General features: G+C 42.7%; 2 protein-coding genes across 2 annotated transcripts; both read right to left on the bottom strand.

The window, feature by feature from the left end:
- Window positions 1-40,931: 40,931 nt before the first annotated feature.
- LOC137754974 (C-C motif chemokine 3-like) lies at window positions 40,932-47,157 on the bottom strand. The gene is made up of 4 exons (XM_068530909.1): window positions 47,068-47,157; window positions 42,396-42,583; window positions 41,632-41,746; window positions 40,932-41,237 (listed from the first exon to the last, which is right to left on the bottom strand). The coding sequence occupies exons 2-4, from the start codon at window positions 42,460-42,462 to the stop codon at window positions 41,147-41,149; spliced, it is 273 nt and encodes a 90-aa protein (XP_068387010.1). The 5' UTR covers window positions 42,463-42,583; window positions 47,068-47,157; the 3' UTR covers window positions 40,932-41,146.
- A 22,440-nt stretch (window positions 47,158-69,597) lies between these two features.
- On the bottom strand, window positions 69,598-70,958 carry LOC137754645 (C-C motif chemokine 3-like). Its single transcript, XM_068530454.1, has 3 exons — window positions 70,883-70,958; window positions 70,115-70,229; window positions 69,598-69,695 (listed from the first exon to the last, which is right to left on the bottom strand). Exons 1-3 carry the CDS (start codon window positions 70,956-70,958, stop codon window positions 69,605-69,607), a joined length of 282 nt encoding a protein of 93 aa, XP_068386555.1. The 3' UTR covers window positions 69,598-69,604.
- Between the last annotated feature and the right edge of the window lie 375 nt (window positions 70,959-71,333).

Below are 71,333 nucleotides of genomic sequence, written 5' to 3'. Positions count from 1 at the left end.
CTGGTCTTGGCTATGTGACTTACTTTGGCAAATGAGACAGTAGAATGTGTGATGCAAACAGAGACTTGAAAAGTGCTGGCCCATTGAGACTTGTGCTAGTTTTCTGCTGGGAACCTTTATGCAGTTATGTGTACCAGCCCATAGTAGCCTCTTGAAGGTTAGGCGACCACATGGAGAGCTGTCCCAGCTGAGAGGTCATTCTAGACCATTGAACCCCAGCTGAGTTGCCTCAGACCAGGAGAACCATCTGTCCAACCCACAGAATTGTGAGAAATAATAAATGCTGGCACTTAAAAGCAATTTTAGATTCATAGCAAAACTGAGGGGAGGTATAGGGGTTTCCCTCATACTCCATACCCCAAAAAGGCACAGCCTCTGCCATTATCAATAGTCCCCACCAGAGTGGTACATTTGATACAATTGGTGAACCTACATTGACACATCATAATCACCCAAAGACCATAGTTTACATTACAGTTCACTCTTGGTGTTGTACATTCTATGGGTTTGGACAAATGTATAATTGTGTGTATCCATCATTATGGTATCATAGACTATTTTCACTGTCCTAAAAATCCTCTGTGCTCTGCCTACACATCTCCCCTACCACCCACCTACCCCCAACCTGGCAACCACTGATTTTTTACTGTCTCCATAGTTTTGCCTTTTCCAGAATGTCATATAGTTGGAATCATGCAATATGCAACATTTTCAGATTGGCTTCTTTCACTTACTAATATGCTTGTAAGATTCCTCCCTGTCTTTTCACGGCTTGATAGCTCATTTGCTCTAGCGCTGTCTGGAGGTACCACAGTTTATTTACCCGTTCACCTACTAAGGGACGTCTTGGTTGCTTCTAAGTTTTGGCAATTATGAGTAAAGCTACTATAAACATCTGTGTGCTGGTTTTTGTGTGGACATAAGTTTTCAACTCCTTTGGGTAAATACCAAGGGGCATGATTGCTGGATTATATGGTAAGAGTATGTTTAGTTTCGTAAGAAACCTCCAAGTTGTCTTCCAAAGTGGCTGTACCATTTTGCATCCCCACCAGCAATGAATGGGAGTTTCTGCTGTTCCACATCCTTGCCAGCCTTTGATGCTATTTTTCCAGATTTTGGCCATTCTGGTAGGTGTGCAGAGGTATCTTGTTGTTAATGCTTGTTTTTTTTTCTGTAAAGATATTTTGATGTGGACCATATTTTTAAAAGTTTTTATTGAATTTGTTACAATATTGCTGCTGTTTTATGATTTGGTGGGGGTTTTTTTTGGCTGTGAGGCATGTGGGATCTTAGCTCCCTGACCAGGGATCGAACCTGCACCCCCTGCACTGGAAGGTGAAGTCTCAACCACTGGACCGCCAGGGAAGTCCCAATGCTTGTTTTAATCTACTAAATTTTAGGGTGATTTATTATGAGTAAAAGCTAACTGATAATTTCCTCTTTGGGCAATGAAGACTGACTAATCTGTATAAGTTTCCTGAAAGCAAAAGTAATACTTCCTCATTCAAGAGGAGGCTTATTGCTTTTTGTTGTTACAGAGGTAAAACAAATAATATTAACTGTTAATCCTTTTTAAAGTGTGCAATTTAGTGGCATTTAATACATTCACAGTTTGTGTAACCATCACCTCTGTCTACTTCCAGAAGATTTTCACCACCCCAAAAGGTATTTCCTACACCCAGTAAATAGTCACTTTCTTTCTCCCCTCCCCCAGCCCCTGGCAACCACTAGTCTGCATTCTGTCTCTGTGGATTTGCCTATTCTGGATGCTTCATATATAAATGGAATAATACTATATGTTGCCTTTTGTGGTTGGATCCTTTCATTTAATGTTTAATTTCATGTTTTTAAGGTTCATCCAGGTTGTAACATGGATCAGTACTTAATGCCTTTTTAATGACTGAATAATATTCCATTGTACGGCTATATCTCATATATTTTTTTATTTTTATTTTATTTTATTTTATTTATTTATTTATTTATTTATTTATTTATTTATTTATTTATTTATTTATTTATTTTTGGCTGCATTGGGTCTTTGCTGCTGCACGCGGGCTTTCTCTAGTTGCAGTGAGCGGGGGCTACTCTTTGTTGCAGTGCGTGGGCTTCTCATTGTGGTGGCTTCTCTTGTTGTGGAGCACGGGCTCTAGGCGCGGAGTCTTCAGTAGTTGCGGCACATGGGCTCAGTAGTTGTGGCTTGCGGGCTCTAGAGTGCAGGCTCAGTAGTTGTGGCACACGGGCTTAGTTGTTCCGCGGCATGTGGGATCTTCCCGGGCCAGGGATCAAACCCGTGTGCCCTGCATTGGCAGGCAGATTCTTAACCACTGCGCCACCAGGGAAGTCTCTCATATTGTTTATCCATTCATCATTTGATGGACATTTGGGTTGTTTCATAATTTGTGGATATTATGAATACTGCTGCTATAAACATTATGTACACATTTTTATGTGAAAATATGTTCATAGATCAGGGTAATGCTGACTTCATGGAGTGAGTTAGGAAGTATTCCTTCCTCTTTTATTTTTTGGAAGAGTTTGACATGTTAATTCTTCTTTAAATATTTGGTGGATTTCACCAGTGAAGCTATGTGGTCCAGAGTTTTTCTTTGTTGGGAGATTTAGGCTTATTTCTTTTAATTAAGTTAGTACTTGTTAAGAAGGCCTACTATAAGTATGAGTAAAGATGGTTTTATTCTAGTTGGGGTGGAGATGAAGAGGACTGAGAAAGTCCCTGCCATCTAGAGCTGTGAGGCCTTAGGGCCCAGTGAGGATTTCAGAGGAAGGCAAGAGAGATCCCTTGATTAGAATGAGGAGAAAAATTCATGAAAGAGATGGCATTTGAACTGGGTCTCAAAAATTGGACTGAGACTGTATCTGATTTTAAAAGGCAAAGAAAGAAGGAAGAACGTTCTAGTCAGAGGTAACTGCAAATAGTGGTAATAACAAAGAGTTGTAATAGGACACAGACCACTTACTGTTTTGAACATATTTTATCATTATATCCTCATTACAACCCTGTATAATAGGTACAATCATCATCCCCTTTTAGGGATGAGGATACAGAGGCACAGAGTAGTGAAGTAATTTGCTCACACGGCTAGAAAGGGGCAAAGCTGGGCTTCAAAACAAGGTCTCCTGATACGAGAGCTCACCCTTTCAGACAAAGGCATGGAAATGATAAAATGTGACACACGTTTTGGGTGTGTGCACACCACGCACATAATGTAGAAATGAGCACAAACATTTAACATGGTAATACTTTAAGACAATTCCTTAAAGTAGATCAATACTTTAAGACCAAGAGGTGTTTTTTTTTGTTTTTTAGAAAAAATAAAGTAGGGAGATTTACATGTGTTTCTTTCTTTCCAGCACCCTTCTTTCTTCTGGAAGCTCTGCCCTCCTTCTCTGAGGGAACTTCTCTGCCCATGCAGTTGTTAGTCCCACGGGGCTCTTGTCAATCCTTTGTCTCAGGTGGGGACCCACCTCCCAAGCCCAGCAGCTGTGGTCCCTCCTCAGTAGTTCTCAGCTTATAAGGAAGGGGGGAGGCAGCTCCGTTGGCAGGGAGGGGGTCCTGTAGGGGTCTTGGGGCGTCTGCAGAAGAGCAAGTGGGGTCAACCCCACAGTGCTGAGGAGTCCTTTGCCCTGGGACTCGTTTTCCCTGAGCCACCCTGGCATTTGCTCTTTTTGAGTATTTGAGGACATAAACCAATAAGCTATTTTTGTTTTTCTCGAGGACATTTAATGTGGGCTTTCTGTCACACAGGACTAAAAGTAAAGGAGCTTCCATCCCCCACTCCTGGACTCCTTCTTGTGTCCTGCACAGGGTTCTGACCTGCCCGCCTTCACTTCTAAGCTCCTGACCTGTCAGAGGCCCAAATGAAACCACATAAATTCTTGATGTGTCCAGCACAGTTTTGATGGAATGGCCCTTTGCGCTTCCTGCAAGACTCTGCTACCAAATCTACCCTAAGGCCTGGAGCCCCCTGGCCTCTTGGGGCCCTGGAGGGCTGGGAATCAGGGCAAAGTTTTGGAAGAGAACAGAATCCAGCACAGCGAGTGAGAGCTGAAAGAAAGTGATATTGGGGTTAAATCCAGAGCAGGACAATTCCCAAGCTCTGGCTGAGGTGAGGGGGATGGGGTAGTGTAATAGGGAAGAACAAATCTGACTCCATATTTGTACTGTTTCTTTTACTTTGACCTTTGTATTCTATTGTTTTTGCTACAAGTTAAGAATGTTGCCTATAGCCTGAAATATACAGGGTAGCCTGTTCTCAAGGCTCTGACCTTTAAGGGTATAACACTTTTCCATTCAGATAGAGATAAAAATTTGCAGAACAAAGAATAACATTTGTCTTGTTGAAGGTTTACCTTACCTATGTGGACAGCTGCAAGAACAAAGGATTCCAACACCAAGAAGTTGGCACCAACCAACCACACCCCCTCCCCTTTTACTATAAAAGAAGCCTGAATTCTAACTCACGGAAGATAGTTCTTTGGGACACTAGTCCACCATCTTCTTGGTCTGCTGGCTTTCCAAATAAAGTCACTATTCCTTGCCCCAACACCTCACCTCTAGATTTATTGGTCTGTCGTGTGGCGAGCAGTACAAGCTTGGACTGGGTAACAGTAGGAGGGGCCTCAGGCATCTACTTTTCCTGCATCCTGAGCTGGGATGCCCCAATTGCTTTGGGGCAGAGGATAGAAGTCTTAAAAGAATTTGGCACAAACTGTGTGGGATTTTTTGAGAGATGGAAGAGAGACAGTATGGTCAGGTCAGCCACTGGTTCTGCCCCGAGAAGGGTGGTGTCCACTAGGACACTGAGACCTGCTTCTCTGTCCCTGGGAATGTTGGGGAAAGGAAGGAGGAGGAGGTGGCAAGACCCTGGAGGGGGTATGGCCTGGCACCTCTTCTGGATGCCTCTTCCTCCTCCTCCTTTTGATTTATTCCTTTCCTCCTCTGCTAACTCCTCCTTCTTTCAGACACTCCCCAAGGCTGGACTATGCCCAGGGTGGGCCAGAACAGGGCAAGACTGTCCTCCCTGTGAAAAGGATGGGTCACCACCATTTCCCAGTCCCCGAGATCTCAGGAAGATGCTGGGACAGGAAGGGGAGGTTTGTCTGTATGCAGCAGAGCCTTGATCATGAAGCAGGAAAACTAGATTTGCCCTTGTTTCTGCTTCTGAAGGCTGTGTGACCCCAGACAGGACGCTTACCTTTTCTGGGCCTCTTCCTTGAAACTGAAAATAATACCAGATGGGGCACTGTATGGGGGTATTGGGATATGGGTTCATGTCTATTGACATACCTGATTGCTAAAATGCCCAACCTTTGGGCAATACAGGCAGATGATATTATTATTGTTGCTGTTATTGTTATTATTCTATTACAGATGAAGAACCTGAGACTCAGGAAGCCTGATGACTCAAAGAAGGTCACAAGCTGGTCAGCAGCAGAGCTTCTGGACTGGAAGCTCCCTGAGGGCAGAGACTGTGTTTCTGCCACACTGTATCCCAGCATGTTGAGAGATAGGTGGCACAGAGCGGGGTCTCAAAAAATCATTGAGCACTTTTCAGTAAATGGATGATTAATGAATGAATGTGCCAGGTTGAAACCTAAGTTTGTCTGATTCTAAAGCCTATGACCGTTCTATTATGTCTTGTCTATATGATAATAATTATTTTAGCAAAAGTTATTATTAATTCCTTACTATGGGCAGGGCTGGAACTTGGGAATGGTTAGTGAGGTACTGACCTTGAGCACAAAATTTAAGGGGGCACCAAAAAAAAAAACAAAACCTCAGTAATCAACATAAATAACATTTTAATAAAATGTCAAAATTTTAAATAAAGACAGGATCAGTAACAGTACTATGCCAAACCATATTGGAGCCTGAGGCAAAAGGAAAAATCAGCGTGAGCTTTCTGTAAGAACATCTACTTGTTTGTCTGTCCATCTATCCATCTATATAATACATATTTACCAAGTGCCTACCATTTTCCAGGCCTTCTGCCTGACACCGAGAATACCAAAAAAACCAAAAGATCGTGGTCCCTGTTCTCCTGGAGACAAACATTAAATAAATAATCACAAAAGTAGGTAGATACTTATACCCTGGAATAAACAATACAACGGGGGGCTTCCCTGGTGGCGCAGTGGTTGAGAATCTGCCTGCCAATGCAGGGCACACGGGTTCGAGCCCTGGTCTGGGAGGATCCCACATGCCGCGGAGCAACTGAGCCCGTGAGCCACAGCTGCTGAGCCTGCGCGTCTGGAGCCTGTGCTCCGCAACAGGAGAGGCCGCGACGGTGAGAGGCCCGCGCACCGCGATGAAGGGTGGCCCCCGCTTGCCGCAACTAGAGAAAGCCCTCGCACAGAAACGAAGACCCAACACAGCCATAAATAAATACATAAATAAAAATTAAAAAACAGGAGCTGTTGTAAAAAAAAAAAAATACAATGGAAAGGAATATATTGGAGGCTCAGAGAATGCCTCTCTGATAAGAGAACATCTGAGCAGTGTTAGGTAGGTTGAAAAGCAAGGAAGACAGGAATACAGGTAAGGGAAATAGCTTGTGCAAAGGTCCTGAGGCAGGAAGTCCTAGCACATATCAGGAACTGAGTGTGGCTAGAACCCTGAGAGCAGGGGAAGGGAGTTCCTGATGGGGCTGGAGAGGGGGCAGGAGTCAGATTGCACAGGCAACACCAGGCCTTGTTATGGAGATGGGGTTTATCCTGAGGACAACACAAAGCCTTTGGTGTGTTTTAAACAGGGAAAGCGTGATCAGTTTTACGTTTTGGGGAGCTCACTCTGAGTGGTTTGTGAAGAATGGATTCAGGGGGGCCAAGGGTGGAGACACCAGTTAGGAGGCTGCTGCAGTCCTCCAGGTGAAAATGATCAGGCCGGACTCAGCCATGGCCTTGGGAAGGAGGATCTTGATGATGGCAGTGATTGGCTGGCACGCCCAGCTCATCTGCCTAAGTGGGGTGGGGTCGGGTCTCGGGACTAGGGGTTGCTCACTGTGGTGAGGAAGACTGGAGGAGCAGCAGGTCTGCGTTGCCAGGTAGGCAAGACCCATGACTCAGTTCCCTCAGAACGGGTCACTCAGATACCAGATGGGCATAGCCACCCCCAGCAGTGGCTTTGTGTTAACTGGTAAGGCCCATCCTCTTAGAGTTTGTCCAATAAAACACATTACTTCAAAGACCTAGCCTCACTGGGTCTCAGTACCCTCATCCAGAAATGGGAACCTACGTCAAGTGTTGGGGTGGGGGTATCAACTGAGGTGTGGTCCATAGAGCACCTCACACAATACCTGGCACAGAGTAGGCGCTCCACAAATCTAAGCCCTTTTTCTCCCTCCTGTGACCAGGTGTCTCCCCTTCCTGGTGGGCCAGGTGGCAATGAGCTGTCTGTAGGATTACAAGTCTTGGGTTTTTTTTAGCACCCCTAGATGCCTTCCTCCTTTCCCAAGCCCAATCTACCTGTTGGTCCTGCAACATCAGAGCTTTCCCTGTGCCCAAGGGTTCCTGCCCCATTCTCCCCTGCCCTCCCTTCCATCCTTCCTGGAAAGCTCAGGTGGCCCCAAAGCCTGGAAGCTACCAGATGTTCTCACTTCATGGATGATTCCTGACTTTTGGTTTTGGCCTTTCAAGCCCTGTTAAAATGTTCTCGTTAGTTACTCCCACTTTAGTATGAAAAGAGGCTCAGAGAGCTGATTTCAGGATGGCCTCTGAGTGAGAAAAAATTAAAGGCACTGGGCAACTAAGGATTAGGGCGGTGGAGATGCCCTAAAAGGGCCTAAAGGAGAAAGCTGAGGACAACAGAGGCAGACTTTACTCATTTCCTGATTTTTCCCTTCTTCAGATTGGGCAGCCTCCTTCCTCTCCCCAAAGACACGTCAAAAAAGATGGTAAATACCACTTATACGGGCATGATATCACCTTGATGCAGATTCACAAAGAAGGTACTTTGCGATTTTTAAATCCCTGAATTCACATTGAAGGTATTAAAGGTGGGGAAGGAGGTGGGAGATTAAGAAAGAAGGTTGTGGCAATGCAGAGGATTCTTCCTCTCACAGGGAAGGCTGGAGATGCTTTTCTCTACACCTAAAGTTGGAAAGAGGGGCTTCAGCCGGATGACTCAGCGATTTGGGGGATACAGTGGACAGCTGTCTGGGAAAGTTGTTGCACTGGGTGGCTTGTTCAGGGCAAAGAGTGCGTGTGTGTTTCCTAGGGACCAGGTGTGAGCTTTGAGCCAGAGAGAGGGTCACTGTAGTGTCATGTCAGGTCCTGTCCAAGGGGACCACCTGGAAGGGAGACTAGGCCTCTGCAAAAAGGAGGAGTTCACACTGTATCTTCAGGGCTGAGAACCGAATGCCTCCAGCCCAAACGGAGAAACACCTGACTTGTCAAGGGAGCTGCAGGTGAGAGGTCCCTGTGGTAGGGGGGGTGGGGGTGGGTGGTGAGCATTGTAAGAAAAAGGGTCAGCTTGAAGTACCTGCTAAGCCGAGAGTGCACTGATGCTGGATGTCCAGGGCAGACCAGTCAAGTAGGAACTTTCTAGTTCCCCTCACCTTTTATTTCTATTGAGATAAAATTCACGTATCATAAAATTCACGCTTTTAGAGTTGACAATTCAAGGGCATTCCCTGGCGGTACAGTGGTTAGGACTCGGCGCTTTCACTGCTGTGGGCCCGGGTTTGGTTCCTGGTCAGGGAACTAAGATCCCACAAGCCATGCGGTGTGGCCAAAAAAAAAAAAAGGACAATTCAGTGGTTTATATACACTCACAAGGTGGTGCAACTATCACTGCTATCTAATTTCAGGATGTTTTAAGATCACCCCTGTTGGGAGGAAAAACTTTTCCTCTACTGACTTAGTTCCTAGTGGTCGGGGGCCTGCAAATTAATTGACAGCAGATAGTTTAACAGGAGAAGAGTTTATGAGGCACATGGGAGTATCTATAGAGAGAGGAGTTCCCTGGGAAGCTAGGGGGAAAAGTTTTTTTTTTTTTTTAACATCTTTATTGGAGTATAATTGCTTTACAATGGTGTGTTAGTTTCTGCTTTATAACAAAGTGAATCAATTATACATATACATATGTTCCCATATCTCTTCCCTCTTGTGTCTCCCTCCCTCCCACCCTCCCTATCCCACCCCTCTAGGTGGTCACAAAGCACAGAGCTGATATCCCTGTGCTATGCGGTTGCTTCCCACTAGCTATCTATTTTACGTTTGGTAGTGTATATATGTCCATGCCACTCTCTCACTTTGTCACAGCTTACCCTTCCCCCTCCCCATATCCTCAAGTCCATTCTCTAGTAGGTCTGTGTCTTTATTCCTGTCTTGCCACTAGGTTCTTCATGACCTTTTTTTTTTTCCCTTAGATTCCATATATATGTGTTAGCATACTGTATTTGTTTTTCTCTTTCTGACTTACTTCACTCTGATGACAGACTCTAACTCCATCCACCTCACTACAAATAACTCCATTTCGTTTCTTTTTATGGCTGAGTAATATTCCATTGTATATATGTGCCACATCTTCTTTATCCATTCATCCGATGATGGACACTTAGGTTGCTTCCATGTCCTGGCTATTGTAAATAGAGCTGCAATGAACATTGTGGTACATGACTCTTTGAATTATGGTTTTCTCAGGGTATATGCTCAGTAGTGGGATTGCTAGGTCATATGGTAGCTCTGTTTTTAGTTTTTTAACAAACCTCCATACTGTTCTCCATAGTGGCTGTATCAATTTACATTCCCACCAACAGTGCAAGAGGGTTCCCTTTTCTCCACACCCTCTCCAGCATTTATTGTTTGTAGATTTTTTGATGAGGGCCATTCTGACTGGTGTGAGGTGAGTCCTCACTGTAGTTTTAATTTGCATTACTCTAATAATTAGTGATGATGAGCATCTTTTCATGTGTTTGTTGGCCATCTGTATGTCTTTGGAGAAATTTCTATTTAGGTCTTCCGCCTTTGTTTGTTTGTTTTTTGGCTGTGTTGGGTCTTCATTGCTGTGCATGGGCTTTCTCTAGTTGTGGTGAGCAGGGGTTACTCTTCGTTGCGGTGCGCAGGCTTCTTATTTGCGGTGGCTTCTCTTGTTGCAGAGCACGGGCCCTAGAGTGCGCAGGCTTCAGTAGTTGCAGTGCATGGGCTCTAGGGCGTGTGGACTTCAGTGGTTGTGACTCAAAGGCTCTGGAGCGCAGGCTCAGTAGTTGTGGCACACGGGCTTAGTTGCTCCGCAGCATGTGGGATTTTCCTGGACCGGGCATCAAACCTGTGTCTCCTGCATTGGCAGGCGGATTCTTAACCACTGTGCCACCAGGGAATTCCGGGTTGTTTGTTTTTTTAATATTGAGCTGCATAAGCTGTTTGTACATTTTGGAGATTAAACCCTATCAGTTGCTTCATTTGCAAATATTTTCTTCCATTCTGAGGGTTGTCCTTTTGTCTTTTTTTTTTAATTAATTAATTAATTTATTTGGCTGCATTGGGTCTCAGTTGTGGCAGGATCTTCGTTGCAGCATGCGGGATCTTCTTTGCAGCCCATGGGCTCAGTAGTTGCAGTGTGTGGGCTCTCTAGTTGTGGCACATGGGCTCTACAGCGCATGGGCTCAGTAGTTGCGGTGCACGGGCTTAGTTACCCTGAGGCATGTGGCATCTTAGTCCCCAACCATGGATTGAACCCATGTCCCCTGCATTGGAAGGTGGATTCTTAACCACTGGACCACCAGGGAAGTCCCTGTCTTTTTGTCTCGTTTATGGTTTCCTTTGCTGTGCAAAAGCTTTTAAGTTTAATTAGGTCCCATTTGTTTATTTTTGTTTTTATTCTCATTACTCTAGGAGGTGAGTCAAAAAAGATCTTGCTGCAATTTATGTCAAAGAATGTTCTGCCTATGTTTTCCTCTAAGAGTTTTATAGTGTCTGGCCTTACATTTAGGTCTTTAATCCATTTTGAGTTTATTTTTGTGTATGGTGTTAGGGAATATTCTAATTTCATTCTTTTACATGTAGCTGTCCAGTTTTCCCAGCACCACTTATTGAAGAGGCTGTATATTCTGGCTTCCTTTGTCATAGATTAAGTGACCATAGGTGTGTGGGTTTACCTCTGGGCTTTCTATCTTGTTCCATTTATCTTTATTTCTGTTTTGTGCCAGTACCATACTGTCCTGATTACTGTAGCCCTGTAGTATAGTCTGAAGTCAGAGAGCCTGATTCCTCCAGCTCCGTTTTTTTCCCTCAAGATTGCTTTTGTTATTCGAGGTCTTTTGTGTTTCCATACAAATTGTAAAGTTTTTGCTCTAGTTCTGTGAAAAATGCCATTGGTAATTTGATAGGGATTGCATTGACTCTGTAGATTGCTTTGGGTAGTATAGTCATTTCCACAATCTTGATTCTTCCAATCCCAGAACATGGTATATCTCTCCATCTGTTTATTTCATCTTTGATTTCTTTCATCAGTATCTTATAGTTTTCTGTGTACAGGTCTTTTGCCTCCTTAGGTAGGTTTATTCCTAGGTATTTTATTCTTTTTGTTGTAGTGGTGAATGGCATTGTTTCCTTAATTTCTCTTTCTGATCTTTCGTTGTTAGTGTATAGGAATGCAAGAGATTTCTGTGCATTAATTTTGTATCCTGCAAATTTACCAAATTCATTGATTAGCTCTAGTAGGTTTCTGGTGACATCTTTAGGATTTTCTGTGTATAGTATCATGTCATCTCCAAACAGTGACAGTTTTACTTTTTCTTTTCCAATTTAGATTCCTTTTATTTCTTTTTCTTCTCTGACTGCTGTGGCTAGGACTTCCAAAACTATTGCAAATAAGAGTGGCAAGAGTGGACATCCTTGTTTTGTTCCTGATTTTAGAGGAAATGCTTTCAGTTTTTCACCATTGAGAATAATGTTTGCTGTGGGTTTGTCATATATGGCCTTTATTATGTTGAGGTAGGTTCCCTCTATGTCCCTATCTGGAGAGTTTTTGTCATAAATGGGTGTTGAATTTTGTTGAAAGCTTTTTCTGCATCTATTGAGATGATCATATGGTTTTTATTCTTCAATTTGCTATATTGAAGAATCCTTGTATCCTTGAGCTAAATCCCACTTGATCATGGTGTATGATCCTTTTAATGTGTTGTTGGATTTGGTTTGCTAGTATTTTGTTGAGAATTTTGGGGTCTATGTTCATCAGTGATATTGGCCTGTAATTTTCTTTTTTTGTGATATCTTTGTCTGGTTTGGTATCAGGGTGATAGTGGCCTTGCAGAATGAGTTTGGGAGTGTTCCTCCCTCTGCAATTTTTTGGAAGAGTTTTAGAAGGATAGGTGTTAGCTCTTCTCTAAATGTTTGATAGAATTCACCTGTGAAGCCATCTGGTCCTGGATTTTTGTTTGTTGGAAGATTTTTAATGACAGTTTCAATTTCATTACTTGAGTTTGGTCTCTTTATATTTTCTATTTCTTCTTGGCTCAGTCTTGGAAGGTTGTACCTTTCTAAGAATTTGTCCATTTCCTCCAGGTTGTCCATTTTATTGGCATAGAGTTGCTTGTAGTAGTCTCTTATGATGCTTTGTATTTCTGCGATGTCAGTTGTAACTTCTCCTTTTTCATTTCTAATTTTATTGATTTGACTCCTCTCCCTTTTTTCTTGATGATTCTGGCTAAAGGTTTATCAATTTTGTTTATCTTCTCAAAGAACCAGCTTTTAGTTTTATTGATCTTTGCTATTGTTTTTTTGTTTCTATTTCATTCATTTCTGCTCTGACCTTTATGATTTCTTTCCTTCTACTAACTTTGGGTTTTGTTTGTATTTCTTTCTCTAGTTGCTTTAGGTGTAAGGTTTGGTTGTTTTTTGAGATTTTTTATTTTGTTTCCTGAGGTAGGATTATATTGCTATAAAGTTCCCTCTTAGTACTGCTTTTGCTGCATCCCATAAGTTTTGGGTTTTTGTGTTTTCATTGTCATTTTTTTCTAGGTCATTTTTGATTTCCTCTGATTTCTTCAGTGATCTCTTGGTTATTTAGTAGCATATTGTTTAGCCTCCATGTGTTTGTGTTTTTTACAGTTTTTTTTTCCCTTGTAATTGATTTCTAATCTCATTGCGTTGTGGTCGGAAAAGATGCTTGATATGATTTCAATTTTCTTATATTTTCTGAGGCTTGATTTGTGACCCAAGATGTGATCTATCCTGGAGAATGTTCTGTGTGCACTTGAGAAGAAAGTGTATTCTGCTGCTTTCAGCTGGAACGTCCTATAAATATCAGTTAAGTCTATGTGGTCTAGTGTGTCATTTAAGGCTTGTGTTTCCCTTATTAATTTTCTGTCTGGATGATCTATCCATTGGTGTAAGTGGAGTGTTAAAGTCCCACACTATTACTGTGTTACTGTTGATTTCCCCTTTTATGGATGTTTGCATTTGCCTTACGTATTGAGGTGCTCCTATGTTGGGTGCATAAATATTTACAATTATTTTACCTTCTTCTTGGATTGATTCCTTGATCATTATGTAGTTTCTTGTAACAGTCTATTTTAAAGTCTATTATGTAGTCTCTTGTAGCAGTCTATTTTAAAGTCTATTTTTTCTGATATGAATATTGCTACTCCAGGTTTCTTTTGATTTCCATTTGCATGGAGTATCTTTTTCCATCCGCTCACTTTCAGTCTGTATGTGTCCCTAGGTCTGAAGTGGGTCTCTTGTAGACAACATATATATGGGTCTTGTTTTTGTATCCATTCAGTCAGTCTGTGTCTTTTGGTTGATGAATGTAATCCATTTACATTTAAGGTAATTATCGATATGTATTTTCCTATTACCATTTTCTTAATTGTTTTGGGTTGATTTTTGTAGGTCTTTTTCTTCTCTTGTTTTTCCTGCCTAGAGAAGTTCCTTTAGCATTTGTTGCAAAGCTGGCTTTGTGGTGCTGATTTCTCTTAGCTTTTCCTTGTCTGTAAAGTTTTTTTTTTTTTTTTAGATAAATTTATTTATTTATTTTTGGCTGTGTTGGGTCTTTGTTTCTGTGCGAGGGCTTTCTCCAGCTGTGGCAAGCGGGGGCCACTCTTCATCGCGGTGCGCAGGCCTCTCACTGTCGCGGCCTCTCCCATTGCGGAGCACAGGCTCCAGACGCGCAGGCTCAGTAGTTGTGGCTCACGGGCTTAGTCGCTCCGTGGCATGTGGGATCCTCCCAGACCAGGGCTCGAACCCGTGTCCCCTGCACTGGCCGGCAGACTCCCAACCACTGCGCCACCAGGGAAGCCCTGTAAAGTTTTTGATTTCGCCATCAAATGTGAATGAGAGCCATGCTGGGTTGAGTAATCTTGGTTGTAGGTTTTTCCCTTTCATCACTTTAAATATGTCCTACCACTCCCTTCTGGCCTGTGGAGTTTCTGCTGAAAAATCAGCTGATAACTTTATGGGGATTCCCTTGTATGTTATTTGTTGCTTTTCTCTTGCTGTTTTTAATATTTTTTCTTTGTATTTAATTTTGATTAGTTTGATTAATATGTGTCTTGATATGTTTCTCCTAGGTTTATACCACATGGGACTCTCTTCCTGGAGTTGATTGACTATTTCCTTTACCATGTTAGGGAAGTTTTCAACTATAATCTCTTCAAATATTTTCTCAGACCCTTTCTCTTTCTCTTCTTCTTCTGAGACCCCTATAATTTGAATGTTTGTGCATTTAATGTTGTCCCAGAGGTCTCTGAGACTGTCCTCAACTCTTTTCATTCTTTTTTTCTTTATTCTGCTCTACGGCAGTTATTTCCACCATTCATTCTTCCAGCTCACTTATCCGTTCTTCTGCCTCAGTTATTCTGCTACTGATTCCTTCTAGTATATTTTTAATTTCAGTTATTGTGTTGTTCATCACTGTTTGTTTGTTCTTTAGTTCTTCTAGGTCCTTGTTAAATGTTTCCTGTATTTCCTCCATTCTATTTCCAAGATTTTGCATCATCTTTACTATAATTACTCTGAATTCTTTTTCAGGTAGATTGCCTATTTCCTCTTCATTTATTTGGTCTTGTTGGTTTTTACCTTGCTCCTTCATCTGCAACATATTTCTCTGTCTTTTCATTTTGTTTAACTTACTGTGTTTGAGGTCTCCTTTCTGCAGGCTGCAGGGTCATAGTTCCTTTTGCTTCTGTGTCTGCCCCCAGTGGGTGAGGTTGGCCCAGTGGTTTGTGTAGGCTTCCTGGTGGGAGGGACTGGTATCTGCATTCTGGTGGGTGAAGCTGGATCAGTTCGCTTTGCTGGGCAGGGCTGCATCAGATGGTGTGTACTGGGGTGTCTGTGAGCTTAGTCCGACTTCAGGCAGACTGTCTGATGATGTGTGGGTTTGCATTGCTGTCTTACTTGTTGTTTGGCATGGGCCATTCAGACTGGAGCCTGCAGGCAGTCAGGTGGAACTGGGTCTTGGAGTTGAGATGGAGACCTCCGGGAGAGCTCTCGCCAACTAATATTCCCTGGGGCTGGGAATTCTCTGGCATTCCAGCGTCTTGGACTCGGTGCTCCCACCCCAGAGGCTCAGGCCCGACCCCCGGCCTGGGAACCAAGACCCTGCAAGTCACACGGCTCAGCAAAAAAGGAAGAAAAAAATAAAAGAAAAAAAAGGGCGGGAAGAAAACAAATGAAAACAAACAGACAAACGAAACCCAAGACAAATAGCAAAGACAAAAAACAAGCATACAGCAACAGCAACAATTAAAAACAAACAAACAGACAAACAAAACCCCACAGAAATGGTAAAAGCAGAACCATACAAATAAAAACAAACAAACAAAACAAACACACACATACAAAATAAGGAACAGAAACAAAAACAGAGAAAACAAAAAACAAGAGAACAACCAGGCAAACAAAAGAATCCCAAAATGAAATCGAACAATTAAAAACAAAACTAAGGGACACAAGAAATAAAATGGAAAACAAAAGCAGAATGCAAACTGAAGGAAGAAACACAGAAAACAAAACAAACACACAAAAACGATAAAAAGTGATAAGAAAAGAACAAAGAAAAAAGATAAAAGCAAAATTAAAAAAAGGAAAAAGGAAAACAAGGAAAAAACATAGAACAACAAAAAAGTAACATAGAAATAGAAATATAAAAAACCTAAACAAAATTAAAAACAAATAATAATAAAAACAGCAACAGAACAAAACATTAAAAAATAGTAATAATTATATTTTCCTGGGGTCTCAGCTCTCAGTGTCCTTGCCCCTACCGTGAGTCACAGCCAACCTCTGCTCCCCCAGGAGGCCCTCCAAAACCTGTAGGTAGCTCTCTGGTCCCTCTGTGGGCACTGTGGGGGCAGCTCAGACTCTGACCTGGCATAACTCCTGAATGTACTAGTCCTGAAAGTTCACAGCTGCTGGAGCTAAATGGGTTTCATTTGTGGGAACACTCATCCATTCAGGTATTCCATAGATATAGGGTTTACCAAGCCTACCAATCACGGGGATTTAATCTGTGGTTTGTGCAGCTGCATGGAAAGATTTTTGTTCCTCTTCCTTAGTCGCCCCATTGTTACCGAAACAGGAGTCTGCTCCTGAGGCTGCCCTGGAGCAATTGGGTCTGCCCTGGTGAGTACAGGGCACGGAGGTGGCATGACTGCCTGGGTTATGGGGGCCCCAGTGGTGACAGGTGCGTGGGAAAGCTGGCGGCCACGGGCATGAGAGATCCGGCCCTAGTGGGAACCTTTCTTAGCACCTGGCAGCTGGCATGAGAAGGTCAGCCCTGGTGGGGGCTTTTCCTAGTGCCTGGCAGGGCAGAGCGCTGGCACGTGGGGAGAGAGAGGCTGCAATGGTGGCTCCACCCGCTGCACGTCACTCAACAGTGTTGCCTTGCTTTTATGGCAGTCTGGGTCCCCTCCACAAGCATTCCTGGTTGCGGATTTCCTCCCTCCTATCCCCTCAGGCTGTCTCCTCACATCCAACAGCAGTACTCCACCCAGGTTTGCGCTCGAATCCCCACATTCCAGCTCTCAGCCAGCGTGTGCACCAACAGACACATGTCCCAGTCTGGGGCACACAGGGCTGTGGCATGGACCATCTACCTACGTCTCACTCTGTCCTGTCTGCCACAGACCGGCCATTTCACCCTCCTCCAACAGCCTCAGATGCGCCCCTTCTGTCCCAACTGATTTCCTCGTCGGTGAGGGAGATTCCCAGGATGCAGGAACCTCTCCCCTGCTTCATCTCCCCACCAGGGACTCAGATCCCATCCTGCTTCCTCTCCTCTTCTTTTTCCCTTCTTTCTTTCGTCCTACCCAGTTATGTGGGGATCTTTCTTGTCCTTTCTGGTGTTCAAGGTCTTCTGCTAGTGTTCAGCCAGTATTCTGTGAGAATTGTTCCACGTGTAGATGTGTTCTTGATGCATTTGTGAAGAGAGATGAACTCCACATCCTCCTACTCCTCCGCCATCTTGGTTTCTTCTCATAAATGATGTTTCTATGTGTAGTGACAAGATTATAGACTCAATAACACATTGAATGTTCTCTAGCACATACAGACGGTTGATAATAGAAAACATGAAAAGAAGGGAACATTAACGCAAAGTAAAGGGCCAATGAAAATCATTTAAAAATGGAAAAAATGCTACGACTATTTAATATTTAAAATATTTAAAAGTTATCATTCAAAACTAGAAATTTAAAACACAGGAAGCATCAATTGCAAACTATTAGTAGTCTTTACCCTTGTTTTGTAGCAAATATTCCAGACATAGAACATTTTTTCCATATTGGGTTGGACAAATTGTTCAAAGTATGTCCAAATGCATTTTCAAGTTGGAGTTTGAGTACTTAGTGCTTCATATAAGCTCATTTCCTATTTTAACAACGGGCATATCTTGTCTGCTTGTCCTGAATTTCTTTTTTATTCAAATTGATATTGCTTTGGCTAATTTAGATTTTATATAAAAGTTAGCCAATGTTTCTGGTTTCATGTCCTAGTATTCCATGATATTTATGCATTTTCTCTTTGTATTTCTTCTATTAAAGCATTTATAAAGAACTATAGCCTTTAGCAATTATTCAAGCACTGGACAATGTCAGCAGACATTATTATTCAATAACATAATATCCACATCTCCTAGCAAGAAACACAGTTGAAGTTGCCCATTTAAGGACATATTTTGTTTCCCAAACTTGTTATTTCTTGAAATACCACTTATATGATTTGTGCAAGTATATTAGTTTTACAAACTCATTAGCATTTCTTAGCAGCAGAGCTCTGAACTTGTACCATGGCAACAGTCTCAAGCTGTTGAATGGAGACCACCTCTCCCATACATGCTCCTGCCCTGATCTCCACACATGCTGATCTTAACCTTGAACTCCAGGTGCCAAGTGTTTCCTGCTCTTGCTCGTGATGTCAGCAAATTCCTTTAAGTCAGTAACATCTCTCTGTTGAGTGTTAAGCTTTATTCTTTCAGGAGAATTATAATACTTTTTCCCACTTTCCCAATTGCTCAACTGAGTTTTCTCGGGACTTGGAATTTAGAAAAACATATAATTTCCTGAGAAATGCTGAGAAGGAATTCCCACATGAAAATGCTAGTGAATGCCCAAGGTGGGCCACAGCAGGGTGGGACTGTTGCCCTGCATCTGAGAGGACCCTCCCTCACAGGTCTCAGGGAGGAGGGAGGGATGCTAGAAGAGGGGGGTTTGCTTGGCCCAGAGGAGCAGGGCCTTGGCTAGGAGGCAGGAAAGCTTGACTTGTCCTTGTTTCTGCCCCTGAGAGCTGTGTGACTCCAGGCAGGACACTCACCCTTTCTGAACCTTTGTCCTTAAAATGGCAAATAGTAGTAATGGGGCAAGTACTGTGCAAATTGATTTTTATACTGATGATTGTTTTGTTCAATAAAGGCCTTACTCCCCATGTGGAACAGACGAGGAAGCTGAAGGTCAGCAAGGCTAAACGAGGCACAGAAGTTCACAAGCTGACCAATGCGGAGCTTCCAGACTGAGGCTTCCTAGGAGCAGATGTGTCTGCTTCTGCCCACTGCTGCATTCCAGGATGTTGCCTGAGTGAGTGACACAGAGTAGGCTTTTAATATATATATATACTTATTGAATGAATGAATGAATTCAATTTGAATCTATGTTTTCCTGACTGTAAAGCCAGTTAATTTCTCCATTCTGTTTTGCTGTTCTCTGAAGAAAAAAAAGCTTCCACTTGCAGACAGTCCCTGATTTAGGATTTTTTGACTTTACGATGGTGTGAAAGTGATACACATTCCGTAGAAACTGTACTTTGAATTTTGAATTGTGATCTTGTCCTGAGCTGGTGATATGTGATAGATCCTCTCTCGTGATGCTGGGCAAGACAGCCGCAGCTCTGGGTCAGACATGGGGTCACCAGACTCAACACCGATACACTTATAACCACTCTGTACCCAGACAACCATTCTGGTGTTCATTTCAGTTCAGTGTTAAAAAAAAATTACATGAGCTAGTCAACATTCTATCATAAAATATGCTTTGTGTTGGATGATTTTGCCCAACTGTAGGCTAAGGTAAGTGTCCTGAGTACCTTTAAGGTGGGCAAGGCTAAGCCATGGTGTTTGGTAGGTTAGGTGTATTAAATGCATTTTCGACTTCTGGTATTTTCAATTTCCAATGGGTTTATCAGGAGGTAACCCCATCGTAAATTGAGGAAAGCCTGTACTAAGCCTCTACTACAGGCCAGGTGCCTGGCTTAGTTCCTGATGTGACTTATCTCCCTTCCTCACACAACCGTTTGAGAAATTATCACTTATCCCATTTCCAGATGAGAAGTCATACAATGAGAACTGAAATTATGGGAGAGCAGTAAAAAGCCCTTTTGCAGTCAAAATTCCTGGAAAATAGCCATCATCCCTTGAACTGGCAGGATGTCACATGGTAGTCCTAGCATGGAGTGTTTTCTGTCTCTGATTTTGGTTGCAACTCAGCTTGGGAGAGTGGTTTCCTGGGAAACCTCCTCCCAGGGCCCCGGCTGTGCCACCTTCTCCCCTAGCTCCAACCCACAGCAGAGAGGCAACCAGGCCTGTTTAGGGCAGTGAGCTGGGAGTCAGGACACCTGGGGTCCAGCCCTGCCTCTTTCAGAGTCACCTGCTGCTTCCTCTTCCTGTATTCTACTGATATTTATTGAGAGACTACTACATGCCAGGAGCGGCTCTGTGCCGTATACACAATGAGACAAGTCTTATAGGGAGAGGAGGGAAGTTGACACAGGTGTCTCAAATGCCCCTGCAGGCCTGGCAGAGAGCAGCTGGGTATTGCCCGGCAGTGGGGACCCCTGAGGCCTGGGCAGCTTCCCTGTCTAAGGGGACAGCATCACCACCTCAGTTCCAGTTGGAGGTTAGCTCGTGGAAGCTTGGGCTCAGGTCTGCTTGGTCTGCCATATTTGCGAAAGAAACGGGCAATATAGATTTTTAAGTGTTTCCAGTTTTTCAATGTTGGCAACCAATCCAAATATGATAAAACCCCATTAAGCCGTGAAGACAGTTTCATCCTTTGTGGTTTCCTCTCTCCCAGTTTATGCTCATGCCTGGCTCCTGTGTGTCCCCAGGAAGCAGCTGAGCAGATAGGCTGGAGGGCTCTGGATCAACTTCTCTAAGTTGGGGACCAGAGGCCAGGAAGGCTGTACTGAGGCAGGTTTTCCCCACCCCAGGGGAGGCAGAAGTGAGTCCCAACCAGAAGTGGGGAGATATCCTTGGTAAAGATGCTGTCTGTTTTGCAGGAACTTCCAGGCTGCTTTTTCTAGGCCACCCTCATCCCTCCCTGCAGCCTCTCTCCCACCCGCTCCAGCCACTGTGTTCTTTTTGTTCGGAGCAATGAGAGTAACAGGTCTGACATTTATCGGCCTCAGAGTGGAGGGCAGCAGGAGTGAGGAGGAAGGCCAGGGTAGACAGGCTGACCGTCAGCCTTCCGGTGGCCAACCAGCTACAGGAACAGGGGTTCTCTAGTTCCTTGAAATCTAGGCTCTGAGCCTCATTTATAAGAGGTTGCCTCTCAGGAAGTCACAAGATAGAAAAATCCAAGATTGCATGGGAGTTTTGATTCTTTGGAATTGTGACCAGCGAAGTATCTAAAATATGAGAACTAAGTCAATTCAGCTGAAGAAAAGCGGAAGGCAGAGAAGGACCCTAGGTTTCACAGTTGCTTTATATCTTGAAGGTGGTGGTAGGAGAGGCCCAGAGACCAAAGCCTTTGTTGGAAACTGCCCTCCTCTCTTGCCTCTCCCCAGGGAGCCTGGTTGAGCCCCCTCGGTGAGCCCAGCCTCAGGTGTGGACCATGAACTCAGAGGCCTGGATGACTGTCTCAGGATCATCAACTACAGGGCCCGCCAGGATAGGGATGTGAGGGTACAGTGCTGTGTCCACCCTGAGCACAAGACTCAGGCCTGATGGGGGTTGGCAGTGGGGAGCTGGGTCCAGAGAGGATCCTGGGATGGCTGGGCCTCACCAGCCAGGATTGGACTGGAACCCCTCACCTAGGCTGAGCTTAAAGCCCTTGCCCCCTGCCCAGCACAGGGGGCTTGACCAGATCCTTAGCAACCAAGACAGGGGCACGGGGCTCTCTGCTCAGCCAGGACTGAGGGACAGGTTTCTTCTGGATTGAACTGGGGGAACCAGAGGCAGGGCAGTGTATTCCATAGAATAGAGTTGTAACTTGTCACCCTCAAGTTTGTGCTGCAGGGTCCCTGCAAAGGATACCACAATGACTTAGTAATCGAGAGGTAGGGTACCAACCATCTTGGTTTGCCTGGGGCTCAGGGGGTTCCTGGGATGTGGGACTTTTAGTGCTGACACAGGAATGTGTTGGTCACCCCGCTGGAGGTCAGGCAGAGGTGACTGTCCCCATCTCCACTCCCACCAAATTCAGATCAGGCACCTGTGTGGTTTTTAAATTTCTCTTCATTGTGGTAAAATGCACATAACCTAACATTTGCCATCATAAACATTTTTAAGGGTACAGTTCAATGGTATTAAGTACATTCATACATTGTGCAACCTTCACCACCATCCACCACAAACATTTTTCATCTTGCAAAACTGAAACTCTATCCCATTAAACAATAACACCTCATTCTCCCCTCCCCCAGCGACTGGAAATCACCATTCTGCTTTCTGTCTCTATGAATTGGACTACGCTAGGTATGTCGTATGTAAGTGGAATCATACAGAGTTTGTCTTTTGGTGACTGGCTTATTTCTCTTAGTATAATGTCTTCAGGGTTCATCTGTTTTGTAGCATATGTCAGAATTTCCTTTCTAAGGCTGAATAATATTCTGTCGTATGCATATACCACATTTTGCTTGTCCATCCGTGCATGGACACTTGAGCAGCTTCCACATTTTAGCTATTGTGAATAAATGTTGCTATGAATGTGGCTGTACAAATACCTCTTTAAGAACCTGTTTTCAATTTTTTTTTTTTTTGCCTGTGTACCCAGCACTGGGATTGCTAGGTCATATGGCAAATCTATGTTTAATTTTTTCAGCAACTCCCACATTGTTCCACAGCCGTTGTACCATTTTATATTCCCATCAACAGTGCACAACAGATCCAATTTCTCCACATCCTCACCAACATTTGTTATTTTCTGTATCTTTGAGAGTAGCCATTCTAATGGTGCAGGGTGATATCTCATTGCAGTTTTAAGCACCTATGTTTTTTATCAGTTTTATATAATAGGGTTCCAGTGTGTTCGTCAAGAAAATGACCCCTATTAAAAGGAAAAATTTAACCCCCTGTTCTAATGGAAAGAGCAGGAACTTTTGATCTAGTCAGAAGGAGGCATTGTTTTGTCCTGGAGTCCACTGCTTACAAGCTATGGGAACTTTTGAGTAATTTCATTAAGCTTTTAAAGCTTTGCATGGTTACTGAAAGGTGTATATAACATAATCTAAGTGAGTGAAATCTTCCTTATATGTCCATATTTAGACCTTCCTTAGGGCTGAGGTTCATTCATTCAGTAGATTTGCAACTTTTCTTTTTACTTTTTAAATATTTTATTTATTTTAAAAATTATTTTTAAAATTTAATTTTTTCTACTCATGTTTATTGAACCTCTCCTGTATGCCAGGCACTTTCTAGGCCCTTGGGATACAGAGGCAGACAAAAAAAGCAAGGCTTCTGCTCTTCAGGTGCTCAAATTGTAGTGGGGAATCAGACAAAAAGGGACTAGGAGATGGAGTTAGGAAGAGAATAAACCAAGGTGTTGTGATAGAGCCTGAGGGTTGAGTGGAGGTTGCTTAATAAGCCAGTCAGGGGAGCCTCTCCAGAGGGGGTGTCATTTCAGTTGGGACTGGCTTGTTGAGGAGGAGCCGGACTTGCAAAGATCAGGGGAGGTTCGTCCTGGGAAGGGGAACATCTAGGGCAAAGACCTGGAGCGGGGAATGGATTTGGGGCATTTGAGGAATAGACAGAAGAGCAGGTGACTGGAGAGAAGGGAGGTGAGGTCCATCGTCCAGGTCCTTTAGGTCTGGTCACTCAACAGTTTGCATCCCATTTCATCCATGTGGGCCCTGGAGGTAGCTGTATCCTGGAGAACAGGTGGGTGGATGTAACAGGAACACTTATCATTTGCTTTAAGGGAAAACAAGGAAGAGAAGACCACGGAATCATCCCCCTTAGACTTCAGTCTCCCTCCTGTAGGTAGGTGGAGAGGGTCTGAGCTGCCTGATTTCTCCCAACAAACAAAAGCCTAAGTGGGGATCAGTGCCTTTCCCCATTCTTTATAAGTTCAGAGAGATGGAGAGGCATGTAGTGGACGCCTCTGATGGCTGCCTTTCTCCTCCCTGCTGACTGTGGGCGACTGGGTATGCAAAGGACGGGGCAGGTGGCAGGCAGTGGCCTTTGTCCCTTGGTTAGCAGAACCATCAGATGTGGGGGCACATCAGATGTGGGGGAGGTGTGGGACACGCAGGGGCAGAAGGGTGAAAGAAGCTGACTCATAACAGAACTTGGGTCCCTATGCCAACTCCCGGGTTCTCAAATCTCAGTTCCTGGTGACACTGAGTTATCTGCCTTCCATGCTTTTGTAAGCAACATGCACCCTCCACCCTCTTGCCTAACTGACTCTACTTCTCTATTCAAAAAAGGAGGGCTGGAGTGGGGGAGGGGGCTTGGGGTGCATTAAGCCTCCAAGAGACTTTTTTGGGGTAAAGTTGCTGATTTTGTTTTTGTACTGGCAATACGATAATGTGTCAGCCCGCAATAGATTGTATATTAGCTTCCTGAATTTTATTGTTTTCCCAGCTGGTTCCAGGGTACTTTTATTAAATGCTGGAGATCAGAGCCTTTGTTTACAGTTCTTTCCAGCCCACTGTTCCTCAGATATCTGCTGCTGCCAGAGAAGGAAGTGGAGTTGCTCCCGCCACACTTGCCCTAGCTGCACTCATGTGACTTGCAGTGAACACTTCCTTTTTAAATTGTCAACAAAGGATTTCTTACCAAGAATTGCATAGGTATGGAATCTTGCCCATAACAGAGGTGGCTGACCATTCTCAAGTTCATGGAATCCATCTTCTTTCCTATTCCTTCTTTGGAAAGCCGATCGCTGTATGCTCATCTTGTATTCTACAACCTCTTTGCCTCCCCCAAATCCACAAAGATGATCAGTGTCTACTGCAAGTTGTCTGGGCTGCTAGAAGGGACTTCATCCAAGCCAAGGAATGAAATGTCATACAATCTACCTACCCATCTTGGGCTTCAATTTCTTCTTATCCATGGGAATTATGCCCGTTTAGACTGTAATGGACAGAGAAGGGTCAAATAAAAATTGGAGACCAAGTGTCCTGCTTTATCTCTTCCACCTGTTTAGTTAACACTCTCTGTTCATTCATTAATTCACTCATTTACTCTTTCATTTATTCTATAAAGAATTACTGAATGCATACTGTGAGCTGAGCATTGTTCAGGCACCAGAGATTCAGCCATGAGCGAGATGCATAGGGTCTTCTGCAAGTTTAAGTAAGCAGTAGGCCTTTGGCACGTTCTTCTTAAAATGAGGCAAAAGAAAAACTTTCATCATGGTTCATTATTAAAAAAGCAACACTATGGAGAAGTTTAGAAAATACACTTAAGCAAAAAGAAGTAAGCAGAAATACGTTGTGGTCCCACAGTAACACTTTTAGATGTATCTTTTCCCTCTGCATGCTTTCTCCTGAGCTGGGATCATACACAAAAAAATCAGTTTCAGAGCCCATGCTTTGACAAATTGTGAATAATACAATTTATTAATTATTATATTATTATTATTTATATTATAATATATAATAAATATTATATTATAATAAATATTATATTAAATAAAATATAAATATATTTATTATATTATAATAAATATATTATATTATTATAAATATATTATAATATAATATTATTATATTTATATTAATATTTATTATAATAAATATTATAATAAACAATATAATAAATATTATATTGTTTATTATAATACAATTTATTTCATTATAAAATTCTATATGTGACTTAAAATAATTTTTTAACAAAAATGGTGCATACTTTTTTTTTTTTGGTTTCATTTTATTTATTTATTTATTTTAACATCTTTGTTAGAGTATAATTGCTTTACAATGGTGTATTAGTTTCTGCTTTATAACAAAGTGAATCAGTTATACATATGTTCCCATATCTCTTCCCTCTTGTGTCTCCCTCCCTCCCACCCTCCCTATCCCACCCCTCTAGGTGGTCACAAAGCACTGAGCTGATCCCCCTGTACTATGCGGTTGCTTCCCACTAGCTATCTATTTTACGTTTGGTAGTGTATATATGTCCATGCCACTCTCTCACTTTGTCACATCTTACCCTTCCCCCTCCCCATGTCCTCAAGTCCATTCTCTAGTAGGTCTGTGTCTTTATTCCTGTCTTGCCACTAGGTTCTTCATGACCATTTTTTTTTTCCCTTAGATTCCATATATATGTGTTAGAATACGGTATTTGTTTTTCTCTTTCTGACTTACTTCACTCTGTATGACAGACTCTAACTCCATCCACCTCACTACAAATAACTCCATTTCGTTTCTTTTTATGGCTGAGTAATATTCCATTGTATATATGTGCCACATCTTGTTTATCCATTCATCCGATGATGGACACTTATGTTGCTTCCATGTCCTGGCTATTGTAAATAGAGCTGCAATGAACATTTTGGTACATGACTCTTTTTGAATTATGGTTTTCTCAGGATATATGCCCAGTAGTGGGATTGCTGGGTTGTATGGTAGTTCTATTTTTAGTTTTTTAAGGAACCTCCATACTGTTCTCCATAGTGGCTGTATCAATTTACATTCCCACCAACAGTGCAAGAGTGTTCCCTTTTCTCCACACCCTCTCCAGCATTTATTGCTTGTAGATTTACTTACTTACTTATTTATTTATTTATTTATTTATTTTTGGCTGTGTTGGGTCTTCATTTCTGTGCGAGAGCTTTCTCTAGTTGTGGCAAGCGGGGGCCACTCTTCATCGCGGTGCTCAGGCCTCTCACTATCGCGGCCTCTCTTGTTGCGGAGCACAGGCTCCAGTCACGCAGGCTCAGTAGTTGTGGCTCACGGGCCTAGTTGCTCTGCAGCATGTGGGATCTTCCCATACCAGGGCTCGAACCCGTGTCCCTTGCATTGGCAGGCAGATTCTCAACCACTGCGCCACCAGGGAAGCCCCTGTTTGTAGATTTTTTGATGATGGCCATTCTGACCGGTGTGAGATGATATCTCATTGTAGTTTTGATTTGCATTTCTCTAATGATTAATGATGTTGAGCATTCTTTCATGTGTTTGTTGGCAATCTGTATACCTTCTTTGGAGAAATGTCTATTTAGGTCTTCTGCCCACTTTTGGATTGGGTTGTTTGTTTTTTTGTTATTGAGCTACATGAGCTGCTTGTAAATTTTGGAGATTAATCCTTTGTCAGTTGCTTCATTTGCAAATATTTTCTCCCATTCTGAGGGTTGCCTTTTGGTCTTGTTTATGGTTTCCTTTGCTGTGCAAAAGCTTTTAAGTTTCATTAGGTCCCATTTGTTTATTTTTGTTTTTATTTCCATTTCTCTAGGAGCTGGGTCAAAAAGGATCTTGCTGTGATTTATGTCATAGGGTGTTCTGCCTATGTTTTCCTCTAAGAGTCTGATAGTGTCTGGCCTTATATTTAGGTCTTTAATCCATTTTGAGTTTATTTTTGTGTATGGTGTTAGGGAGTGTTCTAATTTCATACTTTTACATGTACCTGTCCAGTTTCCCCAGCACCACTTATTGAAGAGGGTGTCTTTTCTCCACTGTATATGCTTGCCTCCTTTATCAAAGATAAGGTGACCATAGGTGCTTGGGTTTATCTCTGGGCTTTCTATCCTGTTCCACTGATCTATATTGCTGTTTTTGTGCCAGTACCATACTGTCTTGATTACTGTAGCTTTGTAGTATAGTCTGAAGTCAGGGAGCCTGATTCCTCCAGCTCCGTTTTTCTTTCTCAAGTTTGCTTTGGCTATTTGGGGTCTTTTGTGTTTCCATACAAATTGTGAAATTTTTTATTCTAGTTCTGTGAAAAATGCGATTGGTAGTTTGATAGGGGTTACACTGAATCTGTAGATTGCTTTGGATAGTATAGTCATTTTCACAATGTTGATTCTTCCAATCCAAGAACATGGTATATCTTTCCCTCTCTTTGTATCGTCTTTAATTTCTTTCATCAGTATCTTATAGTTTTCTGCATACAAGTCTTTTGTCTCTTTAGGTAGGTTTATTCCCAGGTATTTTATTCTTTTTGTTGAAATGGTATATGGGAGTGTTTCCTTAATTTCTCTTTCAGATTTTTCATCATTAGTGTATAGGGATGCAAGAGATTTCTGTGCATTAATTTTGTATCCTGCAACTTTACCAAATTCATTGATTAGCTCTAGTAGTTTTCTGGTAGCATCGTTAGGATTTTCTATGTATAGTATTGTGTCATCTGCAAACAGTGAGTTTTACTTTGTCTTTTCCAATTGTATTCCTTTTATTTCTTTTTCTTCTCTGATTGCTGTGGCTAAAACTTCCAAAACTATGTTGAATAATAGCAGTGAGAGTGGACATCCTTGTCTTATTCCTGATCTTAGAGGAAATGCTTTCAGTTTTTCACCATTGAGAATGATGTTTGCTGTGGGTTTGTTGTATATGGCCTTTATTATGTTGAGGTAGGTTCCCTCTATGCCCACTTTCTGGAGAGTTTTTATCAAAAATGGGTGTTGAATTTTGTCAAAAGCTTTTTCTGCATCTTTTGAGATGATCATATGGTTTTTATTCTTCAATTTGTTAATATGGTGTATCACATTGATTGATTTGCATATATTGAAGAATCCTTACATTCCTGGGATAAACCCCACTTGATCATGGTGTATGATCCTTTTCATGTGCCGTTGGATTCTGTTTGCTAGTATTTGGTTGAGTATTTTTGCATCTATGTTTGTCAATGATATTGGCCTGTAGTTTCCCTTTTTTGTGACATCTTTGTCTGGTTTGGTATCAGAGTGATGGTGGCATCGTAGAATGCGTTTGGGAGTGTTTCTCCCTCTGCTATATTTTGGAAGAGTTTGAGAAGGATAGGTGTTAGCTCTTCTGTAAATGTTTGATAGAATTTGCCTGTGACGCCATCTGGTCCTGGGCTTTTTTTTTGTTGGAAGATTTTTAATCACAGTCTCAATTTCAGTGCTTGTGATTGGTCTGTTTATATTTTGTATTTCTTCCTGGTTCAGTCTCAGAAGGTTGTGCTTTTCTAAGAATTTGTCCATTTCTTCCAGGTTGTCCATTTTATTGGCATATAGTTGCTTCTAGTAATCTCTCATGATCCTTTGTATTTCTGCAGTGTCAGTTGTTACTTCTTTTTCATTTTTAATTCTGTTGATTTGAGTCTTCTCCCTTTTTTTCTTGATGCGTCTAGCTAATGGTGTATCAATTTTGTTCATTTTCTTAAAGAACGAGCTTTTAGTTTTATTGATCTTTGCCCTCATTTCCTTCATTTCTTTTTCATTTATTTCTAATCTGATCTTTATGATTTCTTTCCTTCTGCTAACCTTGGGGTATTTTTGTTCTTCTTTCTCTAATTGCTTTAGGTGTACGGTTAGGTTGTTTATTTGAGATGTTTCTTGTTTCTTGAGGTAGGATTGTATTGCTATAACCTTCCCTCTTAGAACTGCTTTTGCTGCATCCCATAGGATTTGGGTCATCGTGTTTTCATTGTCATTTATTTCTAGGTATTTTTTGATTTTCTCTTTGATTTCTTCAGTAATCTCTTAGTTATTTAGTAGTGTATTGTTTAGCCTCCATGTGTTTGTATTTTTTACAGTTTTTTTTCCTGTAGTTGATATCTAGTCTCATAGTGTTGTGGTTGGAAAAGATACTTGATATTATTTCAATTTTCTTAAATTTACCAAGGCTTGATTTGTGACCCAAGATATGATCTATCCTGGAGAATGTTCCATGAGTACTTGGTAGAAAGTGTGTTCTGTTTTTTTTGGATGGAATATCCTCTAAATATCAATTAAGTCCATCTTGTTCAATGTGTCATTTAAAGCTGTGTTTCCTTATTTATTTTCATTTTGGATGATCTGTCCATTGGTGAAAGTGGGGTGTTAAACTCCCCTACTATTATTGTGTTACTGTCGATTTCCCCTTTTTCGGCTGTTAGGACTTGCATTATGTATTGACGTGCTCCTATGTTGGGTGCATAAATATTTACAATTGTTATATCTTCTTCTTGGATTGATCCCTTGATCATTCTGTAGTGTCCTTCTTTTCTCTTGTAATAGTCTTTATTTTAAAGTCTATTTTGTCTGATATGAGAATTGCTACTCCAGCTTTCTTTTGATTTCCATTTTCACGGAATATCTTTTTCCATCCTCTCACTTTCAGTTTGTATGTGGCCCTAGGTCTGAAGTGGGTCTCTTGTAGACAGCATATAAACGGGTCTTGTTTTTGTATCCATTCAGCCAGTCTATATCTTTTGGTTAGAGCATTTAATCCATTTACATTTAAGGTAATTATCGATATGTATGTTCCTATTACCATTTTCTTAATTGTTTTGTGTTTGTTATTGTAGGTGTTTTCCTTCTCTTGTGTTTCCTGCCTAGAGAAGTTCCTTTAGTATTTGCTGTAAAGCTGGCTTGGTGGTGCTGAATTCTCTTAACTTTTGCTTGTCTGTAAAGGTTTTAATTTCTCCGTCAAATCTGAATGAGATCCTTACTGGATAGAGTATTCTTGGTTGTAGGTTTTTCCCTTTCATCACTTTAAATATGTCCTGCCACTTCCTTCTGGCTTGCAGAGTTTCTGCTGAAAGATCAGCTGTTAACCTTATGGGGGTTCCCTTGTATGTTATTTGTTGCTTTCCCCTTGCTGCTTTTAATATTTTTCTTTGTATTTAATTTTTGATAGTTTGATTAATATGTGTCTTGGTGTGTTTCTCCTTGGATTTATCCTGTATGGGACTCTCTGCACTTCCTGGAGTTGACTGACTATTTCCTTTCCCATGTAAGGGGAGTTTTCAACTATAATCTCTTCAAATATTTTCTCAGACCCTTTCTTTTTCTCTTCTTCTGGGACCCGTATAATTTGAATGTTGGTGCGTTTAATGTCCCAGAGGTCTCTGAGACTATCCTCAATTCTTTTCATTCTTTTTTCTTTATTCTGCTCTGTGGTAGTTATTTCCACTAGTTTATCTTCCAGGTCACTTATCTGTTCTTCTGCCTCAGTTATTCTGCTATTGATTCCTTCTAGAGAATTTTCAATTTCATTTATTGTGTTGTTCATCATTGTTTGTTTGCTCTTTAATTCTTCTAGGTCCTTGTTAAACGTTTCTTGTATTTTCTCCACTCTATTTCCAAGATTTTGCATCATGTTTACTATCATTACTCTGGATTCTTTTTCAGGTAGACTGCCTATTTCCTCATCATTTGTTTGATCTGGTGGGTTTTTACCTTGCTCCTTCATCTGCTGCATATTTCTCTGTCTTCTCATTTTGTTTAACTTACTGTGTTTGGGGTCTCCTCTTCACAAGCTGCAGGTTCGTAGTTCCCGTTGTTTTTGGTGTCTGCCCCCAGTGGGTGAGGTTGGTCCAGTGGCTTGTGTAGGCTTCCTGGTGGAGGGGACTGGTGCCTGTGTTCTGGTGGGTGGGGCTGGATTGTCCTTCTGGTGTGCAGGGCTGCATCCAGTGGTGTGTTTTGGGGTGTCTGTGAACTTAGTATGATTTTAGGCAGCCATTCTGCTAATGGGTGTGGTTTTGTTCCTGTCTTGCTAGTTGATTGGCATGGGGCATCCAGCAGTGGAGCTTCCTGGCTGTTGGGTGGAGCTGGGTCTTAGCATTGAGATGGAGACCTCTGCGAGAGCTCTTGCCGATTGATATTACGTGGGGCTGGGAGGTCTCTGGTGGTCCAACATCCTGAACTCAGCTCTCCCACCTCAGAGGCTCAGGCCTGACACCAGACCAGAGCACCAAGACCCTGTCGGCCACGTGGCTCCAAACTCCAGAACTCCACACTTCAGTGACCCCCCTCTAGACCTGTCTCATAATTTTTTATTGAGCTTTGGGCATTTTGTATACAAGAACAATAGGGACTGAAGCAAATAATTTACCCAGAATATGCATGCCTCTTCTTCTTTCAGGCTGCTAAATATGGGGCTGATTCAATCTGATCTGTAGTTGAATTGGCTATGGGCTTTGTTGCAGCTTTAGTTTGACTCAGGTTGTACTGGCTTTAAATATTCTGAGGGGAGGATCAGGACTTTTCTTTCAGCAGGGTTTGAGATCTGAGCACTGGCAAAATTCTCAAGATCTCTTTTTGCTGTTAACTTTCTGAACCATCTGAGATCTTTTTAATTTATAGCCCATTTGCCCATCTAGGTCACTGGTTATTTCTCTTTATAGTACTGCTCTCAGCTTTTGGTACCTCAGGAGATTTTTTCTTTGCTTCTTTGCTCTAATCATAGATTTTGGAAGGCAGCTGCCTTATAATTTGTGAAGGAGTAGAATGCCCCAGAGTTGTTTCTCTATGCTCTCCTGCCCCTGACTTCAGTAGTTGAAAGCCCATAGCATTCCAGAATGATTTCTTCTCAGCTTTCCTACCCCCTACCTTCAATAGCTGAAGCCTATAGTGCCTTGAGTGGACTTATCTCAGATTTCCTGCCGTGTTCTCAGCCTTTGGTAGCTGAAAACTTGGAGAACCTTGGATGAATTTCTTTCATCTGTTCTCCCCCACCCCTCCTGCCTTGGCATGTAGTTGCTTCGAACTTGCTGGGAGTCCAGCACATTTCAGGAGGTTCTCTTTCAGGTCTGCTACCCCTAGCTTTTAGTATGCTAATCATGGTCTTGATGAAGAGTTGTAGGAAAGAGTTGGCAGATGGGTGCAGGCTTGCTCTGTGTCTGGAGCTCCTTGGAATTCTAATATATTATGCTAACCCACACATGGCTATTAGAAGTTAAAGTTCAGAAGTTCACTTTTTGGAGTTTACTTCATTTTGCTTTGTTTTCTCCATTTGTAGCCTTCTTATGAGTATGTGTGTATTATCATGTTTATTGAGATATAGTTTAAATACATATAAAATTGATCATTTTTAATTGTACAGTTTGGTGAGTTTTGACAAATGCATAAAGTCATGTAACTATCACCACAATCCAGATTTAGGGCATTTCCATCACTCCAAAATGTTCCTTTCTGCCCCTTTTTTCACTCAGTCGCCTTCCCTCATCCCCAGTCCTTGGCAACCACTGATCAGATTTCTGTCCCTATAATTTCATCTTTTCCATAACACTATGTAAGTAAAATAATTTGATACATAGACTTTTTTTTTTTAAATAAATTTATTTATTTATTTATTTATTTGGCTGTGTTGGGTCTTCGTTTCTGTGCGAGGGCTTTCTCTAGTTGCGGCAAGCGGGGGCCACTCTTCATCGCGGTGCGCGGGCCTCTCATTATCGCGGCCTCTCCTGTTGCGGAGCACAAGCCCCAGACGCGCAGGCTCAGTAGTTGTGGCTCATGGGCCCAGTTGCTCCGCGGCATGTGGGATCTTCCCAGACCAGGGCTCGAACCCGTGTCCCCTGTGTTGGCAGGCGGATTCTCAACCACTGCGCCACCAGGGAAGCCCGATACATAGACTTTTCAGTCTGGATTCTTAACATTATGCTTGTGACATCTATCCATGTTGTTGCATGTATCAGTAGTTGGCTCCTTCTTATTGCTGAATAATATTCCATTGTATGGATGTATAGTCAGTTCTGCTATAATGCTTGTTTAGAAAATGTGAATTTATTCTGATATGATTAAAATATTAGGAAACAAGTTGAGCATAACACAAATTATTCCATTTGCTTACATGTGATTTTATCCGTGAAAAAAATCAGGTGAACAAGCCTCATAGGAATACACAACACACACACACACGCACACACACCCCTCAAATACCTACTAGCTACCTCTGTTCACTCCATGTGTTATGAGCCATACTCATCCACAACTGGAGTTACAACTTTCTGGCTTCAGACAACCCTCCTTCTACCACTTTACAATAACTCACAGGCTGTAACCCTCTGACTCTCACTGCCACAAGCAAACTTCAGGTCTTTTTCAAAGTTAAGTGCCATATTTGTTGTAGTATTTATGTTAACTATTTAACATGTGTAAAACTGTGCTATCATTTTTATTAGATTCCTATTTTTTTCAGTGTGTCACTGATGAAGTGTTTGAATTACACATGAAAATTATTATTTTTTTATATAAAACATTTCCTTTATTCATTTTTTAGTTGAAGTATAGTTGATTTACAGTGCTGTGTTAGTTTCAGGTGTACAGCACAGTGATTCAGTTATATATATATATATATATATATATATATATATATATATATATATATATATATATATATGTATGTGTATTCTTTTTCAGATTCTTTTCCCTTATAGATTATTAAGAAATACTGAGTATAGTTCCCTGTGCTATACAGTAGGTCTTTGTTGGTTATCTATTTTATATATAGGAGTGTGTATCTGTTAATCCCAACTCCTAATTTATTCACCCCCTTCCCCCGCTGGTTACCATAAGTTTGTTTTCTATGTCTTTGTGTCTATGAAAATTCTTAATTCATGTTAGACTCTGAATAAGTATGTCATTATTCTCAAGAAAGATTGATTTATTTTTTTTTAAAAAGCAAAAGTGCACATGAAGGAATGTCTTGCATTTTTGTTCATGTAAAGTGCTGATTTTATTTTAGGAAATAGAAATTATTGTTTAATTTATAACATAATATTTTGGCTTTAGCTTTCTAGGATGCTGTCTCCATTGTAAGGCATAATGTCATTAAGGTGGCATGTCTTCTCTTTTTTGACCTTTTCTCACTCTTCCATTTTTCCTAAAATTCCCCTTTCATTCTTCTCAATCAGTATTATTGATGACCAAGGAAACAACACAATGGCCAGAAATCCAAGGCTTACTTTAATTTTATTTAGTTATTTTATAAATCCATCTATTTATTCATTTATTCTTGGCTGTGTTGGGTCCTCCCTGCTGAGCGTGTGTTTTCTCTAGCTACGGCAAGCCGGGGCCACTCCTCGTTGCGGTGCACAGGCCTCGCATTAAGGCGGCCTCTCTCGTGGTGGAACACGGGCTCCAGGCGCCCGGGCTTCAGCAGTTGTGGCACGTGAGCTCAGCAGTTGTGGCTCACAGGCTCTAGAGCGCAGGCCCAGCAGCCATGGAGCACGGGCTTAGTTGCTCCGCGGCATGTGGGATCCTCCTGGACCAGGGTTCCAACCCCTGTCCCCTGTGCTGGCAGGCGGACTCTTAACCACTGCGCCACCAGTGAAGTCCTCCCAAGGCCTACTTTTAAATAAATAAAAGTATCTTCATTATTCAAAGGGTTATAACAGTGCAAAGTCCAAATTATTTGTTGAAAAATGAATATTTATAAATTCTTGTTTGTTGGTGGATTTGGCCCAATATCTAGAGAGAAGATTTAGCACAAGCACTCAACGTCACCTTGAACAAGTATGTATTATGTGATTTCTTGGAGAAAACATTCAGTAGAAAACATATTTCCAATTTTGAATTACATTAATAAAGATGAAATAATTTAAATAAATTAAAATTTAAACATGGAAGACTCCAGAGTTTGATTAGTGGGAGGTGGGGTTTAGACCCATAAAAGAGAGTTGCTGGGTCCCATTCTTCTGGCTCAGGTTTCTGCTTCCTAATCTACTGATGGATTTGGCTCTTTCTTTCTGGACCCCTCAGATTCAACTCCAGGTTCTTGATGTAATCCTGGACCCAGACATCACTGGGGTTGGCACAGACCAACTGATCTCTTTTAGTGTGGAAGCTATGAAGAAGAGCAGAATGATTAAGGACATAACCAGCAGGGAAATTTCTTGGCCATGATGGCCCCTTCGTTCTTTCTGACTTGACATCTCAGGATCTGTCACTTTCTCAGCAATCAGCTCTCATACCTCAGGAACCGCAATTTCCTTGACTCTCGTGAGGATCTCCTCAAATAGCTTCCCTCCTGCTCTCTCTTTTTTTTGGCATTTATTTATTTTTTATTGAAGCATAGTTGATGTACAATATTATATAAGTTACAGGTATACAGTATAGTGATTCACAATTTTCAGGTTATACTTCATTTATAGTTATTATAAAATATTGGCTATGTTCCCTGCATTGTACAATATACCCTTGTAGCTTTTTTTTTTTTTTTTTTGGAGACAGTGGTACAAGATCTTTTATTATTTTTTTTTTACCACCCCCCCAACCCTGCTTATCCCCCTTGGTGTCCATATGTTTGTCCTCTCCTTGTACCTTATTTTGTACATAATAGTTTGTACCTCTTAAACCCCTACTCCTATATTGCCCCTCCACCCTCCTGCTGCTCTCTTCTTTTTGCACTTGGCCAACTCTTCCTTGTTCCGTGCTGGGTCTGAACTGGCTCAGAAAACACCTCAGCGTCTCTTCTGTATCTGTGATGGACTCAGAGATAGTATTTCTACCATGGTGCCCAATCTACTTCTCTATACTCATGCAGGCAGCTCCCCTCTATGGGGCTTCCCAGTTTCTCAACCCAAGAATAAGCAGGACGAGTGGCCCTTACACGACATTGGCTTAGAGCACTGGCTGCTGCTACAAAATCAGCAGGAGACTGAGGAGAAGACACAGCAAGACACTGAATCATTCAAAAGCCAAACAACATCAATTTCTCCTTGCCTTCCACCCACAAAAGGTCAGAAGGAACTAGAAAGACATAACATTTCTTAAAATTGCGGAACTTAAATGAACTGGGGCATGTGGTTTTTCCTAGTAAATTTCCCCTCTCTCCCTCTCTATCTCTCCATTTTGGCTTTTATTCTTACTCTTTAGGGGACTTAGCTCACTAAAATGCCTTATCTGGCCTACCGTCTTTTGGGGGAGGGAATTTCATCTAGCCCATGGTGTCACAAAACAACAGAGATCAAACCTGAGATATCTCTTATGTCTCCAAAACAACAGGGCTTTTGGGAATAGCTGACATGAATGTAAACTTACCTGCACCAATGGGAAATAACTAGACCTGGAGTATGCCTCTTGCCAATTATTCAGTGAATTTGGCCTCAATTATCTTATTTATAAAGTGGAATTAACCTGCCTTGTTCTTTCTCTCTGAACCACCTGGTAGAATATGATAGCCTGGACACTTTTGAAAAGAGAGACCGCCTTGGGTTCAAGCCATTGCCATTTTTCTTGGAAGATGGAAACCGGGGGTGACTGGAGGGGAATATTTAATAATAGTGCTGGTGTCATGCTGTGAGTTGCACAACCCAGGGTTGTCAACACCCTTTGGTTAACAGAGGGGTTCAGAGTATCTGCACGAATAACTCAATTTCTCCATTGGTTGGGGACACTTCTGACGAAATTATTTGTTTTCTGGGGTCCTTCTGAAGAATCCCTAGTTAGTGGGTGGCCAGGAGCTTGTATTGCAACAGGCCTCCTTTCAAGGACAGATATATCTGTGAACTGTGTGCTGACTGTTGCTCCCCCATAGAGCAGAAGGTGCTGATGTTCTTTCAAAACTGATTTGACTGCATAGGTGTGATATATATGACGATGCCACAAGCAGTCCAGTTTAAAAATAACCCTCACCATCTGGGCTGGAAGATCCACTTCTATCATAGCTTCCTTGGTCACGTCTGGTGCCTGGGCTAGGACAGTTGCAGGACAGGCTCACCTGGGACTGTCAGCTGGAGCTGTGTACATGTGGCCCTTCCAGATGGCAGTCTTAGGGGTCAAAGATGACTGTTCCTGGTGAATAAGGTGGAAGCTGGATGGCTTTTTATGACCTAGCCACAGAAGTCCCATTGTACCTCTTCCAACATAATCTATTGGTCAAAGCAGTCACAAGCCTGTCCAGATTCAAAGAGAGGGGAACTAGACTCCTACCTCTCCATGAGAGGAGTGTCAAAGAAATCGTGGCCATGTTTTAAAAGCACCATAGTATCATTTTATCTGTAAGTATTTGTATTAGCTTCTTATTTTTTATGTTTATATATTGTAAAAAATTTTAATTGAAGTTGATTAAATCAATGTAGTTGATTTATAATGTCATCTAAGATTCAGGTGTACAGCACAGTGATTCAGTTGTATTAGATTCTTGTTGCTGCTGTAACAAATGACCCCAAACTCACTGGCTTAAAACAACACAAATTTATTTCAAAAGTCTGAAATGGGTCTCACTGGGTTAAAATCAAGGTGTCTGCAGGGCTGCCTTCCTTTTTGGAGGCTCCAAGAGTGGATCCATTTCCTTGTCTTTTTTGGCTTCTAGAGGTTGCCCACATTCCTTATCTGTAGCCAGCAATTTCTGGTCAAGTCTTTCTCACATTGCATCACTCCGACTCTGACACTCCTGCCACCCTTATAAGGATCCTTGTGATTACATTGGACCCACGCAGATAATCCAGAGTAATCTCCCCATCTCAAAGTCAGTTGATAGCAATCTTGATTCCTCCTTGCTGTGTAATGTAACATATTCATAGGTTCTAGAGATTAGGACGTGGACCTCTTTGGGAGGGGGGGTCATTATTCTGCCTACTGCACTATTTGAACCTTTATCTTTAAAAAATAAGGATTAAAAAAATCACAAAACCATTGCTTATTTGCCATCTGTATATCCTCTTCAATGAAATGTCTGTTCATGACTTTTGTCCATTTTCTAATTGGATTGTTTGTTTACTGTTGAGATTTGAGAATTCTTTATATATTCCAAATACAAGTCCTTTGTCAAACATGTGGTTTGTAGACATTTCCTCCCATTGTATAGCTTGTCTTTTCATCTTCTTGACTGGGTCTTTTGAAGAGCAAAAGTTTAAAATTGATGAGGTCCAATTTATCGATTTTTCATTTTATGGGTTGTGCTTTTGGTATCAAAGCTGAGAACTTTTTGCCTTGTCTTAGGTCCTGAAGATTTTCTCCTATGTTTTTCCTAAAAGTTTTGTAGTTTTATGTGTTACATTTTAGTCCATGATCCATTTTGAGTTAATTTTTGTGTAAGATGTGAAGTTAAGGTCAAGGTTTTTTGGTTATGTTTGTTTGTTTTTGTTCTATGAATGTCCAGTTTCTCTGGCACCATTTGTTAAAAAAGTTACTCTTTCTCCATTATCTCTTCCATTATTATTTGGTAGAACTTGCTTTTGAAGCCAAATAGGTATGAAGTTTTTTGTTTTGTTTTGTTTTGTTTTTTGCCAAGGATTTAAATTACTGATGTTAATTCCTTAATAGAAATAAGACCATTCATATTTTCCATATATTTTTGTTACATAGACTTCTCATGTCAGTAAATTATATTTCTGATAAGGGAGAAAAGGGACTATACTCCAAAGGAACAGCAAAATTTAGCAAGCATGTACCAGCCTGAACTGGGAGATTACCTTGGGTTTGGACTTTGCGGGTGGTTGATCAAGGAAGCTGGAACACAAGAATGGATTGAGGGAGCTTATTGACCAGGGGGTTCTCTTTCTGGATATAGGCTATAACTTCCTGGCAAGGATCCCAGAGGTTGGTGCAAATTTGCGGCCAGGAAAGCTCCAGAAGCCTGGAGAAAGCAATGGTTCATGCTGAGTGAAGTTAAAATACTTGAATTGCCATGACAGATGGAGAAGGAAGGGATGAAAATGACCATGGAAGTGGGCATGCTGGAGTAGATATACCATGAGAGGCTGAAAGACGCACCAGATTATGTTCCATGGGAAGTCCCAGAGAACACACTATTCATCAAAGCCATCAGGATTCACTGGTGAGACAGGCACCAGCATCAGTTGTATTTCTCCTCTGTAGGTTAGGACTGATGGTAGGAGTGGCTGTCACAAAACTTGGCCCACTGATAGCAACGGGGATGATGCCCTCCCTCCTTCCCTCCTTGAATCTTCAGAATTATATCTTTCATCAGTTTTGTAAAACTTTTAGCCATTATCTCTTCAGATCCATTTGCTGTCTCATTCTCTCTCTCCTCTCATTTTGAGATTCCAATTAACCAGATGACAGATGCCCTACGCTATCCTCCATGTTCTCTTATCTTCTTTTTGTATTTTTTTATTCTTCTGTTTCTCCTTGCTTCACTTTGATATGTTTTAAATTTACTGATATTTCTTCAGTTGGGTTTAATCTGCTCTGAGTTTTCATTTCAGTTTTTGCGTTTTTCAGTTCCAGAATTTATTTCTGACTTTTACGAATCTGCAATGATACTCATTATAGTTTCCAGTTCCTTGCCAAAAAGCTCAAGCTTCTTTGTAAGGCATTAGCATTAGCATCTGGGATCATGTTTAAAAACATTTTAGAGTTTGAGATTTTCTAAACCACCCAGGTGACTGGAGCTGGCCTCCTGTCTGTTCAAGGGATGGTTCTCTTCTAATTTACTTTTACTCCTAAGCCATCAGCCCAAACAGAGGATGGTTTCTTACAGTCTCTTCACTTGGGCAAACCTGGACTTTGTTTTCCTCCAGCCTGGCAAAGCTGAGAAATGTTCAGCTCACCTTCTTAGCCACCTCTTCTGAATTGCAAACATCCTCAGTCTAGAAGAGGTCTCAGTGCCAGGCTCACATCTCTGGATTTCTATACTCTCTGGGGTCTTAAACCAACAATTCCTTACTTCTCATTTGCTGAGGTAGGCTGTCTCTTATCAGAGAATTGTGCATTCCTGGTAACTCTGCTTCAGGTGGAACACTGAGAGACAATTTCCTAGTGTTTAATTAAGAGTGTGGGACTTGCTCTCGTCTGCAGGTTTGACCACAGAGTTACTAGCTGTGTGACCTCGGGCAAGCTCACTGAAACTCTGTTTTCTCATATGTCAAAGGAAGATAATCAGAGTATACACAACACAGTGATTTTGAAGAATAGACAATGCATGTAAATCCCTTAGTACAGGCTGTGGTTCATAGTAAGTCCTCAAAAACTGTTAGTCTTTATTCTTAAGAAAGCTGAATTTATGAAAATACATAAATATGCATGATCGAATGCTTTGCTTTGGTGCAATGTAAGTGATGGATTTCCCTGGTGCATATAAATTTGCATTTGTTTTTAATACTTTGCTTCTCTTTTAGCCTATGAGAAATGTTTCCCTGGTATAAAGCCTGGTGTTGTTGGGATAACATATCCTCATTCTCTTGCCTTCCCTTTCTACTCAGATGCCTCTAATCATTCTTTCTTATTCTTTCCAACCAATGAAACTGATTTGTCAGGGGAAAAAAAGAATAACCAGAATTCCAAGATATATTTAGGAAACAAAAAGAATCTTTATTATTCTGACATTTTGAACAGAGTAAAAGGCTCATAAAAACTCAGTAAGCATCTGTTGATGGGTTTGGTCCAACATCTACCCAGATACAGGAGTACAGTCATTCACCATCATCCCAAATATGAGTCAACCACTGTATGATTGACTAGGAAGGGGCTTGGGAATGAGAGGGTGTCATATGATTTCTCAGAGAAAGCATCAAATGAATAAAATGAAATACAATATTTAACTAGCTTAACTAAATTAAAGAAAGTTTTCAGAATGTGGTTAGTGGAGGGGAGAGGGACTCAGGAGAGGGAACTTCTGGGGTTGCAGTCTCCTGGTTCAGGTCCCTGCTGCCCAATCTACCCACATCTCTAACAGGTTCCTTCTGGACCACTCAAGGGTTCTTCTCCAGGTCCCTGAAGTATTCCTGGACCCAGTTGTCAGTGGGATTGGCACAGATATATAGGCCCTTTCTGGTGAATAAGCTGTGGAGAGGGCAGAAGTATTATACAGAGAATGAGTAAGGATGTTCTTGACCAGCTGTGGCCCCTTCATCTTCATCCCTATGGGATTTATGGAGATAATCTCAGGTCATCTCCTTTCTGCTGTCTCTTTCTCTCCTCTCTTCCCTCTACTTCTGGCCACATCCTCCCTGGCTCCCGGCAGGCCCCATCCCATGTCAGGAAACAGCCCAGTGGCCTCTCTCTGTGTGTCCTGCATGCACAAAAAGCCCCCAGAGGGCTGGGCGCCTTCCCAGGATGGCTCCTTATCCATGAGCCGGTACGCTGGAGATCCGCTCCCTGCTCTGACTCCTGTGGATACTCCCCCACCTCCACGTCCTGTGTCTCCCCAGGGCTGAGCAGGAGGGCTGACACTTACACGATACCAGGTCTGGGGCACTGGCTGCTGGTCTTAAAATAGTTAACCACTTTTCCACGGGGGATTTTCTGGGAGGTGTAGGTGAAGCAGCAGGTGGGTGGGCTGTAAACCCTTTCTGTGGGGGAGCAAGGACAACAGTTACTCAGGAGTACAGGCAAGCCCCAGAGGATCAGGAAGAAGTGGAGAGAGACAGCATAGCTCAGAGCTGAGGCTTGGGGGTAAAGGAAACGGGAAAGCATTTGATTCTTTCGTTTGTTTGTTTCTCATTATTTTCCCTCGTCTTGTTTTTGGTCTTGTCACTCCATTTTGGTCTCTATCTTTCTCTACAGGGAACTAAACCCTAGATAGTCTACTCCCTCCTCCTAACTCTCTTTGTGGAATTTTTTTCTGATCAATTAAAAGATAAGATGGCTGAGTTAAAGTATGAACGATTTTCACAACTCTTGGGAATCGCTGAAGTGGGATTCTGAAACTTACCACCAGGATCTAAATAGACCTGGATTCTACCTCATGCTAATAAGCAAATGTATTAGACTTCAATATTCTCATCTAAAAAGTAGGATAAAACCTCTCCTAACTCCATCCTGAAGCCCAAATCAATAGAAGCTTTCAAACCTTCTTGAAGAAAACAACCATGTCATTTTTGAAACCCCGTTTGAGGTTCTTTAATTTCACATGGGGGTTCTTAGGCCACAGCACTTGGGCCAGACTTCAGACCAGAGTGTGGGTAGCAACGATTAAAGGAGAGCAGGTAACAGACTCACCTTGTACATAGGAGCAGAGGGCCATGGTGCAGAGAAGGACAAAGATGGTAGCCACGAGGACCTTCATGATGTGGGACAGGCAGGCAGAAGAGCGTGGGCAGAGCTGAGATGGGGCTTGGGAACTCCCTACTGCTGGCCTCCTTCTGGGATGTGCGCTATCTTTGCTCCTTTTAATAGGTGGTCCTGGGCTGCGGGAACATAAAAATCGGAGGTGCCTAAGCGAGGAATTTTAAGTGTAGTGGTGTCGTGTGAGTTGTATAACCCAGCGTTGCCTGTGGTTACTAGAGAGGTTTCGGGTGCACATAGCAATGGTTCAATTGCCAATTTGCTTGGGTGCTTATGAGGAAGTTGTTTCTCCAGATGGGGGACCAGGAGTTGGCATCGCCTGGGGATCATTCTTAGCTGTTTCCTTTCCACGTGACAGATACCTCTCTGTAGTGAGTGATCACAGCCTTCTTCCACAGAGCAGGATGCTCTGATGGGCTCCCACAATTGTCCTAAGTGTATAAATGTGACGTGTAAAAATGCCACTGAGTCTCAAGAAGGATAAGCCGAGCTTAAGTGCACCCTAGATGGAAAGAACAGAATTGGAAAGGCTGGAGGTACAAGAATGGTGGAAATAAGGATTAGCTTTCCAGTAATGGTCTATTTGTCAAATACTCACTGCATACCTACAATGAAGTCTGGATTTAATGCTGGATAAGGGTCCAGCCTTAAAAATGTCCATATTATTTGAGCCAGAAATTCTATTTTTTCAGAATCTATCCTATGGAAATGAACTCACAAAACAGGGAAAATTTTAAGGACAGTGTTATTTGGTGCAGCTTATCTATGATTAAGTAATTGACACCAAACTACATATTCTACAGTGCTGGAATGATAAAGTAAACCCACTGATAGACATAATGGCTAATGTTTAAGGGTCTAGTGCCAGCCTCTTAAACAAATAGAATGACATGAAAAGACTTAATTTTTAATATTAAATATTAACAAGCAAGATGCAAAAAAAATCCTGAGAAGAGGAAGAAAAAACCAGAAAGAAATATGCCTGTCTGCTCCTCACCCCATGTCCCATGGGTTGGCTCTCCTCCACAAGCCCTGCCTGTCTCTAGGAAGGAGGAGTGATACCGATATTATACCAGGGTAGGAAAACTGGCTGTGTGTGTCACCACGACCATGAACAAATTTGTGACAGACCTGGAGAGAAATAAGAGAAGCAGCAGGCACTGAGGTGTCTGCCCTAACCGTGAAGAAGTGGCAATCAAGAGCCCGAGAAAAGCCAAATCAATTTTTTCCACCCTGGGAGGGGGCCACCTAGAAGTTGGTGGAGATGTCAGAGCTCAGGGCTGCAGAGTAGGGCACAAACGAACCGAGGAAACTAAGCATTTCTTCTTTACCTTGAATTTTAAAAACTTAATTAATTAATTTATTTTTGGCTGCGTTGGGTCTTCGTTGCTGCGTGCGAGCTTTCTCTAGTTGCGGCGAGCAGGGGCTACTCTTCGTTGCTGTGCGCGGGCTTCTCACTGTGGTGGCTTCTCTTGTTGCAGAGCACGGGCTCTAGGCGTGCAGTCTTCAGTAGTTGTGGCTCACAGGCTCCAGAGCACAGGCTCAGTAGTTGTGGTGCACGGGCTTAGTTGCTCCACGGCATGTGGGATCTTCCCAGACCAGGGATCGAACCTGTGTCCCCTGCATTGGCAGGTGGATTCTTAACCACTGCGCCACCAGGGAAGTCCCTACCTTGAATTTTTGTTTTGAATCTCTGCCTGTCTTGTTCTCAGTCTCTGGCTCCCTCTTCAGGGAATATAGCTATAGGAACAGTGAGCGCTTGTTCCGTCTCTTTCGGGGGAACTTCATCTGGTGCACAGAGACATTTCCCAGCAAGATGTCACCTTCTGTACATCACCCAAAGTGTGGAGCTCCTTGGGAGAGCTGAGGGAATACGTCATTTGGCTCATCCTAGGAACCAGCTGGACCTGGCATTTGCATCTTGTTAATGACTGCATTAGACCTCAATTTTCCCCACTAAAAATGGGTCCTAGTGCTTGTCTGCCTTTTAGATCCAGAGGCTAGGAGAGCTAAAACTTCTTGGGAAATAGTTCAGAATATTTTGAAAACTGTGAATTCTTTGCTTTCATGTAGGGAATCTCAACCATAGGGCTTAAGTAATATGGTTTAGACATCCATCCAGGGCATTGGGAAACAATTCTAAAAGGGAGAAAGGATGAGGGTGCAGAGAGTCTTGCGATACAGACAAGACTTGTGAGCTGAGGGCCCTGGTGAGGAGATGGTGAACAAAGGCAGCCATGGGGAACTCATCAGTGATGGGCAGGCAGAGGGCAAAGCCAAGATAGGACTGGACACTTGCTGCTGCCTCCATCCTTCTGGAGTCCATCCTGTATCCTTGTCCCTTTATAGGCAACTCTGAAGCATGAGAAGCTAGAGGCTGGGGATGACCAGATCGGAAGTTGTCGGATGGTGTCATGTTATGAGTTGCACATGTCGGGGTCCCTGGGGTCACACGGAGGTTCAGGGCATCCAAGAAGAGCTCAGTTGCTCACTTGTTGGGGCTGATTGGCTGGAAATGTTTTGGACAGTGACAGGAGGTGAGATGATGTTAGGGTTAGAGCTATAAGTACATGGAAAGATCTAGAGATTAATGGTTCCACCCACAGAGCAGAGCTGATGCTTTGCTACAGCTCTTCTGATCATACAAGGTGACATCTATGGGTAATGCCACAGCATCGTGAGCACACAGGTTGCAATGAAAACCGCACCCTGGGTGGAAAGGACCATGACATCATGTTGCTCAGAGTGCTTCTAAGGAAGTGATTCACCAAAAACGGGGGAAGACAGGAATTGTTGTCCCTGGGGGACCAAGCTTAGCTGGCTCTTTCTACCAAGAACAGTTCTTTATGGCCCATACCATTCCTTTTTTCCTTCCTCAGAGCAGACATTTCTAATGTTCTTCACAGGTGTTTTGACCGTGACATATCTAATGATGCCACAGAGTCTAAAGCAGCCTGAGCCATGTTTGATCCAGTCCCAGATGGACAGAATGGAATGGGGGAAGCCTGGGCTACAGGCAAGGCAAAATAGATGAGATCAGCTTTTTAATCACTGTTTCAATCATCAAACATTCACAAGTCCCTACAATGTGTCGTCACTGGGTTTAACAATAGGGTATAAAAATGAACATGCATTAGATATAGGGTGCCTCTATAGATCAGGAGCCTTCATTGTCCTTATTTTTTGAATCAGAAAGTCTACAGCTAGGAAAATATCCTATGGAAAATAACTTCATTTATGGAGAAAGTTTTATGCATATAGATGTTTGGTGCAGTTTATTTATAGCAATTAAAAATTGGAACCAGTCCAAATGTGCTACAATAGTACATGATAATATAAATGCACTAGGCTGATGGTTGAGTAAATTAGGCAGCTCTTAAAAATACTGGAATGATCTGGAAAAGTCTTGTAACGTTAGGTATAAATAAGAAAAATACAAAATTGCATCCACATCATGACTACAGTAATGTCCCTTCTCCTCACAGACACATAGTAAAAAGAGGTAAAAAAGCAAGTAAGTAAATGGAACTATCATAAGCCTAGGGGAAAATGCACTTGAAAGAAATAAACCAAATTAATAGTGGTTAGGTTTGGGTAATAGAATTTTTCCTACCTTTAAGGAATGTAATTTTACTCAGATTATGCCTCAGAATACATTTATGCCACAAAAAGACAGGAAGAATGTGGACAAAAACCTCCCACATCCTTACTTGCACTTGCCATGCCTACCCAGCTTTCAGAAATGAAACAAGTTTTTTTTCTTTTCTGTATTTTATATCTAGTTAAAATTAGCTTTTACCACTTTTGAGGGTCATCTACAGTTAACATTACAAATTATGAAAAAAAAACCCAATTTGAATTAAAAACACTAGTAACATTGCTTTTTCTCTACTCCTGTGAGACTCCCTCCTATGCCTGTGGTTGAGACTTTTTGTGAAGATGTGATACCTGAGCAGCAGCCGCCATTTCATCACCATGAGGTGACAAGCCCAAAGAAGAAAAGCCAATGAAATAATGGGGGAAGGGGACATGTTTAAGAAGGGAGTCCTTGATGACATTATTGAGCTGCCAGGCAAACCCTGGAAATGCCAGCTTGACTTTACAATAAGGAAACAGGAAATGTTCTAGGATTTTTAAATAACAAGGACTTCCTTGTAAAATTTCTTTACTTTCACAGTTTCCTAAGGGCGACTTATTATTGCAAGAGGTGAATACACCATCATGTATTTAATTGTAGCTCATCTTTTAATTGTTATAAATAAGCTGTGACAAACACCATTATGCCTACGACGTCATCTTTGTGTTTCTATCCATAGGATAGATCCCTGGCAGAGAGCTTTGCTGTTCAAAGGGTAACAACATTTTAAGGCTAAGCCAGGGACCAGCTGTTCTGTGTCAGTCTCAGCCTGTTGATGGTGATGTTACAGTTCAGAATGCCCTGCAGGATCTCACCTGGGCTGTACTCCTTGTGGGAGCCCCACAGACATTTCCCTGACCAGAGCCAAAGTTGAGGCTGGACCAGCCACTGTGGTTCTTATTATGACTGCAAGACACACCTCAGCAACAAACATCAGAGGACTTTGAAAAGACAAGGTTTGTTACTCACAGGTCCTGGAAGGTACACGGCACTGCTGGGGCCACACAGCGAGGTTGCCAGTAGAGAATAAGAGAGCTCGGACCTGGGGTTCTGCCTTTATTGGGGCGAGGGTGGGGTGCCCAGGGTTTCATGGGTTCACTCTTTATTGGTGAATTTAAAAGATAAGAGAGGAAATTACAGCAGGGAAGGGAAAAGTGGGGTCACTCAAGTGGTCAGTTATCTAGGTCACCCAGAACTTTCTAAAAGGGGAACTTCATGGGTAGGGCAGCCTGGCCCTTTATCTAGTTGTGTATTGGGCAATGTGCTTATTCGAGATAGACGTCTTTGAAATGGATGCCTCAGCAGTCAAAAGTTTAAGGTAGAATGTTTGAGGAATGAGCCAAAGTCTGAAAGGCCGGCCTCAATCTGGCCCCTTCTGTAGCTGAGGCTTCTCCAGTTCTGCTGTCTCCATCCAGGCTATGGTTTTAGCTTGGGGTGTGCTTCTTAAGACTCTGTGGCATTATTATCTACATCACAGCTGTGCTGTCAGCCGGGGTGAGTACCAGAAGGTCCAGCCCTGTGGGAGAGATGCTTGGTCTACAGATCTGCTCTCATGAGAAGGCACCACCTAACCTGGTCACAGGGTCACACCAGCCTCTCACCTCCTCTCACTGTGGAAACCATTTCCCCATCAAGTAAGCAACACAACCATTCTTGCAAATAGCCTGAGCCTTTGTGGCGACCCGAAGCTTTCCTGGCTTCTGCAATTCGCTGCATGATCGCAACACAGTGATAAAAAATTTCCCCCTTGGTCTCCCCAAGTTTCCATTTTCGAATGCCCCAAGGCTGCCTATAAAGAGGGGACATGGCTTAGACCCCAGAAGGAGGCTGCAGCCTCGAGTCACCAAGTCCCAACTCTACTTGGCCACCACTTGGGCTTTCACTCAGCTGTCAAGCATTATGGAGGTCCCCGGGGCCACCCTGGCTGTCCTGCTCCTCGCCGCAGCCCCCCGTGAGTCTGTCCTCCCTTTCTTTTGCCCTGTCCCCTGCCGCCCCGTCTCCCCACTCTCTGGCCACGGCTTGGACCACAGTGCCAAAATCTTGTGCCTGAGCCCTCTAAGTAGACGACTTCAGAGAGATTTCAGACACTGTTTCCTGAGCAGAATTTCCCTTCTCAAGGGGTTTTAGCAATTCTAATCTCCGGCTCTGGGAGAGAGTGGGAGGGAGTCCCATTTTATGGATTCCTGGGAAAATGAGACCCAGATGGGATTCTGACAAGAGGTGGAATCTGTGTCCAGTTGGCTCCCAGTGGTGTGGCCTTCACTCTCCTTAAGAATCCAGTTGAGACTCCCCAGTGAGAGATAGAAAAAGAACTAGTTTGTTCAGAAAACTAAATTCTCCATAGAGAGGCATAGAGACTCCAAGCCAAGACAGACAGAGCATTAGAAACCCCGAAAGAGAGACACAGAAATAAAAATGTCAAAGGAAAGAGGAAATGCCAACTTCCTCCTGGATCCCCCCGCCCATCATCCTCCCCTCTGGCAGCACTGTCTCCTTCAGGTCCGCCTGACCCTCCAGGTACAGCTGGTTCACCTTTTCCTCTGAACAAGGACTTAGGATCAATCTGTCCTGTTTCTCACAGTTGGTGCCAACACCCCGACCGCCTGCTGCTTCTCCTACATCTCCTGTCAGATCCCGCGTAAATTTGTGGACGACTATTATGAGACCAGCCACCAGTGCTGAAAGCCCGGTGTCATGTAAGGGCCAGTCTCCTTGCCCACCCTGGGGAAGCAGACTGGGGGTCTGGCCTGAGGCACCTCCTCAGAGCTCAGGACACCAGGAGAGGCCACTGCCATGTTTTCTAACCTGCTCTGGGGCCTGCAGAGAGTCCTGGAGGGTCTGCCCCCAGGCAGAGGGAGGAGTGACAGCAGGAAGTTGGCTTTCCCAGGGGACCCCCATATGAGACACAGGGATGGTCTGTAAACCCCAAGGTTAAGGACATGATATAAAGCATGTGGATAGGCTCTGAGATGTCTGGGGCAGAGAAGGAGGGAGGGGTCACAGTGGGCCCAGGATTCCCCTGCTGGATTCCTCAGTGTGTAATCCTTCCACTCCTCTCCACAGCTTCCAAACCAAAAGAGGCCAGGAGGTCTGTGCCGACCCCAATGAGGACTGGGTCCAGGAATACATCACCGACCTGGAGCTGAGAGCCTGAGTGGCCTGGGAGCTGCAGGGAAGGTGTTACATCTATGGCAGATGGGGGAGCAGGGCAGTAACCCTGGGACTCCAAAAGGCACCTCTTCTGTGGGTCACATCCCCACCCCAGCCACACTCTGGGGCCCTCCTTAACTTTAATGTATCTTATTTAACTTTTGTCTTTTATTTCCACTGTTGAAGTGGGTGATGTAATGAATATTTGCTCTGACACCGCATGTCATCCTCTTCACCATCCATCCCTCCTCCTTCCTCTTCAGTTCTCCTCACTCTCAATACGTGGATCCATCAGTGCGATTAGCGCTCTCTTGGCAGAAATGGTATCATGCATAACAAACAACACATGCTGATTGAGTGGTTTTGCCCAGCACCATGATTCAAAATATCGAAGGCTCTTATATAAAAGGTAAACCAGCATTTTCCTTGTGCTGATTCTCTTGATTTTGTTTTCCCAACTAACCAGAATCACAGGTTGAGAGGAATACTGGGGGAAGAAGTAGGGAAATATGAGAACAGGCAGAAAACCATGAGAAAGGGATAAAAGTACTAGTAGAGGGACACCAGACATCTCCCTGGAGATATTTTCCTGGAAAGTTGAAACTGACATATTATTTTGTAACCAAATCACAATTGATATGGTCTAGAAAAATTTCCTAGTTAAATGAATACCATGGTGATGCGAATGTGTGCACACAAGTCCCTTTTCATAAATGATTTCCTCAGAATGATGACTAACACTTGTTGAGGGCTTACCAAGTGTTGGGTTCTTTGCTAAGTGCTTACATTAGTGCTGTGCTAAGTGTTTACATTAGTGCTGTGCTAAGTGCTCACATTAGTGACAGTCTAGCCACCCCTGCCTGCAGTCTCTCAAGGATACCCTACCCGCCAGTTGACTGAGAGCCTTGGCCACCTTCTCTGTTGTTCTGCACTTTCCTTTCTCGGGGAATGTTCTCCATAGCCACACCTGAGCTGGGGCTTGGGGGCCAGGGTGGCCAGAGTTAAATATAAATACAGGATGAAGCATTCTTCACTATAAGGATGTCCCATGCAATAGATGGGACATACTTATACAAAAAGTATTTGTCGTGTATCTGAAATGCAATTTTAACTGGGAATCCTGTATTTCATCTGGTAACCCTACTTGGGGTGCATACGTATCATAAAGGCTGCCTGGTTCCTGTTGGAGATGGGTGCTATAGGATTGGCTTGAGGGCAGAGCAGTGCCTTTCAACCTTGAATTCACATAGAATTACTTGCAGGAGCTTTTAAAGAACTCCATTGCCAGGAGCGCACCTCCAAAGTTATGGATTTAATGAGATTTAGGTGGGACCTGGGCAGCAGTCATTTAAAAATGTTAATGCACGGGTAGTTTGAGAACCGATGTTGGGGTGTAGTCCTAGTCTATTTTTGGCTGGTCTTAGGGTTTCAGAGGCAATACAGCTCCTTTCCCATTTTTCAAGGTTCTGATATGTTTTTGGTCAATTCCACTGATGGTTAATTAGCAGAAAATCCGTCAGCTACTGTTACTTTTAGAACGGGTTTTGGGACTCCTCTCTCATAGCACAGTACTGGGAGCTCTGGGCGTCCCCTTTACCGTCACACCCCTCTCCCCCATGTCACTGGCTGCTGTCTCCCCACAGCCCTCTGCTGATGAAACGATGCCACAGGCGTGGAGGTTTCCTTAATTAGCTCCAATTATGTTGACGCAGTTGATGCCTCCAACTGCATCCCAGTTGCCTGCGTCTTCATGGAGAACATGATGGTTCATTTTGTCCACAAGATAAATATTTAAAGGAGGGGTCTGAGAACGGGATGAATCAGGCTGTTTATGGACCCCACTTTTTTGTCCTTTCTATTCTCTCATCTTCCCGTTTCTTCTTATACTAACATTAGCTTGGAGGAGAGAATTCTGCTTTTCCAGAAGACTGATTCTCAATCAGCTTGATTTGCAGGCAGCAAGTAGAAAGGGTTTCTCTTAAGCAAACTATATTTTCTCCTTCTCTGCTATCGGAGAAGCCAGTTTCAAAGTGAGCTAATCTCTTTCTTAGTGGGCTTTGCTGATGTATGCAAGAAGTAATCAGTCTTCAACATCCTGAATTTTCCTTTTGGATGCAACCTTGGTAGGCAGATGACCTTGGTGAGAATATATAAGAGGCCATGGGGGTGACCAGCTGTTGTGCTGGCTAGAGGTATCCTTACCGATTTTGCATTCAGCTCCTGCCCTCAGCCAATTCCACTTTTGGGGTCTGCTGCCTGCAGCACTGCAGTCTATGTCACTTAGGAATGTTTTGAGTTACTGTATCAGAAAAGCTGGCTCAATCTGACTTAACCGATAAAGGAAACTTGTTAGTTCACATAACTGAAGCTTCAAGAAGTATTGATTGACTACCTTCAGGCAAAGCTTGATCCAGTGGTCCTTAAAGTATCACCATAAACCATGTTTCTTTCTGAATTTCTTTTTTTAAAAAATAGATTTTATTTATTTACTGGCTGTGTTGGGTCTTCATTGCTGCACGCGGGCTTTCTCTAGTTGTGGTGAGCGGGGGCTACTCTTCATTGCGGTGTGTGGGCTTCTCATTGTGGTGGCTTCTCTTGTTGTGGAGCACAGGCTCTAGGTGCGCAGGCTTCAGTAGTTGTGGCACACGGGCTCAGTAGTTGTGGCTCGCGGGCTCTAGAGCGCAGGCTCAGTAGTTGTGGCTCGCGGGCTCTAGAGCGCAGGCTCAGTAGTTGTGGCGCAGGGGCTTAGTTGCTCTGCGGCATGTGAGATCTTCCCGGACCAGGGCTCGAACCTGTGTCCCCTGCATTGGCAGGCGGATTCTTAACCACTGCGCCACCAGGGAATCCCTCTTTCTGAATTTCTGATCTCCCTTCCATTTGAGAGCTTCATCCTAGAACCTCAACTGTAAAGTGAGTCATTTTGCTTGCAGGCACTTCCAGATTTTATGAGTTCCCCCACCCCTCAAGACCCCTTCATTGGGTTTCAAGAGGAGAAGTAATGACCTCTCTTCACACAGCTGGAACCCACTAGGCGGTCCACTCTCTTTTTTCCTATAGATATAGAATGTGCTTGTTGACTTCCTGAGCCAGACTGAGTGGGAGAGCAGAAAATGAGCTAAGAGGCAGGGCAGAGAAAGGAGTGAGTTTCCTCTTGGTCAAGCGACCCTGTGGAAGGTTCTGGAGCTTGAGCCTTCTTCTGAACGACTTAGCACAGATTCGGGAATCATATATCCCACCTTTTCTGGGGAAGATCCCATTTATGCTGGTTGTGCCAGCATAATTACTGATAGTATCCTCTTTGACTCTCAGAATGTTCATCCTACCAATAGGAGGTCTAAGTCTTGAAAGGTCTCTAACGGCAGGAGCTCAGGGTTGATGTCCACAAAGGTCCCTGGCTGTGTGGGCAAAGGGTGCTGAAGTCCAGTCTGCACGTCACCTGTAAACTCTTACACCCAACGCAGGGCCAGGTGTGCTCCAAGAGGGAGACTTTTCTTAACATGCTGAGGCTAGCGAAGGCCCAGGTGTGCTGCCAGTGGTGTGGACTGAGGGAGAGATGAAGGATGCGGGCAAGAGTGGGATGTCAACATCAGGGAACTATGCAAAGAGAGGACCCACAGAAACCCCTTCTGTGCAAAGAAATGCATGTGCTGCCCAAAAGAGCATCACTGGCTTATTGGTATTAAAAAGAGAAGCAGAGATAACAAACAGAAGGGAGAAGGGACTACATCTGTTAAGTTTTCTCTTTACTCCAGCATCACCCCACATAGACCACCCCCCTCCCCACCATACCAGAGGAATTAGGCCTTTAAAAGAGAGGAAGGGAAGGGATCCAGGACCAAACTAAAGCCTCGTCTCACTCCAACTCCTCTGAGCCCAATTTGCACCAGTGGAAGGTGTGGAGCTGGGGAGAAGTGGAGATGAGATCAAATGGGAGATTGAAGTTTTAAACTGAAAGAATTTTAATTACTGAATGTGGCCAGAAAGTTATGGGATCTGCCCAAAATGTTGTTAAGGTGGAACCAATAGTGGGAGAAAAGTTCAGCATTTTATGTTTATTTTCTGTAAGAGTCAGGATAGGACAGGCTATAGCTCTGTAATGAACAAGCCCCCAGTACATTAACAAAATAAAAGTTTCTCACTTGCACAAGATGTGATGTAGGTTGGATCATTGGTTCTCAAAATTTAGTGTGCTCCAGAATCACCTGGAGGGCCTGTCTAAGCACAGATTCCTGGGCTCCACCCAAGAGGCTCTAATTCTATGCGTCTGGGGTATGGCTCAGCTCTGCTTTTCTATTGGGCTTTCAGGTGATGCCAATGCCACTGGTCCATGAACTATACTTTGAGTTGTACGGATCCCAGAGCAGCTTGCCTGGTGACTCAGGAACCTAGGCTGCTTCCATCCTGTAGCTATAGATTCTGGAATGAGAAAGAAGGAGACAGAAAAGGCGTACTGCTTTTAACTGTTCTGGCCCAGAAGTGACACACATCACTTCTGCTAGCAGTCTTTTGACCAGAATTAGTCAACCAACCCAGCTGCAATGTAGGGAAACATATGGACTATTTAGGGAGCACTGTCTCTGCCACTTACTCTCAAACAAAAGGATAACCAATGAAAGAGGTCTGACCAATGTGAACTTTTTTTTTTTTGCCGCGCACGCAGATTGCGGGATCTTAGTTCCCCCACCAGGGATTGAACCTGTGCCCTCAGCAGTGAAAGAACCAAGTCCTAACCACTGGACCGCCAGGGAATTCCTGACCAATGTGAACTTGCAGTCTATGAGAGTATTTTGCTTTTTCTTTTCCTTCCCCCCTTATTACTATAAGATGAATGTCAGTTTAGTACTCATCCTACATATGAGGTATTCATGCAATATTCATGCTGTCGAGATGTGGACTAAACCCTAGATCTACTGGGAAACATTTCAATGCTCATAGGCCAATTGTGTAAGTCGTCAGATGTCCAGCGTCCACAGAAGCAAGGAGGAGACTCCGTGGCTTCACCAAGAGCAGAGGTTCCTTTCCCCCTGTGATCACTCCTAATATCACTTGTCATGGGTGGTTTGCTATGTTGTTGGGCAGAAGGGAGAATATCTCAGAATGGGAAGGGATTATAAAATGTTGCATGGGAGAAGCTCTGTGTGCAGGTATGTGCGTGTGTGTGTGTGTGAGTCTGTGTGTGTGGAGAGAGAGAGACAGAGACAGAGAAAAAGAGGGAATCCTGAGTCAAAATGTACCCCTTGGAGCTAGACAGGATATGTTTGTTACCTTGATCTCTTGATACAATGGACAGCATGACATTAACCAACATTCCAAAGTTTTCTGAGCCACATTGAAGTCTCAAAGGCTCATCCCTTCAACGGTGGATCTAGATCTTGAGCAAGGGATTCAGATATCTGGAATACCACATATAGCTGGGGGTGGGCTGTGGGAGGATGAGATGAGGACAAGGAGAGCTAAGAAGGGGCAAGTTTTTGGAGGAAGACCCCAACTTAAAAAATCTTGTCTTTTAAATGAAAAATTTCACATACTCATATGTATGAAAATCAAAGGACAAAGAGTGGAAAATGAAAAGTGGAGCTCTCCATTTCTTAAAAATTGTGTTTCCCAGAGGAAATCACATTTAACAGGTTGAGAGGTATCACATCACATGTCCTTCTTATGTTTCTGTAGATATATAGAGCTTTTACCAGAGCAAGCATTATTACATGTAGTTCTGAAACAATTATGTTATAACATAGATATTTGTATATTTACAGATACACATATGAAAGGTATATTTTATATACTTAGCTTTAAATTAATGTCATGGATACGTTTTCATCTCAGTACATTTATATCTACTTCATCATTTTCAGTGGTTTCACATTTATTATGTGGCTGTACTATGATGCTTTAAGCTATTCCGTTTTTGATGAATTTGTTTCTCTTTCATTGCTTTCGCAAACAGGGCTGCAAAGAACATCTGTATGCCTATACCTTTATGTCTTTAGATAGTGTTTCTCAAAATAGATTCCTCAAAATAAGATAGATTGAAGAATGCGTGCATTTAAAAATTTGCTAGAAACTGTGTCATTACTCCTCAAAAACCCTATCAAAATTCCACTTTGTGATACTAAAAAATAAAGAGTTTAAAACAAAACAAAGTAAGTAGGGCTTAACAAAAAATTAACATACATTTGCATTTCTCATAAGCATGTGGAATTTCTCCCTCTTGAATTTTACAACAGAGTCTCTGACTTAATCTAACTTTCTTGCACTTAAAACATAATCTAGGCCAGGACTCAGAAAACTTTTCCATAAAGGGTCAGGTAGTAAATGTTTTGGGCTTTGCAGGCACACAGACTCAGTGGCAATTATTCAACTCTGCCACAGTAGTGGGAAAGCAGCCGCAGACCGTATATCATGGAATGGGCATGGCTGTGTTCCCCTAAAACTTTATTTACAAAAACAGGCTGGAATTTTTTTTTTTTTCTGGCTGTGTGGGGCAGCATGCAGGATCTTAGTTCCCTGACCAGGGATCAAACCCATGCCCCCTGCATTGGAAGTGCAGAGTCTTTAACCACTGGACCACCAAACAAGTCCCAAAATCGCCTTTCATTTTTAACTCTCAGGAGTATGTAGCCTCTAGATGTGTGACAGACCTGAAGCCTGGCTCTCAAGCTGGGGCACAAGGACAAGCAAACAGGCCTCTTTTACAGAGAGCTGGGGTGTGTTTCAACCTGTTACTTGTGCTGTGCCCTGAGGCTGGTAGCCTGTTTTCCATGATTGTTACAGTCTTGAGGAACCCAGGACTGCAAACCCCTGTGGCCACTAAAGTCAGAGGTTCACAGGGCATCGCCTGGCAGCAGCCACAAAGCCTGGACACCAGATGGAAAAACATGGTCACCAGGAATGTGTAAAAGCCCTTGTCCAGGAGATACCAGTGCTGTGGAGTGTGGCAGGGGGTGAGCACAAAGATGGTGTCCACTGGTGGGAGGGTAAAGATGCCTTATGCTGAGAAGAAAAAAAAAGAAAAAACAATAACTGCTGGTTTTAGTAGAGCACAGAGAGAGAGCAAAAATGGTTCTACCATACCTCCATCCTGGAGATTATCCCAGTGGCCGGCCCCTCAGGCCAGTGCTTTAAGTTTAGCAAATGCGTCTTTTTGGCATCAAGTCTGGTGCTTTTCAAATGGCTGCTTCTGCGCTGGGTCCTGGGGCGAGTGAGTCTGCAGCATGAGCCCCTTAAGACGGGTTTCTCAGTTTGCTACAGCTCTTTGGATCTCGTGGACACGAGTCCCATTGGTTTTCAAAGCCCGATCTTTGGGGGGGGATCACCTCTCTGTTGCAGGTCTTAAAAGTTGGGGTGCCTGAAAAGTTGATGGGTTACAGACCCTTTGCTCCTCAGGGAGAAGCTCCCGGTTTGTGAGTTCCCTCCTGACTGTGGGTGGTCACCCTGGGGGTGGGGTTAATGGCCAGACCACAGCTCAGACTCTTCTACCCTCCTCCCATGTGGCACATTTTTTTAAAACTGAGGTATATTTACAATATTATATTAGTTTCAGGTGTACAACATAGTGATACAAAATTTTTATAGATTACACTCCATCTATAGTTAGTATAAAATATTGGTTGTATTCCCTGTGCTGTATATACCTTGTAGCTTATTTACTTTACATATAGTAGTTTGTACCTCTTAATTCTCTACTGCATCTTGCCCCTCTTCTGTTCCCTCTCCCCACTGGTAACCACTAGTTAGTTCTCTGTATCTGTGAGTCTGTTTCCTTTCTGTAATATTCACTAGTTTGTTTTATTTTTTAGATTCCACATATAAGTGATAACATACAGTATTTGTCTTTCTCTCTCTGACTTCTTTCACTAAGCGTAATGCCCTCCAAGTTCATCCATGTTGTTGCAAGTGGCAACATTTCATTCTTTTTAATGGCTGAGTAATATTCCATTGTATATATAAAACCACATCTTCTTATCCCTTCATCTATTGATGGACACTTAGGTTGCTTCCATACCTTGGCAATTGTAAATAATGCTGCTATGAACATTGGGGTGCATGTATCTTTTCGAATTAGTATTTTCTCTTTTTCCTGATATACACTCAAGAGTGGAATTGTTGGATCATATGGTAGTTCTAATTTTGTTTTTGAGGAAACTCCATACTATTTTCCACAGTGACTGCATCAATTTACATTCCCACCAACAGTATACAAGGGTTTCTTTTTCTCCACATCCTTGCCAACATTTGTTATTTGCAGTGTTTTTGAAGATAGCCATTCTGACCAGTGTGAACTGATAACTCATTGTGGTTTTGACTTGCATTCCTGTTGATTAAAAATGTTGAGCAATTTTTTACGTTCCTGTTGACCATCTGATGCCTTCTTTGGAAAAAGTTCTCTTCAGGCTTTCTGCACATTTTTAAATTGGGTTTTTTGTTTTTTCATTGTTGTTGTTGAATTGTATGGGCTGTTTATATATTTTGGATATTAGCTCTTTATGAGTCATATCATTTGCAAATATTTTCTCCCATTCAGTGGGTTGTCTTTTCATTCTGTTGATGGTTTCCTTTGCTGTGCAAAGACTTTTAAGTTTAATCAGGTCCCATTTGTTTATTTTTGCTTTTGTTTCCTTTGCCTTAGGAGACAGATCCAAAAAAAATATTATGATTTATGTCAAAGAGTGTTCTGCCTTTGTTCTCTTCTAGTAGTTTTATGGTTTCCAGTCTTACATTTAGGTCTTTAATCCATTTTGAGTTTATTTTTGTACATGGTGTGAAAAAATGTTCTAATTTCATTCTTTTACATGTAGCTGTCCAGTTTCCATAGCACCACTTATTGAAGAGACAGTCTTTTCTCCATTGTATACTCTTGCCTCCTTTGTTGCAGATTAATTGACTATAAGTGTATCGGTTTACTTCTGAGCTCTCTATTCTGTTCCATTGATCTTTGTGTCTGTTTTTGGCCAGTATCATATTGTTTTGATTATTGTAAGATTGTAGTATAGTCTGAAGTCAGGGAGCGTGATTCCTCCAGCTCTGTTCTTTCTCAAGATTCCTTTGGCTATTCGGGGACTTTATTGTTTCCATATAAATTTTAAAATTATTTGTTCTATTTCTGTTAAAATTGTCATTGGTATTTTCATAGGGATTGCATTAAATCTTTATATTGCCTTGGGTAGTATGATCATTTTAACAATATTAATTCTTCCAATCCATGAACATGGTATCTTTCCATCTGTTTGTGTCTTCTTCAGTTTCTTTCATTAGTGTCTTATAGTTTTCTGAATACAGGTCTTTTACCTTCTTAGGTAGGTTTATTCCTAGGTATTTTATTCTTTTTGATGCAATTGTAAATGGAATTGTTTCCTTAATTTCTCTCTCTGACAGTTTATTATTACTGTATAGAAATGCAACAGATTTCTGTATATTAATTTTGTATCCTGCAACTTTACCAAATTCACTGATGAACTCTAGTAGTTTTTTCATGGTGTCTGAGATTTTTTATGTATAATATCATGTCATCTGCAAATAGTGATAGTTTTACTTCTTCCTTTCCAATTTGGATTCCTTTTATTTCTTTTTCTTGTCTGATTGCTGTGGCTAGGACTCCCAATACTATGCTGAATAAAAGTGGGGAGAGTGGGCATCCTAGTCTTGTTCCTGACCTTAGAAGAAACGCTTTCAGCTTTTCACCATTGAGTATGATGTTAGCTGTGGGTTTGTCATATATGGCCTTTATTATGTTGAAGTATGTTCCCTCTATGCCCACTTTTTGGAGAGGTTTTATCACAAATGGATGTTTAATTTTGTCAGGAGCTGTTTCTGCATCTGTTATTCTTCAATTTATTAATGTGGTGTTGATTCACTTTGATTAATTTGCAAATATTGAACCACTCTTGCATCCCTGGGATAAATCCATCTTGATCATAATGTTTCACCCTTTTAATGTATTGTTGGATTTGGTTTGCTAATATTTTGTTGAGGATTCTTGCATCTGTGTTCATCAGTGATATTGGCCTGTAATTTTCTTTCTCTGTGATATCTTTGTCTGCTTTTGGTGTCAGGGTGATGCTGGTCTCATAGAATGAGTTCAGAAGCATCTCTTCCTCTGCAATTTTTGGAATCGTTTGAGAAGGATAGATGTTAACTCTTCTCTAAATGTTTGGTAGAATTCACCTGTGAAGCCATCTGGTCCTGGACTTTTGTTTATTGGGAATTTATTTTATTACCAATTCAATTTCATTACCAGTAATTTGTCTGTTCATAGTTTCTATTTCTTCCTGGTTTAGTCTTGGGAAATTGTAGATTTCTAGGAATTTGTTCATTTCTTCCAGGTTGTCCATTTTATTTGGCATCTAATTGTTTGTAGTAGTCTCGTATGATCCTTTCTAATTAATTCTGTGGTGTCAGTTATAACTTCTCTTTTTTCATTTCTGATTTTATTAATTTGAGCCCTCTCTTTTTTTCTTGATGAGTCTGTCTAAAAAATTGTCGATTTTGTTTATCTTTTCAAAGAATCAGGTCTTAGTTTCATTGATCCTTTTTATTGTTTTCTTAGTCTCTATTCCATTTATTTCTGTTCTGATCTTTATGATTTCTTTCCTTCTACTAACTTTAGGTTTTATTTGTTCTTCTTTTTCTAGTTCCTTTAGGTGTAAGGTTAGGTTGTTTATTTGAGGTATTTTTTGTTTCCTGAGGTAAACTTGTATTGCTATAAACTTCCCTCTTAGAACTGCTTTTGCTGCATCCCATAGATTTTGGATCATTGGTTTTTTAAAAATAAATGTATTTATTTATTTATATTCATTTTTGGCTGTGTTGGGTCTTCGTTTCTGTGCGAGGGCTTTCTCCAGTTGCGGTGAGTGGGGGCCACTCTTCATCGTGGTGCACGGGCCTCTCACTATCGCGACCTCTCTTGTTGCGGAGCACAGGCTCCAGACACGTAGGCTCAGTAGTTGCGGCTCACGGCCTTAGTTGTTCCGTGGCATGTGGAATCTTCCCAGACCAGGGCTCGAACCTGTGTCCCCTGCATTGGCAGGCAGATTCTCAACCACTGCGCCACCAGGGAAGCCCCAGCCCAGGGCATTTTTGCAAACCCCTTGGGAAGTCCTGTATTTCACTTGGTACCTCTGTACATAGGGCTTTAGTGATGTGGTCTGACCTGAGCCAGAAAGTGGGGGGACAACAGAAAATGTCAGCAGGAGGACACTTGTGAGAGGAGGCCTGGGAACAGAGAGCCATGGTGAGGAGGGCAGTAAGGGCTCAAGAGTGTGGGCCAGAACAACTCGCTGTTGCCAGCCTCCTTCTGGGGTCCAAGCAATGTCCCCTACTCTTTTTTTTTTTCTTTTTAACATCTTTATTGGAGTATAATTGCTTTACAATGGTGTGTTAATGTCCCCTACTCTTAAGACCTAAGTCGTGGACTATTGGGAGATAGAAACTCGGGGTGATGAGAGAGGAAGTTTTTAAGCACAGTTGTGCCTTGTTGACTTGTATATGCAAGAGGGGTCTTGGGTAACCACAGGGCTCAGGGTATTTGCAAGAATAGTTCAAGTGCTCACTTAACTGGGGCTGTTTATGGGGAAGTGGTTTCCACGGCGAGAGGAGGTGAGATGTTGGTGTCATCGGGGGACCACACTTACTTGGTTCTTTCTCATTAGAGCCCTATAGTCATAATTTCCCCCAGCAGAAAATTCCGTTATTCCACAGCTGTTCTAACTGCATAGATGTGCCATTTGCGATGATGCCATGAGTCCTGAGAAGCACAACCCAATTTCAACCACACCCAGGTAGACAGAGTTGTATTAGCAAAGCCTGGGCTTCAGGAGTGATGAGAGGGCAGGCTGCTTTTCAGACACTCACTCATTCAAGAGAGATTCGTCAAGGGCTCTCAATACACACAAAGCAAAGAGGATAAAGACATGTTAGGTGGACTTCCCTGGTGGCACAGTGGTTAAGAACCCACCTGCCAATGCAGGGGACACGGGTTCGAGCCCTGGTCTGGGAAGATCCCACATGCCGGGGAGCAACTAAGCCCGTGCGCCACAACTACTGAAGCCCGTGCACCTAGAGCCCGTGCTCCACAACAAAGAGAAGCCACCTCAATGAGAAGTGCGCGCACCGCAACGAAGAGTAGACCCCGCTCGATGCAACTAGAGAAAGCCCATGTGCAGCAACGAAGACCGAATGCAGCCCAAAAAAAAAAAAGACATGTTAGATATGGTGGTAACATACATAAGGAACCTTAAAATGATCTTAGCCTTTGACCAAGATAATCCGTGTCTAGGAATCTATTTCCTATATAAATACATTCAAATATGGAAGAAAGTTTATGCATAAGAGTATTTGGTCCCCAGCATATTCATAACAATTTAAAATTGGACCCAATTTAAATCGTCTACAATATGGAAATGGCAAAGAAAATTATGGTATCTTCACTTGGTTGGCTATTAGGGAGCCTTTATAAACAATACAATGACATGGGAAATGCTTAAGTTCTAATGATAAGTTAAAAAAAAAAAAACCCAAGATGCAAATAGGCTTATTTTAATCAGGACCCACCCCATGTCTGGGGATGTGGTCAATTCTGTATAATATTTTTTGTGGATGCTGTTCCCAGGAAAGAGGGAGAACAGAAGCAGCAAGTATGATGTGTCCCCTGCCATCTACCCCTTAGTCTGTCTAATAGTAAAGGATTCTCCTCTCTTCCTCAATATGGGCAATTTCAGTAATGATGATTCATTATTCTGAGAGTTCTCTCATTTTCCTCTTTCCCCCGTCTTCTGCTTTTATGAAGCAGGGTGGGTAGTGTTTGTGGCAGGACCAGTTCTACCCCACTTAGTGTGTCCTGGGATGAACATGTAGCCCTATTTTCTGGTGGTGACTTTGCCACTGTGAAGAGCTTAATGTCTCTTTTGCCTCAGATTTGGGCAATAGTCATTTATAGGACAACAGGAAATACACAAATCAGCATCTTCTTAAAAATAAAGTCATTCAGGAAGGGAGAAGACTGAAAGTTTCTAATCTAGAGAGCAAAGGAGAAGAAATGTGTATCACACCCAAAGTGTTAGTGTTGTTAACTCAAGAAAAAAATCTACAGGAAAAAGACAAACACATAGTGAGAACATGTTTTTCCTGACCAGCACCTACTCTACATCCTTCTTGATACCAGAAACCCACAGTTCCTTTGGGAAGCCACTCTTGCTCATAATTCTCAGATTTCTGTGAAATTCATCCAACCACGATCCAGGTATGTGCCTTGATTAGCTTAAGCAAATCAATGAAACCCATCCCCTTAGCCACAGTGATTGGTTAGGAATTGGATTTCTGACCTGTCAGTCAAATCTGAAAGAACCTAGTGATTTTTTTTTTCCAAGGGAGACACAGCGTCTCTCTTCCCTGAAGAAAATGAACAAGAATTCATGTGACACTGGAAGGTGCCGGCAGCTATCCTGGGACTCGTACATGGAAGGGAGGTCAGAAAGAGAAAACGGGACCTGCAGGGCATCACAGGGCTGCTGCATCCAGCCTTTCCTGGAGCCAGAGCCTCCCTGTACCCTCTGATCTTGGAACCACAGGGTTCATTTATTCCAGTCTCTTTGAGGTAGGTTTGCTTGTTTGTTTTCCTTCTTGCAACTACTACTATCCTGAGAAATACAGAGTCCTGTATCTGTGCAGAGATACAGAGTCTGTTAAAAGTTAACAGCTCGTGACTGAAGCATGGGATTAGCTGAATTGAAAAAGCAGGGAGTTTGGTGAGGACTTTGTTAAGTGGAAATGGTTTGGTGTGTGTGGGAATTACCTGGAGGCTTGTTAGACACAGATTGCTGGGCACCAACCCCTAAAGGGGGAAGCCGGGGGGTGGGGGGGTGGGGGGTGTTTGCTTAGAGTTTGCATTTCTAATGGTTCCCAGGTGCTCCTGCTGTGGTCTGGGCAGGGCCTTTTGAGAACCGCTCTCACATGGTACTGCTGGTGCTGGTTGACCTGTAGTCTATTGCATCTCAGTAAAAATCTTTTTTTAATTTCCTTTAAGTAAAATTCTTTAAGAAAGAGCTCAGGCTACTTTGAAATGGGCTTATCTGACATCGAAAAAGGAAAACAATTCAGCTTTGCTAAGAAAGGCCTTTCCAGCCTGTCAACTGTTGTCAGTAATCTGGAGTCTCGAAGGGCTGTAAATGCAGATATTTCTATTTTAATCTAAAGTTAATGTGTTGAATAATAGTGGTGAGAGTGGGCAACCTTGTCTTGTTCCTGATCTTAGTGGAAATGGTTTCAGTTTTTCACCATTGAGGACGATGTTGGCTGTGGGTTTGTCATACATGGCCTTTATTATGTTGAGGAAAGTTCCCTCTATGCCTACTTTCTGCAGGGTTTTTTTTTATCATAAATGGGTGTTGAATTTTGTCGAAAGCTTTCTCTGCATCGATTGAGATGATCATATGGTTTTTCTCCTTCAATTTGTTAATATGGTTTATCACATTGATTGATTTGCGTATATTGAAGAATCCTTGCATTCCTGGGATAAACCCCACTTGATACAGCCACTATGGAGAACAGTATGGAGGTTCCTTAAAAAACTAAAAATAGAACTACCTTACGACCCAGCAATCTCACTACTGGACATATACCCTGAGAAAACCATAATTCAAAAAGAGTCATGTACCACAATGTTCATTGCAGCTCTATTTACAAAAGCCAGGACATGGAAGCAACCTAAGTGTCCATCAACAGATGAATAGATAAAGAAGATGTGGCACATATATACAATGGAATATTACTCAGCCATAAAGAGAAATGAAATTGAGATATTTGTAGTGAGGTGGTTGGACCTAGAGTCTGTCATACAGAGTGAAGTAAGTCAGAAAGAGAAAAACAAATACCGTATGCTAACACATATATATGGAATCTAAGAAAAAAAAAAAAGAAGGTCATGAAGAACCTAGGGGCAAGACGGGAATAAAGACACAGACCTACTAGAGAATGGACTTGAGGATATGGGGAGGGGGAAGGGTAAGCTGTGACAAAGTGAGAGAGTGGCATGGACATATATACACTACCAAACATAAAATAGATAGCTAGTGGGAAGCAACTGCATAGCACAGGGAGATCAGCTTGGTGCTTTGTGACCACCTAGAGGGGTGGGATAGGGAGGGTGGGAGGGAGGGAGACGCAAGAGGGCAGAGATATGGGAACATATGTATATGTATAACTGATTCACTTTGTTATAAAGCAGAAACTAACACACCATTGTAAAGCAATTATACTCCAATAAAGATGTTAAAAAAATGATAAAGATAAAAAAATAAAATAAAATAAAATAAAGTTAATGTGAATAGAGGCAGGGAGGTGAGAGACTTAACAGGAGAGAAACCTGAGCTCTGACTATAGGTCCTAAGTCCCTCTCCCCACCCTCTCCTGTGAAATATTTGTCTTCCTTATTTGAAGTGGACAGTCAGCTCCTTGTAAAGGCACAGGGAAGGCGTGGCTTTAGGCATCAAATATTCATCACTTTTGCATGTTGCCCCATCTCTGCAGGGGCCAGAATGGAGGCAGAGGTCTCCCACCACGTGGCTAGAGGTAGGGGTGTAGGGTTGACTGTAGTATTGAGGCCCATGCTAGGAAACACATTCCCAACACCAGGTAAAATGCAAGGTATATGGCTAGGCAAGCTCTCCCTTTTGGGTTATTGAGCTCATGGAATAGATCAGAAGCCTGCTGTCATTAGATGGGCATTACTTGAGGGACTTCCCTGGCGGTCCAATGGTTAGGACCCCTCTCTCCCAATGCAAGGGGCACGGGTTCGATCCCTGGTCGGGGAACTAAGATCCCGCATGCAGCGCAGCACAGCCAAAGTTAGCTGCCCAACACCTAAGGCAAACTCCAGGCTCCTAACTCACAGGGATAAGAAGTTGGCAGCTCCCGAAAAGGGCTCCTCGCTGGCACACATGTGTGTCCACAGAGGACAATCCCCAGGGAGGTCAACCCCCAGGGAGGTCAACCCGAGAGGCTGACTAAGCATTTCAGTCAAGTCTCGGACTCTGAAATGCCCTATACATTGGTTAATAGTGCAATTCCCATGCTCCCCGTTCCCTCACAGGGGTCTTTATTCTATTTACATTTTTTGTTCACAACACTTGCATTGAGTGATTGAGCACGGGTTAGCTTTCATTTGCCTTTGGGCTGCTGGACCTTGAGAAGCAGTTCAGCATAAATGAGCCGATTTTGTTTGTCCCTAGATGCTGGAAGCCAATAGAGAAGAAGTGATGACAGCTTCACTGCTTCTTTGGGGACAAGGTTTGTTCCTCTCATTCTCCTGATAGAATCTTCGTACTTGTCATGGTGTGGGTGGTAATGGTGTTAGGGGAATGGGGCCCTCTTAAAGGAAGGGGATTATAAAATGTTTTCTAGGAGGAGCTGTGTGTGTGTGCATGTGTGGGTGATATGAAAGCCTTGGGCGAAAGGACATGTTCCTTGCATTGTCCTCATTATATAAAAGCCATTACGGCATCCAGACTGTGAGCTAAGCTGAGCTCTCTTTTCTTTGTGTCAACTCCGAATCCCAACCAGAATGTAGTTTTGATGGATGGAATATCACCTGTCAAAAGGTAGGTAAGATGAGACTGGAGAGGTGAGCAATACATGCTCATTGAAAAATAAATCAAATAAAAAGTACAGAAAATAAAAAGGAAGAATCCCCATTCCTTTAAAAAAAAAAGGATAAAAATCCCATTTCCTCTAAGAAACCATAGTTAGCTATTTGATATGTATCTTTCCACATATGTGCCTTTGTAAATATATATGTATATATGGTTTTTTTAAATAAAAGCAAAAATAATATCGTTCAATACATATAGTTCTGTAGCATATATGTAGAGTATCTATGCATATACTAGATGTAAACAGATATACCTTTTGCACCTAATATTATGGACACTTTCCATAGGTATAGATGTGTGTTATCCTTTTTACTAACCACAGAATAGTCCATTGGTGGGCATCTCATTTCTCTTCTGATGTAATCTTCTACTGGTTTAAATGGTTGTTTCCATTTGTTTGCTGTTTACAAACCGTGCTGCAAAGAATATCTTTGTGTCTGATGAACCTATGGGCAGGACAGGAATAAAGACAAAGACATAGAGAATGCACTTGAGGACACGGGGAGGGGGAAGGGGAAGCTGGGACAAAGTGAGAGAGTAGCACTGACATATATACGCTACCAAATGTAAAATAGATAGCTAGTGGGAAGCAGCTGCATAGCACAGGGAGATCAGCTCGGTGCTTTGTGACCACCTAGAGGGGTGGGATAGGGAGGGTAGGAGGGAGACGCAAGAGGGAGGGGATATGGGGATATGTGTATACATATAGCTGATTCACTTTGTTATACAGCAGAAACTAACACAGCATTGCAAAGCAATTATACTCCAATAAAGATGTAAAAAAAAAAAAAAAAAGAATATCTTCGTGTCTATAGTCTTGTCCTCTGGCAGTGTTGCTACAAAACAGACTCCTAGAAATGGAATCAGGGCAAATGGTATCTTGGTCCGATAGTATGGGCATTTTAATGTTTGCTTAACAGTAGTGTTGAATTGTACTCTAAAAGTTTGATCACTACAATTCTAAACTAATTTGGGGTACAAAAATTAGATTATTTTAAACAACGTGAAACAATTGTGGGTCATAAAAATTAATACATGTTTGGTTTTCACACAAGTCTTTTGAATTTCTCCTCCTTCTGCCAAAAGGACCCTAGCTCAGTGTACACTTCTTAAAGTTATAACTATAACTCAGGCAACCTATCTATTAAATAACTGAGTTGTCACAGTAAACCTATAAACAGAATCCTGCTCCACGTGTAGGCTGGTTATCTTTTCCTTCTCTAACATTAGCCATGTATTTTGTGGAGCATGGATTCTAGGAATATAATGTACAATATACCTGTTACCATATGCAGATATGCACTGCATTTGGAAAAGAGCAGTGAATTCTATTGACTCTTTCAGTGGTTCTCAGCTGTTAACATGCATGTGGAACACCTGAAGCTTGGTAGAAATATCAATTCCCAGGTCCACACCTAAAAATTCTGATGTGAGTGGCTTAAACTTCAATCATTGCTTGTAATTTGAGTACAGGTGGATTACATTTTGGGAAATAACTTGGTTACTGGTTAAGAGCAAAGTCTGTAGTTACATCAAAATCTAGTTTTGGAACTCAATTGTGCTGCTTACTTGCTGTGTGATCTTGGCCAATTTGCTTAACCTCTCTGAGCCCCAGCCCCAGTTTACTCTTTTGTCAAATGAGAATATTAATAGTACTTAAACTATACTATTTCATTGTGAGGAGCAAATGAACACTGCAGAAAAAGCACTCAGCCTGGAGTAAGTCTCAAATATGTTAGTAATCATTATTCAGAAAGTTTGATTTATCGTAAATATGTACTATGAATACTCTTCTTAATGGTATCCATTCATGTACATTATGATTTGATTCATAAAATAGTCATAATTTAAATGTTCTGGAAATGTGGCTCCAGTGTGTTGACTGAAAAAAATGCACAACCTAAAAGTTAAGAGTTAAGGGTTTTTATTTATTTATTTATTTATTTATTTATTTATTTATTTATTTTAATTTTGTTTTTAAAATTTATTTATTTATGGCTGTGTTGGGTCTTCGTTTCTGTGCGACGGCTTTCTCTAGTTGCGGCGAGCGGGGGCCACTCTTCATCACGGTGCGCAGGCCTCTCGCTGTCGCTGCCTCTCTTGTTGCGGAGCACAGGCTCCAGACGCGCAGGCTCAGTAGTTGTGGCTCACGGGCCCAGTCGCTCCGCGGCATGTGGGATCTTCCCAGACCAGGGCTCGAACCCGTGTCCCCTGCATTGGCAGGCAGACTCTCAACCACTGTGCCACCAGGGAAGCCCAAGAGTTAAGTTTTACTGATGGACAAAACTGAGTACTTAAGCCCGGGACCCAGCACCTCAGAGAACTCTGAGGGACTGCTCTGAAGAGGCAAGGGGGGAGCCGGGATATATAGGAGTTTTTGCAGCAAAGACCAGGTAGTCGGAACATCAAAAGATTACTGTTACTTAAAGAAAACCAGCTATCTCAGGGAATTTAGTGCTTTTGTATGTATGGGAAGATGCAGGAGCCTGGGCTCACTGAAATCATTCTTTTGATATGAACCTCAGCTATCTGGGGCCAGTATCCTGTGATTTCTCATCCTGAGTCTCCTCAGGATGCACCATTGGGGGTGGCAGCAGCAGCTGACTGCTAGATGGTGGGCAACCTGTTTCTATCCTGAATTCCCTCAGGGCTTACCTCCCGGGGCAGCGGTAAAGGTGATGGCTTGATGGCTGCAACATTCTTTGTTTACTGATACAGCAGGCAACATTTTTCATTCACAAGTGTAAAGCAGAGTAGCTCTGTGGTAGCTCCCTTCCATCTCTCCCAATTTCCCTCCATTTCCCATCTTCCTATTCTTTAACCTACTATTCCTTTCAACCTGTGATTCTTTTTTTTAATTAATTTTTTTATTGGAGTATAGTTGATTCACAATGTTGTGTTAGTTTCTGCTGTATGACAAAGTGAATCAGCCATACATATACACATATCCACTCTCTTCTAGACTCCATTCCCATATAGGTCATTACAGAGCACCAAATAGAGTTCCCTGTGCTATACAGTAGGTTCTTATTAGTTATCTTTTATATATAGTAGTGTGTATCTGTCAATCCCAATCTCCCAATTTATCCCCCTCTTCCCCATTGGTAACCATAAGTTTGTTTTCTATATCTGTGACTCAATTTCTGTTTTGTAAATAGGTTCATTTGTACCATTTTTCTAGATTCCACATAGAAGCGATATCGTATATTTGTCTTTCCGAGAAAGTCAACCAGTGATTCTGATTTGCCAGATAAACAAAACCAAACTCAATGCCAGTTTACTTTTCTAAAGAGCATCTTTATTATTTCGCTTTGCTGAACACAGCACTGAATGGAAACATCCAATACACAATTGTCAGTCTGGTGGCATTGGCACCATCTCTGCATAGAACAAGCTGCCGACAGTCAATTGTCACCAGAGTGCAAGCGAATGGGGAGGGGAAGGTCTGTGAAAAGGTGTCTTGGGACCTCTTGGAGCACACAGTCCTAGACACAGTGGGACATTGAAATTAATTTACAAAAATTAAATATTAATATTATATGTAAATAAGTTGCAATCTAAGTTAGGAACGAGTCCCGGAGTGTTGCTGTTTGGAAACAACCAGCGCACAGGAGAGGTAGCTGTGGAGGTGACAGGGGTATTTGCAAGGCTCAGACCCCTGCTGCCCAGTCGGGCCACTGAGGTCACTGGGTTCCTCAAAGCTTCCAGGCCACTCAGGCATTCAGCTCCAGGTCGGTGATGTATTCCTGGACCCAGTCCTCACTGGGGTTGGCACAGAGCTGCCGGCCTCTTTTGGTTTGGAAGCTTTGGAGGAGGACAAAAGGATTACACACTGAGGAATCCAGCAGGGGGATCCTGGGCTCCCTGTGGCCCCTCCACCCCTCTCTCCTGGGAGGCCCAGGGCCTGCCACTCCCTCGGGGACCCTCTGTCTACCTCAGTCCAGAGAGACGCTCTCCCTGACTCAAGGGGCCCCTCAGAGGATGCAGAGGATTCAACCTCCTTCTTCCCCTCCCTCCCTCCCTCTGGGCTGGCCTAGCACCCCCTGACTCTGCAAGCCCGGCCAGGTCGGGTCACAGCTCAGAGACCTGGGTCCTGTATACTTGATAGGCCCCGGAGGGCTGGGCTTGCCAGGATGGCGCCCCAGGCCTCTCTGTGCCCTTGGGTGCTGACTCCCATCCAACATCCCATCTCCCCAGAGGTGGGCAGGAAGACTGGCACTTACATGACACCGGGCTTGGAGCACTGGCTGCTGGTCTCAAAATAGGCAGCTACGAATTTGCGAGGAAGCTGCCAGGCGGTGTAGGAGAAGCAACAGGCCGTTAGGGTGTCAGCCTCAACTGTGGAGGAGGGGACAGAATGAGGCTGAGTCATAGTTCGGAAGGGGATGAGGAAGACTCGGAAGGAGAGAGACAGCCTGGCTTAGGGCACAAACTGGGCGACAGGTCACTGGAAGGCGCTGGGCATTTTTGCCTAGAAATATCCCCGTCTCTGTCCTTGTTTCTGTCTGCATCCTTCTTTATTTTTGACTCCTCACTGTGGGCTCTCTCTTTCTCTGTGTGCTCCAGACATCCAAACAGACTGTTCTTATCACATCGCCCTTCAGGAAATTGTTTCTGGTTCAAGAAGTCACACCCCAGCAAAAGAAATACCTTAGACAGCTCTCATAAGACATCCAAGGGACAAACTCTTGGGGGGACCTAGGGTGAGTTACTGGAAGACTGACACCACGGGGCGGTAACCAGATTTGGATTCTGCCTCTTGCCAACTCATTTGTTTAGATCCCCATTTTGCCATCTGTAAAATGGGACTGTACCTCCCCAACCCTGGCTCCAGATCTGAGGACCCCTTTATAAAGATAAAAATAAAAATCTTGAAGAGAAAGGCCAAAATGTTTCATAACCCTTTAAGAAGATCTTTATTTTCTCTTGGGGGCTCTCAAGTCCAAGTAAAGTTTGGCGTGGGGACCCCTGCCACGACTGCACAGACTCACGTGGTGCCGAGAAGACCTGGCTGCAGAGGGCCATGGGGCAGAGGAGGACGGCGAGGGCAGCTGCGGGCACCTTCATGATGCTGAACAGACGGAGTGTGGCCTTGAGTGTGGGACTGGGCGCCCGCTGCTGCCTGCGTCCTTCTTTAGTGAGAGGCCATCTCCCCAGCTCTTTATAGGCAGCCCTGATGGATGGGGAAATGGAATCTGGGAGTGAGGAAGGAAATTTTTAAGCATAGTGATGCTTTCACACTAAGTGTTTCATAACTCAGGGTCCGTGGCAACCGCAGGGGCTCAGGATATCCAAGAATAGCTGCTGTCAGCTACAAGTCTCAGCCCGCAACGCATGACTTGTTCTGGTTTCATGTGAAGAAATGGGTTTCCCCTGTGAGCCGCAGGAGAGGGGTGTGTGTCCAGCCAGGGCTATTCTCAGCTGGCCCCTTCCCCTAACAAA

This window comes from Eschrichtius robustus, chromosome 20, assembly GCF_028021215.1.
Source record: "Eschrichtius robustus isolate mEscRob2 chromosome 20, mEscRob2.pri, whole genome shotgun sequence".
Taxonomy (NCBI): Eukaryota; Metazoa; Chordata; class Mammalia; order Artiodactyla; family Eschrichtiidae; genus Eschrichtius; species Eschrichtius robustus.
This window is presented reverse-complemented; position numbering and strand designations above follow the sequence as displayed.

Coding starts and splice junctions, on each gene's coding strand:
- LOC137754974 (XM_068530909.1), bottom strand. CDS start 42,462: ATGAAGGTCCTCGTGGCTACCATCTTTGTCCTTCTCTGCACCATGGCC. Junction 41,747..42,395: donor CCTCTGCTCCTATGTACAAG/GTGAGTCTGTTA, acceptor GCTCCCCCACAG/AAAGGGTTTACAGCCCACCC. Junction 41,238..41,631: donor TGCCCCAGACCTGGTATCGT/GTAAGTGTCAGC, acceptor CCCTCTCCACAG/CTTATTCACCAGAAAGGGCC.
- LOC137754645 (XM_068530454.1), bottom strand. CDS start 70,958: ATGAAGGTGCCCGCAGCTGCCCTCGCCGTCCTCCTCTGCCCCATGGCC. Junction 70,230..70,882: donor CCAGGTCTTCTCGGCACCAC/GTGAGTCTGTGC, acceptor CCTCCTCCACAG/TTGAGGCTGACACCCTAACG. Junction 69,696..70,114: donor TGCTCCAAGCCCGGTGTCAT/GTAAGTGCCAGT, acceptor CCTCCTCCAAAG/CTTCCAAACCAAAAGAGGCC.